The sequence below is a fragment of the Coenobita brevimanus genome, chromosome 93, assembly GCF_032717465.1.
Source record: "Coenobita brevimanus isolate Jiangsu-jjx chromosome 93, ASM3271746v2, whole genome shotgun sequence".
Lineage (NCBI taxonomy): Eukaryota > Metazoa > Arthropoda > Malacostraca > Decapoda > Coenobitidae > Coenobita > Coenobita brevimanus.
In genome coordinates, this window is record NC_137046.1 from 57836194 (window position 1) to 57893693 (window position 57500).

At 42.5% G+C, this 57500-nt stretch overlaps 2 protein-coding genes across 2 annotated transcripts; both read right to left on the minus strand.

Moving 5' to 3' along the window:
* Positions 1 to 13949: 13949 nt before the first annotated feature.
* Positions 13950 to 15399, minus strand: LOC145412448 (uncharacterized). Its single transcript, XM_080282332.1, has one exon. The coding sequence runs from the start codon at positions 15397 to 15399 to the stop codon at positions 14107 to 14109; it is 1293 nt and encodes a 430-aa protein (XP_080138458.1). The 3' UTR covers positions 13950 to 14106.
* An 11010-nt stretch (positions 15400 to 26409) lies between these two features.
* Positions 26410 to 35368, minus strand: LOC145412449 (uncharacterized). Its single transcript, XM_080282333.1, has 4 exons — positions 35312 to 35368; positions 33316 to 33562; positions 31760 to 31865; positions 26410 to 27682 (listed from the first exon to the last, which is right to left on the minus strand). Exons 1-4 carry the CDS (start codon positions 35366 to 35368, stop codon positions 26410 to 26412), a joined length of 1683 nt encoding a protein of 560 aa, XP_080138459.1.
* Positions 35369 to 57500: the final 22132 nt, after the last annotated feature.

Consider the following 57500-nt stretch of genomic DNA (forward strand, 5'->3'; position numbering starts at 1 on the left):
AAGCTGGCTGATGCTTACGTTAAAGAAAACGGAAGATGGAGGGCGTTAGAGAAAATGGCATTACTTATGGATACTTCCGCTAAAAACTAATTTTCTTCACTAGACGGTAGCTTCATATTTTACATTCTTACAATACACAACATTTTCCTTGCACTTCTTCGTGACTAGTACCTTACCCGAGTGTTAGTTACTGCAAAAACTCAGAATTCACGATGGAAAGATAAAATGTAGTCCAAGTTAAAGTTAAATGAGTACAGTGGAGCACTATTAATGGACCACTCTGAATAAAAATTACTCCAGACGATTTTATTCAGCTGGTAGGGAAAGGATTAAATCTGGAGGCTCCGTAACACCTCTTCCTTTGTGCCTTATTTTGTATATTACACCTTAATATTTTTTTTTTTTTTTTTTTTAGAAATCCATACAACACATTACGTCCCCCCTTCATTAAAAAATAATAATAAAATAAAACCGTAACATATGTACTTTAGGTCGCGTTAATTTCAAAGCAGTTTCCATTACACAAAGAAACAGGTGTAATGTGCAAAATAAATCGCTAAAGAGGTGTTAAGATCCCGAGGCCATGTTGAATGCTACCTATATCCTGTACGTGAATATGAAAGCGTAATGTATTATTGATGACTTTAAAAAACGCGAGCGCGCGCGCACACACACACACACACACACACTTCCTATGAACTAAATGAACTGTATGTTATGGGAAATATTAAATGGAAGTCATAATACTGGAAAATGGAATGTTATTAATCGTTATCAGGAAATTAATTCTCTCTCTCTGTCTCTGTCTCTCTCTCTCTCTCTCTCTCTCTCTCTCTCTCTCTCCTCTCTCTCTCTAACTATTGTATAAGGAACTTTTATACAAGCCGAGGAAACTTAAGCCTACCCAGTGCTCAAGTTACCACAATATCTCCCGGATGCGTACACACACACACACACACACACACACACTAATATACTCTTGTCCATATACCATTCATCCAGTTTAGAACGATAAACCACGAGGCTGTGAACACTATATTTCGGGACTCAGCGAACCGGTCTTCGGAGCTTCATAAAATTATTCAGAACATTGTGCACGAGTCTCATAACGAAAAACTAAAGAGAGATGAGCCCCCCCCCCTCTTAGGACATTTTTATTTATTTATTATTTATTTTTACCCTTATGCAGTTAAAGGGTTAATGAAGGCTACTCTGACTCCTCAGTTTCGAAAATTTTATCAGGTGACTACAATGGTCGAAAAAGACCAAGGAAAAAGGTTACAGAATACGTCATGGCAGTCAGGGTAATACAGGAAACTTCTTTGCATCTCTTCCTTAGCGATTTATCCAGACTCTTGGCTACATCTGGTGAATCTTCTCGCACGTTACTTCATTAACTATATAATTCTAACGACAAAGACTGGTACAGTGACACTAAAGAAAATTGTATAATATGCAAAACAAGTCACTCAGGAAGTCATGTCACGCAATCTAATCACTCAGAATCGCCTACGGCTGTAAAGAGAGATTTCATAACCATAATGACACCGAAGACGATATTGATGTGAAATAAGCAGAATAAGCAGCTAAAGAAGAGACGTTACGCAAGTCTCGGAAGTCATGAAAAATAAGACCGCAAATATTATACAACGTTATTGCATGTCGGGCTGTTTACAAGCCTAGTTACGACACTGGTTGCCATACTTGTGATATATTTACCCTCCCCCTCTCTCTCTGCAGTTTTGAAGCCTTGTTATGAAGCTGTGTGTGTGTGTGTGTGTGTGTGTGTGTGTGTGTGTGTGTGTGTGTGTAAGTTAATAAAGAATACACCGTCGGTTCCAGGTGTTGTTATACCCCTTTCCTTCCCGCTCTTGCTCTTACGACAAAAGCGCACTACTCGTGCGCGTAACAGGCAGACAACAAGGATTTTTCATTTTAATCTACACAGCCTTATTTCAAATTAACCCCAGCGCTATAATGAAATATCTGTTACGTTAAATAAAACCATCCGTCGAGTGCAGTAATAATACTGCGTGATCAGTGGTTGAGTTTAAAGGGACCAACGCGATGCTCCTTTAAAGATGGCGCCGTGCGAGGGAGTGACGCCGACATTACGTACCAGCATCCCGCCCAAATAAACACAATAATAATTTCTAAACGCAGCCTCCAGCACTCACCTCACTCTCATGTATGCTTCTCCTGATCCTTGGGTTATTCCTGGTCACATTCTGATATACGTAAATGCACACTATCCAGCAATACTAAACTCCGAAACGAAAGAGAAAAATACCACAACATCCTCTCTGAACGATTGTTTCCTCCTGACGCCAGGAACGTGTGGTCACTCTGGTGGTGGGGGGGGGGTGGATGACATGGTGGTGAATGAGGATTTTTGACTACTTAGATAAAAGTGTATGAGAAATGCTTATCCGTGCATAATACTCAAGGTTCAGATGTAAATATACAATAAGTAGCAATAACTTTCAATATCTCTATACATTTATATTTTTCTTATCAAAATATGGGAAGTGTTTGATTCACCTGGACACTACTCTTTTCAAGTGAGCCAAGAACTGCGTGAAACTTAATCAAATAATCAATCCTATATTTCGCTACAGTCCTTCAGTTTAAATGTTTTGGCTACACCGAAGTCAGTGTTGTCCACAAATTATTCACTGCTGTGATTAGTTACAGAAAGTTTGTGGTAAGGATGCTGCGATCAAGCGCATGCGCAGTACGTCAGTTTCCAAAGATGCCGCTGTTATACACAAACGCCTGATAAAGATTCCGTAAATTTATTATACATAATCATTTTCCATATATTTATTATTAAGAGCAATTTCTTTGTTTATCCAATGTTTCATGACACAATTTTTAATTGGGGATTCAGCATTTTCTGTATTATATAGACGATTCTTTTCGAGTGATCATTATGAGAAGGCCGACTACTAAATGAAAATATATATGAAGCAGTTCTGGCAACACATTATGTAGTCCGATATTGTATGTACAGTAGTTATAAATTATGGAGTAGCCAGAGTAGTCACTAATCACTTTGTATAACATGCCGATGAAATGAAAATAGTCGATAACAAATGACAAGAATTCACCTGAGGAGCGTCTCGTCGAAATCACCAAAGAAAATGGCTTCAGCATGGCAATATGGTAAACTCGCTTAAATCATAAAAAAAAAATCTACATGCAGTGCAATTTACTTAATCATGCTACTGTGACTTAATCTTAACTGGAATAAATAGTCTGTCGTTTCCTGAAAATATATGCTAGAGTTATTCTGACCATGAGAAGGTTAATTTACATATGTTAATTATTTCTTGTGTGTGTATGTACCGTAGAATTCAAGATGCCGATTTCGACACACACACACACACACACACACACACACACACACACACATGATCAGCCTCCTGTTATGTATGTTTTTATGAGGCTTATGGGACGTTTGCTTATGAATTTGTATCGTATATATGTTGACCCATCTATCTACCTATCTATCAATCTACCTATCTGCCTGTTTGCATGTCAGTAGGTTAGCTAGTTAAGGAGAGAGATAAATAGCTATCCATCGATTCATCCATCACTCCATTCACCCATCTATCTAGCCATCTAGTTAACTTCCTTATATTTATCTATCAGTCCATCGACCAGTCTACCAAAATTTCTATTTGCCTATCAACCTTTCATCTATCACTCAGTCTACCTACATGTCTATCACCAAAATCCTAATCCCACACATCATGAAGCTTAACATTTCAGCTGCAATCCTCTCTCTAAATCGCATCCCATCACCACATCACGCTGCCCTCCCTCATATACCCCTTCACCCCGAGCTTCAAGGCTTCATTTTTTGCTCCCATAAGTCTTCATTATTTCCCTCACGAGTCGAGAGGGTTGGGAGAGGATGATCAATATTGCAGGATCCAAGGTGACTGCAAATTGAGAGAGAGAGAGAGAGAGAGAGAGAGAGAGAGAGAGAGAGAGAGAGAGTCTATTTTCAGTTCATGAATCACTGATTAGAAGACGAAGAACAACAACAAAACAATATCAACAACAACAGCAACAACAAAACCGATGATAATGATGATGATGATAATAATAACAGTAATAATAATAAGAATAAGAATAAATAATGACGTAATAGGACCAAAATCACAACACACACACACACACACACACACACGTCTCATTCTCCCACACTCACCCATCCTCCTCCTTCTTCCTACTTACTTTTTACCCACCAATAAAGCTCACCTGGTCCAATAAAGTACCAAATCAATAAGGTCAGAGTTAGAAGCAAATAGGAAAAAAAAAAAAAAAGTTTGTTGGTGTGTGGGGAGTGTGAGAACCCAAGGATTTTCCCATAATATATTTTTCGTTTTTTTTCCTAAATTTTTTGTTCCCTTACTAAGATATAAACCTTTTTTTTTTTTTTTTTTTATCGTATTCATGCCATATTCAGTAGATTTTATTCAGCTTAGAAAACTTATCCCGTAGTGAAGGGGTTAATGAGGTCTACATCTATCCCATTTAGTTATAAGGCTATATTTTAAGAGAAAGAAGACCATTTGGAGTTATAAAACGAATAAAGAGGTTGCCATCTTTGACTTTTCTTCGTTTTCCTTTCTTCCCTTTTTCTTTTCTTTTTCTTGTTCTTCTTCGTGTTCTCGTTCATCTTCTTCTTCTTTTTCTTCTTCTTCTTATTTTCTTATCGTTCTCCTTTCTTCTTCTTCTTCTTCTTCTTCATTCCTTGTCTTTCTTCTTTTTTTTCTTCTTCTCGTTCTTCTTTCTTCTTCTTCTCGTTCTTCTTTCTTCTTCCTCTTCTTCTTCTTAATTTCTTGTTTCTTCTTCTTCGTCTCTTCTTCCTGTAGTTCTTCATCTTTTTCTTCTTCTTCGTCTTCTTCTCGCTCTTCTTCTTTTCCTTCCTCTTCTTCTTCCTCCTCTTCCTCTTCCTCCTCCTCCTCTTTTTTTACCTAGAAATTTTTATGATCCTAAGCTGAAAACCTGATTTTTTTTTTCCTATACTTTAATGAACAGGAAGACGCTTAGGTTATCCTCATTTTAATTTGTCAAAAAAGTATATAGTACCGGCATTTTTTTTTTTTTTTTGCGATCTCTCCATTGCAAGAGGCCTCATTTAAGCTAATTATAATCGTCTGCAGGTAGGAAGAAGGTAATCAAGAAGGCGCAATGGAACTTAAGACGTTAATTACCACTGATTACAGAATTGATGAGGCTGTGCTTAGATTATGAGGCAAGTGAAGTGAGACGAGTTTTCTTGTCTGTCTGTCTGTCTCTGTCTCTCTCTCTCTCTCTCTCTCTCTCTCTCTCTCTCTCTCTCTCTCTCTCTCTCTCCAATACTTGGTAAGCGACAGACAATGAAATACCGGTGGTGATGTTAGCATCATCAGCATCATCACCATCACCACCATCATTACCACCATCATCATCACCAGCACCACCACCACCACCATCATCACCATCATCACCACCATCATCAATACTCTACTCCCATGCTAATAAATGAATCTGTTAGTATCCGGATGAATCAACACGGAAACCATCACTCATAAAAAATAAAAAACTCAAAATTAATGAACACCTACCGCCATTAATCACTCTAATTTACCTTTCCAATCAATCTCATACCTGTCTATTACCCACAGTCAGGTGCAAAAATTCGCCTATAATCCTCTTCCTGCATTACGTCCTGCTTTCCATATTTCTCACACCTCCCCAGAAGATAGAGGATTAGTCTTGGCCTTGATAAATCCCATTAGCAAAAGAAATCCACCCTAACTTGATTAAATCCGTCTGAAGTTAGTACGAAAATCCGAAATAAGACGTACTCACACTGAAGGGTTAATTAGAAGGACAGGCAAGGTAAGGCCAGGTGTCCCTGTGGCCGTCTCACCTGATTGCCTCACCTGGTCACTAAGTAATTATGTTATATGTCCACCGTTAAGGGTATTAAGGTCGCTGGTCTGATGTAATAACCTGACTGACACCCCGTAATGAACTGTGGCCTATTGTGTGTGTGTGTGTGTGTGTGTGTGTGTGTGTGTGTGTGTGTGTGTGTGTGTGAGACACACACACACACACACACACACACACACACACACAAAGAGAGAGAGAGAGATCTTAGAAGTGGTGAAAGCTAGTGAAAAATACAGAATCAGTAACTAATGTAAAAAAAAAAAAAATGCATTTTTAGACAAATATCACCACCTTCAGGAAATTAATATATAGTTAAAATTCACCCCTCGCCAAATCTGTGTCAGTGGGAAAGTGAAAATATGTAACGCAGTCCAAAGCCAAAAATAATGACGGATGACAAAGACAGAGAGAGAGAGAGAGAGAGAGAGAGGGGGGGGGTTAAAATATAGCGAAGGGAGGCTAGTCTATTCTCAGATCCATGTCCACAAATTCAGCCTATTCAAAACGTTATCTCTTATCAAAACCTTTATCTATACTGGTAAGAGAACAGGTAGCGTTATACCCAGCCGACAATGCAAAAAAAAAAAAAAAAAAAAAAAAAAAAAATCTTGAGCAAGTGTAATGCAACAAAAGGAACAAAAGGGGGCGAGATTCATTTTTATTTTTGCCCCCCGAGGGTCGAGATGAAAATACAGTTCTTTGACCGAATTCATACCATTAAAGAGAAGAGAATATCCAGTATTATCTGTATCAACAAAAGAAAGAGAATGAGAGAGAGCAAGTCGAGGAACAAGGGTGTTATGTCTCCTGATTTGCGTACAGAGAATAGGAAAAAAATATAGCATCCCGAACCATTACCCAGTGCGTGTATACAGATAGATAGATAGACAGATAGATAGATGGATGGGTAGGAGGATGGGTGGACAGATAAAGAAACAGATAGATAGATAGACAAGTAGACAGATGGACAGATAGATAAAGACGGAAAGGTAGGTAGGTAGGTAGGTAGGTAAAGAGATAGATGAACAGATGGATACTTAGATAGCTAGAGAGATAGACAGAGAAGCAGATAGATAGATAGAGAGATAAGCATCACCCACCACATTGGCGTCGTATACCATCCCCATGATCCCCCTCCCACCCCAAAAAAAAAAAAAAAAAGAAAATCACTCCACAATTTACCCTTTTCATAAAAATTCTATTAATTTACCTGATAATATTCCTACAACCATCTCTCCATCACCACTATTAATATCCTTAATAATATCCTTAAATATCATCACCCACAGCCTTCACCACTAAAAATATTCCCCTCCCTTAATATCCCTCTTCCTTTTCGTCGCCTGGCCAAATATAGAGAGATTAAAATAGGGATGAAAGAGGGTGTGCATTGTGGATCTGAAGGTGTTGGTTGGTGGAGAAGGAATGGTGGAGGGAGAGAGATGGAGGAGAAGAAGGAAGAAGAGATGTGGAAGGAAGAGGAGAAGGAAGAGAGGGAGAGGTGTGGAAGGAATAGGAGAGGTTGAGAAAGAGGAGGGAGAGGTGTGGAAGGAATAGGAGAAGGTTGAGAAAGAGGAGGGAGAGGTGTGGAAGGAAGAGAAAGAATGGAACTGATGATGATGGAGATATGGAAGGGGAAGGAAGAGGAGATAGTTAGTCTTTGAGGAAGGAGGAAGAAGGAGTTGGTAAGGAAAGAGGGAGGAATGAAGGATGAGGAGGGATGAGTGGTGAAGGAAGATGAATCCAGCTTGTCCTTACATCCACTCGCACTCATACCAACCCCCATTCATACGCATACTCTCTCTCTCTCTCTCTCTCTCTCTCTCTCTCTCCCACACCCACACACACACACTGCTACCCACGCCAAAATCAATCTCTACTCCAGTCGCTGGTTCGTTCATCTCCTAATCCCAGTACGCAAATTTTTCAAGTCGCCCATCATTACTAAATACTAAAATCGTCTTATATATCAATTCGTGGTGCTTTCAGACGATTTCTTTCAGTGTTAGGAGGAGGAACTTTGCCATGGAGGGGTTTGGTAAAGATGTACGTAATTCCTGCTGTTTGAGCATTTATTCTTGGTTTAAATATTATCTGGAGATGTCAGATGTGAACTAAAACGTCTATCTGTCTATCTATCTGCCTGGCTATCTATCTGTCTATCCGTCTGTCGATTGATCTCTTTGTTTGCCTGTCTGTCTGCCTATTAATCAGTCGATCTGTCTAACTGTCTATCTATCTATCTATCTATCTATCTGTGTATGTCTATTTCTATCTCCCTCTCTATTTATCTTTCTGTTTGTCTATCAGTCAGTCAATCTATCTATCTACCTATCCTTCCATTTCTATCTCCCTCTCTATCTATTGTCTCAGTTCCACAACCGAGCAGTTACAAAGAATCCATGTCTATCAGTCTTAACCCCTTCGTCGCCAGTCTCTCCCCTCCCCCCCAGGCTGAATAAAATCGTCTGGCGTTCCCAGGAAAAAAATAATAAAAATAAGATATGCGTCATCGTACTGAAGTTTTTTTTTTTTCGATTTCACAGTTCAAGCCATGAAAATTCGTCAAAAATTTTTATATCATTCTTCGAGGTTCTCCCATATATGAATTTGTGTGAATATTTACTCATATACATATATTTGCATTAATATTCTCCCATATATAAATTCACCTACTGATTCTCACATATAAAGAGATTCCCATTATGATTCACTAGCATACAGTACATTCTCGTTCTGGTTCTCCCACGCAATATTACAACTGCGTTCACCCACTTCCCTTTTGCGGTAATCTCTCTCTCTCTCTCTCTCTCTCTCTCTCTCTCACCATTTGATCTTTGTTCATGCGTATCATCTCCATCCCCTCTCCCTTTCTCCCTTATTCTCTCTCTCTCTCTCTCTCTCTCTCTCTCTCTCTCTCTCCTTTGACGCAACACTGATTTGCCTGAAGGGTCATCGGATGTGGGAGCTTATAGTCGTGGGTGTGTGTAAAGATGATGTTCTGTGTCTTCATGAGTTCTATTATATTAGGTTCAGTGCAGCACAGGAAGAGTAGGAGGGAGAAAGGAAAGGAGGAAAGAGGGAAGGAGAGAAATGAAGGAAAACAGAAGAGACTGGGAACCGGGGAGGGAAGGAAGGAAGGAAGGAAGGAAGGAAGGAAGTAGCATGGAAAAGAAGAAAGAGGGAACAAAGGAAATAAGAAAGGACATAAGGGGAAAAGGAAACGAAAGCACAAGGGACTCACAAGAGGGAAAGGAAGTAGGAAAGAGAGTGAAAAAAGAAGGAAGAATGAAAGGATGGAATGAATGAATGAATGAAGGAAGGAAGGAAGGACGGAAGGAGCGAAAGAAGGAACCAACTAAGTAGAATGAAAGAAAAGGAGAGAAGAAATGAAAGAAGACAGAAAAAAAGGAAGAAAGAAATGGAAGTGAAAAAGGAGATGGAAGGCGCAAACGAAAGAAGAAAGGAAGGAAGGGAGGAAGGAGAGTGATAACCAGTATTAACCTTCTTCATGCTGGTGAAGTATGAAAGTGGAAAGGGGTTTTGTAGTAAGACTGATGCATGTAAAAACTGAAGTGTTGTATTTGCAGTTTATGTGTGTCGAAAGGGGGGATGCCTGTGTAGCTGTATATTGTGTGTGTGTGTGTGTGTGTGTGTGTGTGTGTGTGTGTGTGTGTTTGCGTATTAGGCTCGATGACGACATAGAGGGGGCTGAAGGGGACACATCACAAGGGTTCAGTGACGTCAGGACAATTGTGTCACTCTCCTCAACCTCATCTCCCTCCTCCTCCTCCTCCTCCTCCTCCTCCGCTTGAGCTTCTTTACGACGCTGTCTGATGTGTGTGTGTGTGTGTGTGTGTATGATGACTTTACCACACACACACACACACACACACACACACACACACACACACACACACACACACACACACACACACACACACCTGCCCCTCTCAGCCCACACACGTCACATTGGCCAAAGCTGAGGTGAAATTGGAGTTGGCCTGTCACTCTCCCTCTCTCTCCCTCTTTGTTGCAGCTGACAGCGCTTAGGAAACGGTAGAGAAAACTTTAAATAGTCTCTCTCTCTCTCTCTCTCTCTCTCTCTCTCAGGCATGAAAGCTACTACTCTAGCAACCATAGTAACGTCATAAATAGTACTAACATTAATAATAGCAGGAACAATAATAAGAGTAATATCAATAGCAGTACTAGCAGCAACAACGGTAATGAAAGTAATAGCAGTACCAGCAGTAACGAAACTAATAGTAATAATAGAAGTAGCAAGAATTGAACGTTTTAGGCATATTATCTACTTGTGTTCTTCTGTCAAAACTCATTAACACTTTCTGAGTCCAGCTGATGACCAAATGTAATATGACTAAAGGTTGATTTGACTAGTAATCAAGGAGACTCATTCCTGCATCTTATCTAAGGCTCAGCAAATTTCATGCATCCACAACTTAATGTTCAAGTTGTGAGAGGGCCCATTTCCGTCAGATGTAACAAACCGAGTATAGTAGTAGTAGTAGTAGTAGTAGTTAGTAGTAGCAGTAGTAGTAGAAATAGTAGTAGTGGTGGTGGTGGTGGTGGCAATAGTAGTAGCAGTAGTAGGAGAAGAAGTAACAGCAGCAGAAGCGATAATAGTATTTTTATATATATACTCGTAGGCTATTTTTCCCCTCCACCCAAGCCCCATGCCCCGCCAACCCTGTCTGGGGGATGAAAGGTGATAAAGGGTTTCTTAATTAATGGTAGCAACTTACCTGTTTTGACCAGGTAGCCATTGTTCCTCACACGCAGGTGGAAGCAGGGGAGGTCACACGTGAGGAGGGGGGGAGGGGGGATGAAGACAACACGCAGGTAAACACGTGACACCAGTCATTATAGTTTAAGGACCTCGAAGCACTTTTTTTTTAGCGATTTATTTTTCACCTTAATATCTTCTTGTATGGCAACGATATAAATAAGAAACGAGAGAATGTTGTCACGTAGTTTACAGAATAAATCGCTTAGGAAAAGACGCTACGAAGTCTGCCCACTGAAAATACAGCCATAAATGCCTCTTAAACTTCCGCGTTTCAAGGCACAATTCAAGTTTCGGGCAATAAATTTACATCCAGGAAATCTCTTCAGTAAGTTCTTAGTGCGTCGCCGTAAAGAAGTATGTAAGGAAATCAAAACACACACACACACACACACACACACACACACACACACACACACACACACACACACACCACTCACGTTTATCTTTCTCACCTCTGGCTCACATAATCCAGGTGGCGATGGCGATTTCCTAACACCTCTTCTTAAGTGATTTATCCTGTCCATTACATCTCAGTATCGTCTTGTACATTATTGATGCAAACAATATCGATATTTAAATGAGAGAGAGAGAGAGAGAGAGAGAGGCCCCTATTCCACTAACATACAGTCCTTGGCTACATTTTTCATCTGACGGAACTGGACCACTTCTGTACAATACTTAGTCGTGGTTGCGTGAAATTAGATGAACCTTGGCTATAAGGGAGGAACGAATCTTCTTGGTTACCAGTCAGATCAACCCTCCAATCTGACTACACTTGGCCATCCACCCCTCCAATCTGACTACACTTGGCCATCCACCCCTCCAATCTGACTACACTTGGCCATCCACCCCTCCAATCTGACTACACCTGGCTATCAACCCCTCCAATCTGACTACACTTGGCCATCCACCTCTATAATCTGACTACACCTGGCCATCAACCCCTCCAATCTGACTACACCTGGCCATCCACCGAGCTGAATGGGTTAGAGATCTTTGCCAGGTTGGAGTGAACGCAGTATAGTGTTCGCTGTACTGTCCTTACCGTAGAATTATAATGTAACTCCAGGTGAACGAAGAGGCAGAGGTAAATCGGAAAAATATATTAATGGATTAAGTTTAACAAGGTTCTTACTTTAAAACAATGATTGGTATGAGAACAGGAAAAGCAGGAAAATTGGAGAACATGGTACCAGGAGACAGACAGACAGACAATTACAGATAGACCGAGATGAGAAGCGGAAAACAAAAAATATATGTAGATAGATAAATAGAAATGTTAGATAGACTGATATGAGACAAAGGCATACATACAGGTAGACACAGATAGATAAATGAACAGAGAGGAAATCAGATAACTTACAAGCTAAACAGATATATAGATTGACATATTATACCGAGGTACATAAATATCTTAATCGTTTAACATTACAGTAGGTCTCTTTCTAACTTACACTGCTGGCTAAGTCTCTATCCTTTAAATTAGGCTAGGTTATTACAGTATTAAAATTACCTGTATATTTCACAGCACTGCTTTCTCCCCCTTCCCAATCCGTAAAAAAAAAAAAAAAAGTTATGATTTACATTCTTCCTCCGAGTAAAGCGAATGTGTGTGTGTGTGTGTGTGTGTGTGTGTGTGTGTGTGTGTGTGTAAAAGGTAAACAGCAGAAAATCGTGTTTGCAGTTAAGACCACTTCTCTCTCTTGATCATTCTACTCATATTTCTTGCAGCGTTTCAACTAACCTACTTAGAGTAAAATATATTACATTTGTGCGTAAGTTAATAACCCTTCCATGATCAAGTGTTCTAGTGCTTTATTCCAGATAACGCCAGACGATTTTAATAAGCCGAGGGTGAGTCATAGGAGCCTGAGAGAAAGGACATCCGTACCACAAAGCCTCTCAAGTTCGGCGAGCTCTGGTATACTTCTCTAGTGTAACACGAGACCATTATATTCAGCAGAGAAGGAACAGAGAAGCCAGACAGTTTTAGAATGAAAAACTATAACACTGTGATGGTGAGAATGGCTAGAAATGCAACAGAGATAATCCCTCATAAATGCAAACATATCCAGTTAACAATCTTGTCTACACTTTTTTGCCAATCAGTTCGAGGAAGCGATCTGTTTTTTTCTCTGCGCCTCCGGACGATTTTATTCAGTTTAGGAAAACCTCTCGCGTTGAAGAGAATACTGAAGGCTTTATCTAACCCTCATCAGTCTGAATATTTGTCTTGAAGATGATCGTCTGGAGGTAGCAAGAAAAAAAATAAAGCATTAGACAGTAAGGGTTATACAGTATTATGGCAAGAGTGAGTGAAACTTGGGATCAAACCATTTTCAGGGTACACTGATAGCCATTAATATTACTGTGTAGTTTACTGTATACATAACTTGCATAGTATACACCTAATGCGCTTAATTCTGTGTTGATCATCCTATTCACCTGGTTTCTTATTTTCACACTTAGGTAGTTATTCTCTGTTATCTGTTCTAGCTTCCATGAACTCTGTGTATGCTGCATGAAACCCACGTTCTTCTTGCACTCTCATATAACACTGATACGGTACATGAGAGGGACTAGGTGTGTTGGGGTAAAGTAAGCAAGGTCCAAACAACAAGAGGCTGTTCACTATGGCAGGCAAACTGACCCTTCCCACACAGAGAAGCTCTTGACGTAACGCTACCGATGGCATTGGGAGGGGGGAGCGCATTTCACTGGCCATCTCCCCTATAGTAATAATTTTGATCCTTCTCATATTTCCATCCACATTATAACCATACCAGCATGAAGGATGACTGAATAATTTTTTAATGATGCCTTGCCTACTAAAAATTTGCGCTCATTAGTTTATCGGTTTCTTACAAAAATGTGTGCACTCTCAAGCATGGTGTTCAAATATGATAGTGTCCTCCCTAATACCGTTTTCTTTTCCAATCATCCAATAACGTGACAGCTTCTATCTGCCCCCTGCATGTGATTTTGAAGATTAACGACCTGTTGTTATTTGGCCACTGGAGGGGACGGGAGCACACTCAAACCGAGATGAGATTACATTCCAGCTGGGGGTCCGAAGAAAAGTTGTGAATCCTCAGGTGACGGTGTTGATATGTGTTATCAGCCTTCAGGTGTAGGTGGTGGTGGTGGTGGCAAATGTTGTCAGTCCTTAGGTGGTCGTGCTGGCAGGTGTTGTCAGCCATCAGGTGGTTATGTAGGTAAGTATCGTTAGACCCCACCCATTCACCCTGCCCTCCTACGTCCACCTGAGTGATAGCGAGAGTCACGGCCCAACTCACCCACCACCTGTCACCTCCCATCACCCCCAGGTTCTCCCACTCCAGCTGTCAGAAGGCGAACCCGACGTGCCTGTTGGTACACTCAATGGGCAGGCCAGAGATGCCGCGGCGGTACGTGTGTCGGGTGGGCTGCCTCAGGATCCTCTGGGGCGGTGGTTTCTCCTTGGGTACGTCGTCACACCCAATGGAGAATAGCGACAGTGCCCGGCGGAACTGTGAGCGGCGGGACGACGTATCTTGGACCGCCGACCCAACCTTCTCTGATGGGGGCACCAGTCCAGACCCCACTGAGAGAGTCTTGTGCTTCTGGTGCTCACGGGCTCGTTGGGGTCGGGATGGAAGCTCCGGGGCTACCTTACTGGCTGGTGGGTCAGGTGTGGGGCCAAGGAGGTCAAGGTCAAGGCAGTCCTGAGAGGAGAAGGTGAGGGAGTTGCGGCGCCAGTTCTTGAGGCGCTCCCCGCTGACGGTGTGCCTGGATGCGGCGGGGAAGCTTGGGCTCTTGGGGATGGGTGGGTGGCGAGGACGTGGGTTGTGGCCGTGTACCTCACAGTGCTCGTTGTAGATCAGCGGCTCGTTCCCTCCTCGCCGCCGACCCCCCTTACCTGCAGTATCCTTCCCCGTCGGCGAAAGGACGCGTGGGGGCAGTGAGATGTGTGTGAGGGGCAGGTTGTGGTTAGAGGGTGGGGCACGGGTGGGGGACAGGGCGTGGTTGGTTGACGGAGCACGAGTGGTTTGTATCGTGCGTGTTGGTGGTGGTGGTGGACGGGTGGGAGACAGAGCACGTGTAGGCGAGAGAGCACGTGTAGGCGACAGTACACGTGTAGGCGACAGTATACGTGTAGGAGACACAACACCTGTAGGCGACCTAACACATGTAGGTGACAGAACATGTGAAGCTGGCACAACACGTGTAGGTGAAACAGCACGTGTGGGTGACAGTGCACGAGTAGGTGACAAATCACGAGTAGGCGAAAATGCACCAGCTTGTGAGAGGACATGAGTGGGTGGTAAGCCATGAACAGGTGGAGGAGGGATGCGAGTGGGGGGCTGAGTGTTGGTGTGAGTGGGGGGCCACGCATCGTCACTGTACATCTGCGGGCGTGGCGGCAAGAGGGGGGCGGCGTCCCCGTGGATGTTCTGGAAGAAGGACAGTGGCCGTTCTTGACTCCTGGTCCCCTGCTGCTTCCCCTGCTTCCTCTTGGTCCGAGTAAGCGAGGCCAGGAGAGAGGACTTAGAGGGCTTTGGTCGAGTGCGTGCAGCTGTCTGTGCCTTCTGCTGCTCCTCGGTCTGCTGCTGTGTGGCGGCGCGCAGCTTGGCCACGGGGCAGCGCTGGGCGTGCATGGTGGTGATGGGAGCGGACTGCCCTTTTGCACCAGACACCACCATCAGTACTGAAAAGCACTGATGGATATTATCTTTATAATACCATTTATTACACCACACAAACATACCAGACCAAGTACCATACCACACCGCGGAACACCAAGAGTACTGAAAAGCACTGTTATCACGCTTATTGCATCACCCTGTCACACAAGACAACGTATCATACCACGCCTCACAACACCATGAAGACACTAATGGTTACTGCGATCACTGTACTGAAATATCACACAAACATACCAGACAACATGCCTCACCACAGCACACCCCATATTAACACTTAAAGGTGCTAATGGGTATCATATTACTATACTACCACATTACATAGCACATTAACCCCTTATCCCGGTGACATATGCTTATTCTTTTCTTTTCATCGCCAAACAGATTTATTCAGCAGTGGAGAGACTTCAAACAAGAGATTCTGGTTTATTTCAGTCCTTCTATCTCTCCACAAATTTATTCAAGAGTGGAGATACTTTCAGACAGAGAGAGGTAATTTGGTTTAGCCTTTTTTACTCTATCATTACTAATGTTCTCCCAGAGTTGAATAAAACAGTTGAATAAGATAGCTGAATAATCTGATAGCAGTGAGAAATAAATCATAAAACTCAAGGGGTTAATACTAAGAAATATTATTATTGGTTATTATGTTTATACCACACCATATAAAACATTAACAGAAACTTTGGATACTGTAGCTCTTTCACCTTAACTTGGCGCAGATGTTCGTCCATTTGGTTGAAAAATACAATACTACGGTTCTACATCCTTAGCACATCTTCGTTACTGGCACCATATTCTAGTGTTTATCTTCTGTTACAGTTTAGTATTCAAGACTGAGAGATGGTATTTTTAGGCCAAGTTAAAGTGAAAGTAGTGGTTTTGTTTACTGCACTAACACGTCACACGGCACCCTTAGTAATAAGAGAAACTAACAGAATACCTGCTCACTACAATACAGTATCAACCAAAAATAGGGACGCCTTCACGTGATGGCACTGATATAACAGGGAGGCTCTCGTGCCCTGGTTATGTAAACGTCTCTAAACTCCCTCCTTATCTCCCTACAAGAAGATGCTTAACTGCAGGAAAAGGGCAACGTAAGCCTGCAGTTCACTGGGTTCACGTTCAGATGATCCGGGGGCTACAAGAATAATAACCAGCTTAAACATTATTATTTTATGAGAGGCAGTAAATATGGTCAATAATCCTTTGCCTGCGGTGACGGGTTAATGTGGGCGGGAGGGAGTGGTTAATTTGATAGCCTGACATTCGCCATAATTAAACAGAAAGTTGGTAATTTTGCGGCCATTGCTAATGCCGAACTCGGATATTAATTTTGTTTGACGGGACTTGCATTTTTATTTATTTATCTATGCCGTGATTAGTGCGGTCTCTCTCTCTCTCTCTCTCTCTCTCTCTGTCTCTCTCTCTCTCTCTCTCTCCCTTCTACAAATACACAAAACACCTCTAACAGAGCAACCAACTTCTCTTTACCTGTTATCTCCCTGTGTTGGTAATTTGACGTCAACAAGACTTTTACTTCGTCATGTCACGTGAGGGGAAAAACAAAGGGGCAGGAGGGGGCGAGGAAAGACTGAGGAAGGTAAAGGATAGATCGAGGGAGGAGGAGAGTAAAAACGGAGAGAACTAGGAAGTTGGAGGACAGGGAAGCGGACGACAGAACGACCAAAGCAACAAGATAACAGCAAGTGCGACAGATGAGGATTGGGAAGGTGTAGGAGAGTGAATCAGTGAACAAATGAACAGTGTGGATGGGCATGAATGGAGCGCAGTGAACATGTGGCTGCAGGAGCAATGAGAGGGCGTGGGAGGATGCAATAAACGTGCAACAGCAGAGGCAGGCGTGAACAAGTGATAAATTGGGTACGGGAGAGACGGATGTGAGAGAATGAGATAAATCGAGTGCGTGACAGATTGGGGTTAAAGTGGCCTTTGGAATTAATGGTGTGGGAGGAAATGCAAGGTGTGAACACAAAAGACAGAGGATATGCGTGAGTGGGTGTGTGTCTGACAGATAGAGATTTGGAAGAAATGTGTAGAAGGATATAATCGATGGGGAAAGGGCCGGTGTATGACGGAATGGAAACAGATAGAGAAGTCACAGAACAGGAAGTGGAAGACGACAGGTTTTTGAGGCTGAGACAAATGTGGAACAGGGACGTCCAATATGGAAAAGTTAAACAGCAAAGAAACAGACTGAGGGCAGAGAGAGAAGCCACAGACAGGGAACCGAGAGAGGGCAGATAGAGAAGCCACAGAAAGGGAGCAAAGTTTGGACACGTGCTTGAGTATCCGACAGGTGTGGAAGAACGAGGGAGTAGATGGAGGAACCACAGCAAGGGAACAGACAGAGGTGGGATGGATATTAGAAACTGTGATGGGCTGCAACAGATGTGAAACAAAGGCGTCAGGTATGCGAACAGAAACGAGAGGAATCGATGGGTGCCGCAGGATTAGAGCAGAGGAAATGACAGAGAAACGACAGCACGAGAGCAGACAGAGATGGGGAGCAGAAACGAGAGGTATAGAACGGTGCCACAGAATGAGAACAAAGATGGAGAGGGAGTACAGAAACCAGAACAAGGGAGCACACAGGGATGGGAGACGGGAATTACGGGGTGCGACAGGCGGAGGAACAGAGACGTCAAGCGTGTGTAAAGGATTAATCAGCCGGACAGTTACAGACGCGTCCTGCCACTGGCTCTCACGACAACATAATCGTCTCCATCACAATATCTGTCCACCCACTGATGCAACACTGAGCACGTCCGTCGTCCCTTTGATGCAACACAGCTCTATATACATCCGTCGTCCCAGTAACCTCCTCAGTACCACTCTCCTTTAGACGGATAGGGACCGTAAGTGGGTCAAGTTATATGCTAATTTCCTCAGATTGCATGAAGATCTCGTTTGCTTCTCCAGTTTAACATATCCTGCAGCCACCAAGTCAAGGCGTTTGGGACTGAACGAACTGTTTTTCTTCGGTCTGCCTTCCCAATTCAACATAGCCCATAGATAAGAAGAGCACGGAATTAGGCCAAAAAATCACAAGGTTTGAGAACGTACACATTGCTCTTTCTCTCGTTCTCTTCCTGAATAAAACATAAATGAATATAACATGAGATTTAGAGATAGGTATTTATTTTTCTCCTCTCTGTACGTCTTGGAGATACTAGGACGGGATAATTTGCCACACTGGATTAATATTTCTCACATAATATTGTACAAACTCCAAAAGAATGACACTGTAGCAAAGTCTTGGCATTCCCGAGACAGACGGCAGAGAAAACGTCATGGTATGGGGCGAAACCAACGAGGCACAGCAAAATAAGGGAGAAAAAGATCCACAGAAAAATTCGTGAAATCGGTGGATACAAACTATAGGAAAATATGTCTAGGAACACAGGTAAATACGGAGAAATCACAGCAACACAGTAGGGGTCAGAACAGCACAGATTTCACAGCAACGAAGAGGAGTAATTGATTCAGAGGATTCGTGGTAACATAGGAAATTCACGGCATCCGAGACTTCACAGTGCCGGAGAATTCACAGTAGTACAGAAAACTTAAAATTTCACAAGTAAAATTCACAGCAACACAAATAATTCTACGTAACACAAAAAAAATCACAGCATTATAGGTCACTAATAGAAAGAGTTTACAGTAACAGTTATATCACGATTTAAACACAAGGATTTCTCAGCAACGCAGGTGATTCACAGCAACACAGTCTTCACAGCAAACACACATGACCACACCTCACAGCAACAGCGGAGAAGGGTCAAGAAAACATGATAAAATTGATCGCTAAAACAGAAGGAAGAGCCACAGAGAAAGAATACAGGAGAGACACAGAGAAACAACAGAAGAAATGGAAGAGGAGAAGGAACAAGTCAAGGAGGACCAACACAAAGACAGATAAACAGAGAGAGAGGGACGAGTTGGTGACGAAAGTAGAACACAGAAAGAGAAGAAGCGGGAATAAAAGGATGAACTCAGAGGAGAGAGACTGTCGCAGGAGAAAGGGGAAAAATGAAGAAATGGTGTAAGGCAAAGACGACGAGCGCAGGAGGTACAGAGAGCGAGAGAAGGACGAGGTGGTGACGAGAGTGGAGGACAGGACGAGAAGGAACGGGAATAAAAGGACGAACACAGAGGGATGAGGTTGTGACAAGAGAAAGGGGGAAAAGAAGAGATGATACAATAGATGACGAATGCAGGAGATACAGAGAGACAGAGAGGGAGACACAGAGACACAGAGAGGGACGAGATGGTGACAAGAGGATAGCACGGGGGAGTCTGAGGCTCTCTGGGTGTATCGGCCAGTGTGTCTTTGGGCTCCCTCGAGTACTCTTCTGTGCCACGCCTCTCTTTCTTTCTCAAGTACCTACCCCCCTTCCACCCCCCCATGAGGCCTCTTCCTCCCCTTCTTCTGTCTCATCCCTTTTGTGTCTATAGTTGATTTTCTTTTAAAGTGTAAGAAAAACATCCGAAGAGGCAGACCTCCTCCTCTTCCTCCTCCTCATCCTCTTGTCTCTTGTGAAGTTAATTTTCCTTTAATTAACAAAAAAGAGGCAGAGCTAAATGTTCCTTCTCCACTTCAATCCTTTTTTTCCTATAATAAATATCCTTCCATTAATGTGTGAGAAATTCACCCATTCCCTCCTCCTCTTCCATTTTTTCTCTTTTGTGTATATAATTTATTTTTGTATTTTACTGTATAGAAAACTACGAATCTTCTCCTCTTTCACCTCTACTTTGTGTCTAATATTCCAATCGTTCTTTAATGTGAGAAAGACACCCACAATGGCAATGAAAAAGTAAAAAAAAAAAATGTTGTATTCCTTTTGCATCTCCCGTTTTTTCGTGTACTGCTGAGATTACAAATAAAAGGTTTATTTCTCTCTCTCTCTCTTTATCTGTCTATCTATTAATCTCTATCTATTTAGAGAGAGAGAGAGAGACGGACAAACCAATTCTCTGAAGCCTGCTCTGGAAGTTCCGCCACAAAGTACATTATGAATACCTCAGGCTACGATTAGACGCTAACTTGCCTTCCAACACAGTACCGGGAACCACCTCTCCTAACAACACCCTCATCTACCCTTTCCCTTCCCCACTTCTGTCTACCCTTTCTCTCCTCCATCTCCATCTACCCTGCCACAATCTGCACTCCCGTCTGTGTCTGTCTTTCCCTTCTATCTTCCTGCCACAACTACCCCTTCCCAACAACCCCACCTCGACCTTATTCTCCCCCCCCCACCTCTGTCTCCCTTGCCATAACACGCACCCCCTTCATCTCTGTCTTTCCCTTTTATCTTCCTACCACAACCCCCCCTCCCCCTCCCTCACCTAACCCGTACAGTAACCCTCCTCTGTGTTACCCTCACAACCCCCCTCCCTCTCATCACATCACCTCATCACCTCCACCTTCCCTACCACATCCCCTTTCCCCTCACGCACACCTTTCCCTCACCCCTCTCCCCCTGTCAACACACCTCACTCCTCGCATCTCGTTACAACCTCCCTTCCCCCCTCACTCTCTCCACCCATATCTTCCCCTCACCCCTCTCCCCCTCCCAGTAAAACCCCCTCTCCCCTTCGCTTACCCTTACAACCCCTCTTCCCCCTCCTCTTCCCCTTCCCTATCTTCGGTCATCCCACATCACCCAGACGATACCATTTATGTAGAAAACGATGTGAGCCAACTTCCGTCCCCTCCAAGTATCTCATTTCGTTAATCCTTTATCCTCTTTAACACATCCAGGTTTTCTGTGTTTTCTCAGATATCCTTTTTTTTTTTTTTTTCTGTTTCCTTCCTTTTATGTCTCTTAATTTGAGGCAAGATGAGGCGAGATGAAGGAAAGTAAGATAAAAGACACACAGACAAGGTAAGGTAAGGTAAGGTGAGATGGGATGATGTAAGGTAAGATACGGTAAGGTAAGGTAAGGTAAGGTAAGGTAAGGTAGGGTAGAGTGATGAGACGTGAGGTGAAGTGAGGTGAGGTAACGGTGTTAAGGAGGGTACGCAAGAAAAATATTATCCAGTCTTCCTCCCTCACCAGGACGATATGGCGCTAGATACACACTGGCCTTCCTCTTTCCTACTCAGAAAAACGCCTTATATTTATCCAGCTATCTATTTTTAACTTGAGTTGTCCTCAAACCCAGAAACTACATATATATAGATAGATAGATGGATAAATATATAGATAGGTATAGATACTTATACGTCATAGTTTCTCCTAATGGTGTATTGTGCCTGTTTACACCTCGGGCATGTTAGTTACACTCCTCCCTAACACATCATACCAGGAGTATTGCCTATGGGTAGAGATGCACACTAAGCCTCCCTCATCTTAGGAATATTTGCCAGTACAGGAAAGTAAGAAGTAAAAGAGGTAATTAGGTAAACTTTTGTCTCCGACTGCACACACACACACACACACACACACACACACACACACACACACACACACACACACACACACACACACACACACACACACACACACACACACACACACACACACACACATAATAAAGCCATAATAAGCTTTAAAAAGGAAGGACGTGATAATATGTAGAGCAACAGAGACAGCAGTGATACCACCAAAACTCTGATGGCAGCAGTGGGGTGGGCTGGTGAGTGGAGTGGTGTGGTGGTGATCCTAACGCCGACTGCAGCGATTTATTTTTCTTATTACACGTTTTCTTGTATGTTGCTTACGAGTCTTTAGTATAGTTTCTCTCAAGGAAGACGATAAGAAAGTGTTAAATGCAAAATTAATCGCTGTTCAGATAAAGCTTGAGGGAAAGGTTGAGAATAAGGCAAGAACAAAGGGATTCGATTTCAGAACAGTCAAAGGTCAAGGTCAGAGGCCAAGGTTAAATGTAAGAGTTATAGGACAAGATCGCCTCAAACAGTTTAATCTGATCTGTCTAAACTTGGTGGAAGGTTTAAGGGTCAGGCAAGAATGACGTGCTTCGATCTTGAGAGCAATCGGCCACAGGTCAAGGTCACGGATGCTCAGCCCTTTGACCAAGTGGTGGGCGTGAGGGTTGCACTGCGTTCTCCCTCTGTCTGCCACCAATCGATTTACTGACGCTGGAAAGGATATGTTGTAGTGGCGTGTTTATGAGGGCCAAGTGTAAACCCTTTGTTGTTCAAAAGCATCTCCGGAACTGAAGAAAATCGTCTGGATATAGAAAAACAAAACAAAAAGCTACTGTGATGCTAAAGAGTAAGACTATAATGTGTAATGCATGGTTGCTGAAACAGGATATATAGGTCAGTGCTTCAGAAAAAATCGCCAAAAAATTCTGTTTGAGAACATGAGGCACTGGGAGGACGAAACTTTTTTTCATTTCTTTTCTGTTTCTTTTGTCTGTTCTTTCTTTTTACGTCTCATTCTTTCTTTCGTGTTCCTTTTGCTTTTCCATTCGTCCTTTTTTTTTTTTTCTCTTACTCAGGTGAAAAGCGACTCGTCAGTCTCTCCTTGAATGTTTGGACCGACATGCTAATCCTCAGGTTCCTAGGTTCTGGATTGGAGAAGAAAGGACTTGATGGATGGACGGAGGGAGGGAGAGAGGGATGGATGGAAGGATGGAAGGAGGGAGGGAGGGAGGGGGGTGGAGTAAGAGGGGGAGGGAATGATGGATGGGTGGATGAATGATTGGATAGGAGATATTAAACAAACATGTGCATACCTTCAAAAATAGGTTTTATTTACTCACAAAATATCAGGAAATATGGCGTCTTACATCTATTTGGACACAGAGATTTTTCCCCCCACTAAGGGATCATGTAAGGCACGTAAAATTTCCTACATGGTCGTACACAGAGGACCCTTGCCTCGTGGGATAAGAAGGCTCCCTCGCACGTCTTACTTGTTTGAAGGGTGGTCCATATTATAACGCTCCTCTTTCATTCCGCGAAATATTTAGGTGTAGTACGTGGAATATTGGTTCAGTACGTGAAATACAGGTGTAGTACGTGAAATACAAGTGTAGTACGTGAAATATATCGCTAAGAAGTGCTAGAAATCCCCCTTAACCTCACGAGAATAAGTCCCCAAGATAAAAGAGATTAAAATACACATAAGTTACCCCTGCATGGCGGTACATAGTCTACTAAAAGCCACTACAGAACCCAACTACAGCATGACCAATGGAGGATTTTCTTCACCTCTAAAATCTCATTCCTCTAAGCATGCCATCTGAGCAATATCCTAGCAAGCTTTTTTTTACTTTATCAGTACGATGACGTATTACTGTATATATTTTCTAGCCTGTTCTTGTTGCCATCAAATAAACTTGCTCGATCAAGGAACACCTCTATATATATATCTAATTTTTAAGGCTTGGATGAGGGGGCTTGGTGACGTAAACCCCTCCTATATTCGGCAGACCACTGATTACATGTGATGAAATAATAATGTTATTTTCCACATTATGTACAATAAATACCTTAAATATATAGTTGTCATAGAATCCTTTCAATGAAAATAGATTTTGTAATAGATTTTGAGGAATTTGGTGAAGAGCAGATATGAATTCAAACTTATGATTTTGCTAGGAAACACGTCCTCCCTCCTTTCCAAAGTGCTGGATCTGGCCTCGTTCTTTATCTCTACCTAATTCTTTAAGCAGCAAAAAGTAGACTAAGATGTGAGTCATAATTATCAAAATATAGAAGAGGTCTAAGTACTGAAGGACCTGAGGTGAAAACACAGAAGTTTTAGATATGATACTGTGATAAACCTAACGCTCACTCACTACACGTATTTTTGGTAACTAGGAGAGTCAGGCTAGTTCAGAAAATACGCAAGTACACGTTTTCTTCTGTATCTCAAGATGATTTTTCATACTTTCTTGTTTGACTGGAAATTAACTAAAACTCAAAAATTAGTTTATCATGCTATTGTTCAACTGGAATGTGGCTAAACTCAGACGAAAGGAATCCATTACATTTCTGTTTGATGGATATATTGCCAATCAGAAACAGAAGACCCATACACTCTTGTCTGAAGGGAAAATAGTTAGACTTAAGCGAAAAGGAATTCAAAACGCTGCTGCTTGATTGAAAGGTAGTTGATCCCAAACAAAAGTAGTTCCACATACTATTATTTGACAGGAAGTAGGTAAAAGACAGACGAAGAATATAGTCCAGTATACTATCGTCTTGCTGGAGTGCCGTAGGACCAAAAAAAAAAAATCATTGAGTAAAACACAGAAAAAAAATGAAAGAATGTAATTTTTGTGACCACTGAAGGCGTTTAAAGATGTCTGTTGTGATATTTTTATTTCTGGTTCGAGGAGATAAATTAAAATATATACTGTCCTTTTTTTTAAAATTAATTTCAGGTGGCTGTCAATACGGATGAATAAAAAAAAAGATGAAAATGTATGAAGGTTTGTGTCATATTCTCTTCAATGACTGCTCACACGCATATAAACAGGGCGGTCAGTATATAAGGCTGCTATTCCATTTACTACTCCCACGGCCACACCCACGCCCAAACCAGCAGAAGGAGCCGTACACGCAACACACGATACCACCAGCGAGTTTCTAGTGCAGCGCTATTTACGGACTGCCCTGTACAGTACAGAGAAAAATATGTACAGCCCGCTTTGGTATAACACCTATATTTCCAGCTGAATATAGCACACGTTTCTAAAGTTACCAGATATAATTCCTGTGTCCCTATCTAAGCATCACGAACACTCCCTAACTCTATTCACACACACACCATAGATATATAAAACTATCTCTCAAAGGGTCGAAGTCCAGGTGGCACAGGAGACTTCGCAGCAAATTTCCCTTAGCAACTTAGTTTTTTACACCTTTTCATACGTTACTTAAAATCGCTTTAATATCGAAACAGTTTGCATCAATAACGAAGATGATTTTGAGGGGCAAAGTCTGATTGAATATCTCTATGGGGGTGGTGCTACTCGCTCCAGTATCAACACGATTTGCCTTCATAACAGATAAGAATGACAGATTAGGGAATACTGTGCTTCTTCTTATCTTCCATCCTTTCCCACATTCATATGAGACGCAGAGCCCGGAATAAATTGCTAAGGAAGAGGTGTTAGGAAATCCCCCACGGCCACCTGGATCACGACCCTCATGATAAAACTACGGTAGGATCATTCGTTATCAGTTATGCCTCTGTTATCGCAGTTATTGTTTTTTTGTATCGTTGACCCAGCTTCGACAATTACCCCCTCGGCTATACCGTTACCAGCGAAGTTACCTGTTACTACACCACACCTGTAACCCTTAATTGGCTACAGGTAACAGTGTAGTTATTCTCATTTATTTATTTATTTATTTACTTATCTAACCATTTTTTATTGTAATGCTAGAAACTATTTACTTGAGTGATGGTTGGCTGACATAGGGGACTCCTTGGCACATCTTCCTTAGTGATTTATTTTCTAACTTACGCCTTACTTTCTCTTCTTGTTATGGTTTATCTGTTTATTTTCGACACAGTTTGATTCAGTAACAAACAAGAGGATTATTAATGAGTTTTGTGCAAAGTAAATCGCTATAGAAAAGGCGTTAAGATATCCCCGAAGTCACCTTGAAATTCGGCCCTGAAATCTAGGGTCCTATTCTGAGTGGCTTTCGTGGTCTCGTAACACCTGTACTTCAGCTATTTATTAGGCACATAAAGCATCAATATCCTCTATTTTATTCATGCATCCTGTGTCGATATGAAAATGATATAACTAGATAAAAGAATGTTTAGGGACAATAGGCTTGATAAATCGCTAAGGAAGAGGTCTTAAGAAGTCTCTCAGGTCAATTATGCAAGCTCTAAATAGCCATGGATTCTGGAAAGCTGGCATGCAGGTCACAGACGAAACGAGAATAAATGAGTCTCCGCTGAGGTCATGACCCTGTTTGAGTTTCCCTTAGGTCAAAGGTCACTTCTTGTAGTCGGGAGCGTTCTTGGCCATCTCCGCCTGGACGTTGAAGAGTTCGAAAAAGTTCTTCTTGGCCATTTTGACGGCCGGGGTGTCGGTGACGGGCTTGGGCGCCAGGAGGTTGAGCTTCTTCTGGATGTTGAGTGACCCCTTTCTCGTCCATCCCCGCGGTCCCCAAACGAGGCTCCTGGGGTCTTCTTCCTCGTCTTCCTCCGAGGATGATGACGAAGAGCTTCCCTCTCCGTCGGCGTAGTCCTCCTCGGAAGATGATGACGATGAAGAGTCGTCCCCGCCCCACAGACCTCCCTCTTCGCTCGACGACGTGCTTTCGCCGTACTCGTCTTCTTCAGATGATGATGAGGAGTCTGAGTCGTCTTCCTCGTCTGAGTCGTCCTCTTCGTCTGAGTCTGAGTCGTCCTCTTCGTCTGAGTCTTCTTCTTCATCCTCTTCGTCTGAGTCTTCTTCTTCATCCTCTTCGTCTGAGTCTTCTTCGTCCTCGTCTTCTTCCTCGGAGTCCTCCTCCTCTTCGTCTTCATCTTCTTCCTCTGATTCTTCCTCCTCTTCTTCATCTTCATCTTCTTCTTCCTCATCTTCGTCTTCCTCATCTTCATCTTCTTCCTCTTCCTCCTCCTCATCCTCTTCTTCTTCATCTTCTTCCTCCTCATCCTCTTCTTCTTCTTCTTCTTCTTCTTCTTCTTCTTCTCCCTCATCATCGTAGTACTCATAATAATATTCAGTCTCATCTCCTGCGTGTGTGTCGATGGCAGATGATGTTCCTGCACGTGCGCTCGTTGCAGCATGCGCTCCAGTCATGGCTGCAGTTCCAGCACGTGTTCCAGTGTAAGTAGCAGCAGCAGTGGCAGTTCCAGCACGCGCACTTGTGCCAGCACGTGCGTTACTTCCAGCACGAGCGCTACTTCCAGCACGCGCTCCAGCCATAGTAGCAGTTCCAGCACGCGCTCCGGTGTAAGTAGCAGCAACAGTGGCAGTTCCAGCACGCACACTTGTTCCAGCACGTGCGCTTGAACCAGCACGCACTCCAGCAGCAGTAGCAGTGGCGGTTCCAGCACGCGCGCTTGTACCAGCACGCACTCCAGTAGCAGTTGCAGTGGCGGTTCCAACACGTGCGCCGCCTGCAACACGCCGACTACCTCCAGCACGCGCGCTCGCTCCTGCACGCGCGCTAGTTCCAGCTCGCGCTCCACTCACAGTGCCCGCCAGCTGGACTCGCGAGCCACCAGCAGCGTTTGTATCAGGGGCTTCGGCTGCCATCCTGGGGGGGAGGGGGGGGAAGGGAGAGGAGGAAAGGGAATGGGAAGAGGAGAGATGAAGAAAGGAGAGGGAGGAAGAGGGATAAGGAAAGGAAGAAGGATGAGGAAGAGCAATAAGAAGAGACGATGAGAGAAACGAATAATAAAGAGGTGAGGAAAGAGGAAATGGGGAATGAAAATAAGGAGAGGAAAAGGATGCGTGAGGATAAGGGGGAAGAGGATGAAAAGGAGGGAAAGAAGAGGGGGGGATGAAAATGGGAAGGAGAGAGTAGGAAAGTGGTAAGAAAAGAGGGGAAGGAAGAGAGGAAAAGAATGAAGGAGGGGTGAGGGGAAAGAAAGAGTAAAGACAAAGGACAAGGACGACAGGGAAAGGAGGGAAAGGGAGAAGTGAGGAAAAAGGAAAAGAAGAGGGAAGAAATGATAAAGACAGGTGCGGGAAGGAAAATGACGAGAGGAAAAGATTAGGGGAAGAAGATGATGAGAATTAGAGAGCACTTCAAAAAAAATTACTAGAAACAAATGAACTAAAGGAAACTAAAGGAAATACAACAAAAACGTGAAGTGAAATATTACTACTTAAATTACTGCAAGATGTGAACAAAAATAATATCACAAAAATAATTATTAGTAAATTATAAAGTGTAAAATTTATATATTATGTTATTATGATCCGAGATATTATTACAAAGGTATTGCGACTAAAATACAAACTGAAATAACAATACTAAAATACGGAAATACTGTTACTAATATCAAATGGTAAGAAAGATTAATAATAAGAAATTAACTGAGATACAAGAGCAAAAATATTACTACTAAATCATGGACTAATACATTGCTACTAAAATATTACTACTATCATCTACTGTGCTGCTTCCACTACTGTCTATTTGTCTACTGTACCTAGTAATACCCACTATCTACCTGTGCTACCTTAATTAACTCCTACAATTCGCTACACCTGGACTACTTACATCACTCTTACTAAAAAATAACAAAGTCCTTCCATAATTATTTCCTATGCTCTTTCCATTGCTATGTACTTGTCTACTTATTAACTAACATTTACCTGGCCAACCTAATTAACCCCAATACCACACCACACCTGTACTACTTACACCTTACCTTTATGTTATAGATTCCTACACCGTATATCCCAATACTAACTTACCTGTGTTAGTACTTCCCACCCGTACCTACAGTACCTGCTCTGTTAATTAAACCACAGTGCTTACCTTTGCTGCTACCTTAATACACCCCAATGTCACGCTACACCTGGACTACTTACACACCCCTCTTACTCAACTCGGCATTATTGAACGCTTTCGCATCTACCCGGGTTGCGTAACAGAGTCAGCATAAATCGGGGTCACCTTCAATCCACTTACTTTACATAATGGGCGAGTGTGAAGCTGGGATAATCTGCCTCTCATTACACGCAGGGACGAAATCTGACCTTCTACGCCCTGGTGTGGCCTTGTGTGACCTTCGCTGGCTTTGTTTTTATTTTTTATGGCTTCCTTTCACCTTGTATCGATTTTGTGACCTTCAACGGCCTTGTTTTTTACTTTTTGTGAATTCGGCCTTGTTTTAGACCTTTTGTGAATTTGTTTGACCCTGTGTAGGTTGATGTGACCTTTGATGACCTTGTTTATTACCTTTTGTGAGTTTGACCTTGTGTGGGCTCTTGTGACCTATGCTGATCTTGTTCTTGACCTTTTGTGAATTTTTTGACCTTATGTGGACTTATGTGATCTTTGATGGCCTTGTATTTGACCTCTAGTGAATCTGTTTGATTTTGCGTGGCCTTATGTGACTTCGATTTCCTCGTTTCTAAATTTATTTGACCTTGTTTGGCCTTGTGTGACCTTACTGACCTTGTTTTGACCTTTTGTGACACTGCTAGACATCGCCTGACATTCCGTGATCGTTTTGTTATCTTTTATGACCATCTATCATTATTATTTTCTCTGACGATATATAATTTTATCTTACCTCCTGCGGGCTTGTGTGACCTTTGCCTCTCTGACTTTGTGGGACATATTGTGACCTCGTCCGACCTTGAGTGGTTTGTGTAATTTTCTGTGATGGATTACTGTCTTACCTGACCCTCTGAAGTCTTTTATGAACGTCTATATGTTCTTTTTATCGGTAACTTTCCTTGACCTTATGACCTTGTCTGACCTTTTACTGATCTTGATAAATCTTCCTTGGCCCACTGTGATTTTTCCTTGACCTTCTGTGACATTCCCTCTCCTGTGACCTTGCTTAACCTTTTATGACTTTTTATATTATCATCTGATCTTCCCTCATCTTCCATCTCTGACCTCCCTTGACCTTCCGCAGCCTTCCAAGACCCCTTCATAACCTTGCCTGACCTCTCCTTGACGTTGGCTGCCGCATCCAATTACCGTGATATTTAAGTGGATGCCTGTGCCTGTGCCTGGATCCAAAGAAGGCATTGACAAGCAACCCCCCTTTTCTCCCCCCTCCTTCCTCGAACCTCTTCCCCCCTTCCTCCTCCCCTTTTCTCCCCTTCCTCCCCCAACCTTCCCCCTACCCCACACCTGACTCTTGCTCTATAACCTTCCTTGCATTCCACACAAATACGCAGATAACAAGGACGGATTTCCAGCGTCTTTTAATTAATTTGGGGATCTTATTCCAGGCTGATTCTGATTTCCACTGATTTTGTCCTCATTACAATAGTCTCCTGTATTTATTTTCGGGGGACAATTTATTCTGGGGATTGCTTGACTTTGGGGGACTGCTTGATTTTGGGGATAGCTTTATGTGGAGGAAAGCTTTAAACTGGGGACTGCTATATTTTGGGGATTCCTTTATTTTGGGAATAGCTTTATGAGGGGGGGGGGAAGCTTTACTTTGGGGGACCGCTTTATTTGGGGGATTGCTTTATTTTGGAAGACGCTTTATTTAGGGGATTGGTTTATTTTGGAGAGTGTGTTATTTGGGGGAATGCTTTATTTTGGGGAGTGCTTTATTTGAGGGATGGCTCTATTTTGGAGAGTGCTTTATTTTGGGGATTGGTTTATTCGGGGATTGCTTTATTTGGGGGATTGCTTTATTTTGGGGATAGATTTATTTCGGAGGATAACTTTATTTTAGGGGATAACTTTAGATATAGCTTCCGTCGGACGCAACCATCAGTAAATCCTTCGCTACGAAAGGCTCTCCCTATTCGAAATAAAATTGTTAGGGGTAATAAAGGAAAAATAAAGAATTAAAAAAAATGTTATTGCCCTGAAAAAGTCTGTTTTTTCCTGTTCAGCATTTATCTGTGGGAAATAAGTCAGTGTAAATAAAAGACAGTATACGGGAGAACACCGGTGAAAATTAAGAGAGAGAGAGAGAGAGAGAGAGAGAGAGAAGGGTGCGAAAGAGGCTCCTAGGCCCAAGTGACTGATGCTTTTGGAGTGTGTGTGTGTGTGTGTGTGTGTGTGTGTGTGTGTGTGTGTGTGTGTGTGTGTGTGTGTGTGTGTGTGTGTCCAATCACCATAATGGGTGATTTGTTTTTAAAGAAAGTATAAGGAGAGGAGAGAGCAGAAATATTCACTTAAGTCTCTTATTCTTTACGCAAAAAACAAGTCTTAAAACATCATCATCATCATCATCACCACAACCATTCTCCTCTTCCCTCATTCTCCTCCTCCTTCTCCCTGCCCTCCTCCTCTTTCTCCTCCTCCTGATCATCATCATCATCATCATCTTCATTATTCCTATATTTCCCGCTAACACACAGGGTAAGTGGACTCAAGAAATAGGTAAAAGAAAGCCGTGCCTGTCTACCCTGTCTGTGCCTTTCTCTACCAAACTAAACCCACCTGTGCCTTCCTTCTCCTGCCTCTCTGTGTCTGCCTCTGCCTACGTCCTTACTTGTGCCTCTACCATCCTCACCTGAACACCTCTGCGCCTGATTATGCTTATCTGTGCCTATCTATCCCTGTCTCTCCCTTCCTATGCCTGTCCTTGCTTTCTCATCCCTGCCTGAGCCTGGATCTACGTCCCTGCATGCCCCTGAATCCGCCTTCGTCCGTGCCTGTCCGTGCCTGACTACGTACCTGGCCTGTTGTTTGTAGAGCTTGAAGAAGTTCTTGCGGGCCTTCTTCACCTCGGGAGTGTAGTCGACCTGCATGTATCGGCGGTAGTCAGTAGGCCGGAGCTCAGCTGGGGGGAGAGAGAGAGGGTTGTTGTAGGGTTATTCTGTGGGGAGAGAGAGAGAGAGAGAGAGAGAGAGAGAGAGAAAATGGTCGGGTTATTTTCATCCGACGGAACTGGGTCACTCTCCCAAATTAAATACTAGGAAATAGTAGGTTGTGGTTGCGTGAAATTCGATGTGTGTGTGTGTGTGTGTGTGTGTGTGTGTGTGTGTGTGTGTGTGTGTGTGTGTGTGTGTGTGTGTGTGTGTGTGTGTGTGTGTGTGTGTGTGTGTGTGTGTGTGTGTGTGTGTGTGTGTGTGTGTGTGTGTGTGTGTGTGTGTGTGTGTGTGTGTGTGTGTGTGTGTGTGGGGCAAGACCTTCCCCTTTACCCTAGTTAATAATTTGGCCGCGACCTAGGGCTTCAGAGCTCCTCAAAAATTTAAGGTTGCGCTCGCTGTCTCTCTCCTCTCATTCTCGCCTCCTCCTCCTCCTCCTGCTCCTCCAGCTCCTCCTCCTCCTCCTCCTCCTCCTTCTCCTCCTCCTTTACGCTTTTCTCTTTCACGTTCTTGTTGTTTTTCTTCTTACTTTTTTTTCTCTTCTTGTTCTTTCTTCACCATCCCTGAATCACATAAAAAAGCCATCTATCCATCCATCTATCTATCTGTCTATCTATCCATCCCATCCATTCATCCATTTATCTATCATCCAACCCTGTACTGCACCAGATATAAGGAATGTACGTTCTCGAGACTAGCTAAGACATTTAAGTTCAGTGTGACCAGTTAAACTTCCTCGAGCAGCATCAGTGAGAAACCCAACCATTCCTTGCATTTCGATCTTCATATCTACGTGAAATGCCTTAAACCACTGGATCACAAGGCGTCGATTTGCGGTTATATAGTCATTGTTCAACGCAGTACATGGTGTTCTAGGCTAAAAGAAATTTGATGTAATCACTCAGTGCATAGTCACCTGAAGATAATACACGTATTGCATTAAGCTAATGGTGACCCCCCTCCACCTCTATATGGATGCAATAATAATAATAATAATAATAATAATAATAATAATAATAATAATAATAATAACTATTAGTAAACACAGAAACAACAAGAAAGAGCCCTCAGAGTGCAACACCCGCGTACACCAACTGATCTAAGGGCCGAATATATGATTTTTACCTGTGACTTTAGCCCTCGACAAATTACGCTCAAAATCGAACTGCCTCACTCTTGCCTAGCCCTTAACCCTTCCACCAACATAGGTTCAAATCAGATTAGAATTATCTGACTTTACTTTTTCCAATCACCTTGAACTTTGACCTTTCCCTGTACTGATGGTTCTCAAAATCGGATATCCTTTCACTTGTCTTACCGTTAACCCTTCCATAGAGTCAACAGTAACCACAGACCCATAACCTTTCTCTTGCCTTACCCTCAACACTTCCATAATGTCAACAGTCACCGAAGTCCACTCACCCTGCCTCTGTGTCGCCGCCGGTGCCCTGTGTACTGTCGGAGGGGCGAGGGCGTTGGAGCTGGCGACCCTGGAGCTGGCGGAGGGGGAGGAGGAGGCCTGGTAGTGATGATTGGCCGTGTAGGTGTATCCCGTCGTAGGCCCATTGTTGTAGACCACGGAGTAGGAGTGAAGGGGAGTCCTTGGCGCCCCCAGCACTCCACCATTCTCCGGCGCCAACACAGCCCCCGTCGCCACCACCAACAGTACCTGAGTGGGGGAATGTGAAGGTCCGATTAGGCATGGGCTGGGTGGGGGCTGGGAGGTATGTTGTGTGTGTGTGTGTGTGTGTGTGTGTGTGTGTGTGTGTGTGTGTGTGTGTAAAACATAATTAAATAGATAAATATATATTTTAATTATTTAATTAAAAAAAGCGTACTGAGATACAAACAAAGAGATATACAGATAAACAGATAGATAGATAGATAGACAGACAGATAGATAGATAGATAGATAAATATAAATAGATAGACAGATATACAGACAGACAGACAGGTAGATAGATAAATAAATAAATAAATAAAAGCCTATCAAGGTACAAATAGCATTTTCACAGATCAAGGAAAATGTCGAATTATGACGCAAGGAAGAAAATTAATAACTAATACGTAAGTCCATTTTAACACCTCAGGGGGAGTGCCAGGTAGAGTGAAGGGAAAAACGAAATACAAAAAAAATACAAAGAATTATGTAATATATATAAGTAATCTCGGGGACAGCGTAGGCGAACCAGTTTTAAAAATACATAAACACACATAATACTTCGATTACATGAAGGAAAATGTCTGGTAAGGCAGGGATAAAAGCGAGATACAAAGGTGGAGAAAGATTATGTACTGTATGTCTCTTGTTGAAGGCTGAGAAGGCAGATGTAGGTTCTGTTAAAAAGGAATTTGTATACAGTATACCTAAATGTATAAATTTTTGATGTATCAGTGTTAGTACAGTAATGGTGGTGGATGTAGTAGTAGTAGTAGTAGTAGTAGTAGTAGGTTTTGTTGTAGCCCCTGGTTCATCCAAAACGCGAAGCCAGTGGACTGCAGACTTAAGTTACCCTTCTTCTGCTGTCCACCACCCTCCTTTTGGGGGAAAGGGAGAGAAGAGGCGTTAATATAACCGAACAGTGGAGCCACTCAGTTATATCGGTGCCACCACGTGAAGGCGTCCCTCTTCAGCACCACAGCAAGGGAAAAGACGAGATACAAAGCCGACAATACAAAGACTTATGTAATTTCTCCTCCACTCGCTCGGGACGCAATAAAGAGGCATCAGGTTCAAGGATACAAACCCACGACCTACTGGAAACAATAACACTCTACTCCGAAGAGACTAGTGAACGACCTTGCCTTTGCCCTTGTGGGAAAAAAGGGCAACACGTGTGCTAGGAGGTAGGGTCACCATGCCTCTACGTTAGTGCAGGGATGTGTGTTTCAAGTCCCACAATCCTACCCTCAGCTAGGTCTAAATAAACAGACTATAGAAAAGTTTCACGTCTTCATCGCCTTCGTGTCAGTAGTAACCTCTAGAGTTGTATAGTTGTGCATCGATTATATTTGTTATGAGCTTTATATATATATATATATATATATATATATATATATATATATATATATATATATATATATATATATATATTCTCCCTTTCTCTCTCTCTCTCTCTCGTGACCCCTCCAGCAAAGTGTTAATCACTTACATAACATGGCAAGGTGACACGAGAGACTCCTTGCTGTGTGTGTGTGTGTGTGTGTGTGTGTGTGTGTGTGTGTGTGTGTGTGTGTGTGTGTGTGTGTGTGTGTGTGTGTGTGTGTGTGTGTGTGTGTGTGTGTGTGTGTGTGTGTGTGTGTGTGTGTGTGTGTGTAACATGGCAAGGTGACACGAGAGACCTCCTTGCATTGCGTGTGTGTGTGTTGGAGGTCACATGGAAGGTCAGACATGAGCTGTCTGGGCGAGTTAGGTCACCCCAGGTTCCTGCGTCACAGAGGAGCGCAGCAACACCTCTAAGATACTGTGACGCATTTCTGTGACGCAAGGACAAAGTTTCTCATAATTTTTCACCTCTTCGTATCACTTTCTTATACTAGCTTATAGTTTCTAATGGCTGAGAGAGAGTTGGTATGTTTCTCTGCCTAATATTTCACCTCTTATTGTTATCACTTTCCCTTGCTGGATAATACAATATTCTTATGCTGAGAAAGGATTGGTTTGTCTGCCTAATATTTCACCCCCTCTACGCCTTACTTTTCTCTCCTGGCTAATATTCCTAGGCTGAGAGAGGCATGATATGCTTCTCCGGCTAATATTTCACCACCTGTACATCTCACTTTTCGTTCCTGGCTAATATTTCTGAGAGAGGAGGTTGGTATGTTTCTCTACCTACAATTATACTTCCATGTTTTATTCTCCTATGCAAATATTCGTAAGCTGAGAGCGGCCTGGTATACCCACATTTGATTCTCTTTGATATGATACGTTAGGGAGGAATGCGAGGGACATGAGCTAAGGATGGATCAAACACCTGTACGACGCTCGCAGGTAATGAAAATCTGCGTGACCAGGTGAGTAGGTTAGTAGAATGGTGTAGCTGTGTAAGTAAAAGTGTGTAAAACTGTGAAACGGTGGAATATCATCATCATCAGCAGCAGCAGCAGCATCAAGCACCTCATCATCATCATCGTCATCATCATCATCATCATCTCCATCATCAATCATCATCATAAAGGGACTGGCAGGAAGCAGGAACAGGAAGAGATAGAGGCGGGAGAATCGATCACCATGGAATGTGACGTAAATCCTTTTATCTTACATTCATGCCTCAAAAAATGATAATGGAGAAAATGCAAAATGAATAAACCATGGTAGTGTCAGGAAGAAAACGTAAAAACTATGTGTAGATGTAAAAATAAAAAAATAAGAGTAATAATAAAGAATAACCAAACTGAGTAAATATAAAACAGACTCTAGCCAAAATAATAATAATAATAATAGTAAAAATAATGAAATCTGAACAGCAACAGCATTATAAAAGACTGCAAAGAATAAAAAAAAGGTGCAAAACAATACTAAGTAATTAATAATGAAAAAGAAATCAGAAAAATAAAACTTGGTAAAAATATAACAGAAATATTATCCTGAAAAATCCACGACTCTTTTATGTTATTTTCCGGCTAAATAATTCACAGGCTCTGGCGTCATTTCCTCGGGCTTTCATTTGCACTTTTAATTTATATATATTTTTTCGTTCAGTGTCACATTTTTATAAAGCTTTTGCTGCCGTGTGGCCTTGTTTTACCCGGAAGTGTTGGTATTGGTATTATTATTGAGATTAGCGTTGGAATTGATGTTAGTATTAGCACTGATACTGGCACTGGTATTGATATTGGCACTGGTATTGCTATGGATATTGGTAATGGTATTTGTAATGGTCTTTGTATTGATTTTGGTATTGGTTTTGGTGTTGTGAATGACAGTGGTATCAGTACTGACATCAGTGTTAGTACTGGTATTGGTAGTGGTACTGACATCGGTATTAGTAATGGTTATGGTACTGCCGCTGACTATCACAACTACCACCATCTTACCACCACAGTCAACAGTATCAATATTACTTTGACAACTACCACCATCCCGACCACAACTACCACCGTCCTAACCACAGCTACCACCGTCCTAACCACAACTACCATACTAACCATAACTACCACCATCCCAACCACAACTACCACCATCCTAACCACAACAACCACTGCCTCAACCACCATTATCTCAACCCCTTCAATACGCTGACGTCTTTTTTTGTGTATTTTAGCGGCTACAAGACGATTTTACGCATTTCAGAAAAGCCCTTAATAAATCAAATTAATGAGGTCTATATCTAATTTTTGTAGTTTAAAAAGATCTGCCTAAATGAGAGAAAAAAATCGTCTGGATGTATCAGAAATAAAATGAATGCGGTAATAGACTGGGGGGGGGGTAAAGAATCACCTCACAATCATCAATATCATATCAGAACAACTCTACCGCAATCACAACATTCTCTCCTTCCATTTCATCTCCCATCACGGTCTCAACCACAACCACCACCTTCTCCATCACTATAACCACAGCTACCGCCACAACTATCACAACCACCACCATTTCCATCAACATAACCACAGCTACCACCACAACGACCACAGCCACACACCTACTGCCTCACAAAACAAGGAGGAAAAATGAAAGACAGAGAGAGAGAAAAAAAATAGAAAAGAGATATGATGAAAGACAAGGGAAGAGGAGAGAGGAGGGGAAGAAAAGAGACAGAGACGATGGAAAGAGAGAAGGAGAGAAGAGAAGAAAGAAAAGAGAAGGGAGGAAAGGAAAGAGGAGAGGAGATATAAAGAGAGATAGGATGATTTACGACCAAAGCATTAATTTCTCTCAGACAGTTTCTAACCAACGATCAATCACCGAGCCCCACCCACGGCCACACACACACACACACACACACACACACACACACACACACACACACACACACACACACACACACACATTTCTCTACTCTCTACTTCCCTTTGTTCCTCTCCTTTCTCTCTTTATACCTCCCTTCCTCTCCTCTCTCTCTCTCTCTCTCTCTCTCTCTCTCTCTCTCTCTCTCTCAAATAACGGAGCATAATCACAGCACCCAGCCCACCCTGTCTCCCTGTCTCACGTCCCCACCAGTAATTATTCTTCATTCTCAACCTCTTCACCCCGATCTCTCTCTCTCTCTCTCTCTCTCTCTCTCTCTCTCTCTCTCTCTCTCCCCAGAATGTAACAAAACAAATCCATCCTCTAGCACACGGGGATTGCACCCATTCACCATTACATTGAAAACACACACACACACACACACACACACAGACTCTCAGGAAGGTCACACACGGTAAGTATCGATAATATTAAGAGAATTTTAATCATTGTCATAAATTATTTTTGCCATAAAACGAGGTGGAGGCAGGATTCCGGGGGCGTGAATGGTGAGTGCATGAGTGTGCGGCCTATTTCAACTTGGCAGACTTTGATTAGTTTCGCCGTCTATTATTTTTTTTCTCTCCCTCCCTGGACCCCACCTCACCCCATCCAGAGGTTGGAAGAGAAGTGCAGATGATGATGATGATGATGATGATGATGGAATTTTAAAATGATGGTGATGATGATGATGATGATGATGATAATGATAATGAAACTTGAAACAGATGATAATGATGATGATGATGATGATGATGATGATGATGATAATGATAATGAAACTTGAAACAGATGATAATGATGATGATAATGATGATAATGATAATGAAACTTGAAACAGATGATAATGATGATGATGATGATGATGATGATGATAATGATAATGAAACTTGAAACAGATGATAATGATGATAATGATAATGATGATGATGATGATGATGAAACTTTAAACAGATGTTGCTGCTGAAGATGAACAAACTACTCTGCCAACTTCACTTACGTGGACTAATGCATCAGTATTAAGAACTTCATAGGAAAGGCAGAGTTGGTGCTAAGTTTCAAGGAGAGTTATTTCTTGATGAGAGGTTGCCATGGAAACGAGGTGGAGAGAGAGAGAGAGAGAGAGAGAGAGAGAGAGAGAGAGAGAGAGAGAGAGAGGGGGTACAATGAGTCATGGTACGAGCCGCCTTACAGTTTTCCCTCTAACCTGGCAAAATCCTCAACCCTTTTTCAGATTTGACTAGTAACCAAGGAGAATCATTCCTATTATATAAATGAATCGTTGAATTTTATGCCAACTTGGTATTCACTTAACACACTTACTCCTTTGAGTGTAGAGAGTTTCTTTCTAATGATCTCCTGAATAAAATCGTCTGAGCTTAACAGTAATATAGTACAAACTTCTAAATCACTAGTCAATATGTAAATAGACACATCCTTTAAATGCTGAACAGAAGCTTCGTTATTTCGTAGCCAGTGGGAGTTAAGGTGTCACACGTCCCCCTCTCCACGAATGCCCGAACACTTCTTATTAATTACCAGGAAACACAAAGAGTTAGGCAATGGGACCAGTTTTTATCCCACAACGCCGATATAAGAGGTTTAGGTGGAGCGGTGAGATGAAATGAGGTGAGGTGAGGTGAGGTTTGGTGAGGTGATAAGTGAAATTTTGGGAGGGTGTGGTGAGATGAGACTTAGTGAGGTGAGGTGAAGTAAGATGCTGTTTGGTGAGAAAGTTTGATGTAAGGTGAGGTGACGTGAGGGGAAATGAGCCGAGGAGAGGTGAGGTGAGGTGAGGTGAGGGTGGACATAAATAGTCACGTGGTGGAAGGAAGGGCGGGGTACTGGGCGTCCTTCAAAATCACTCCCCCTCCCTCTCCCCCTCCCTCTCTTCCCTCCCCTCCACACCCCCTCCTTCTCCCCCCTTCCTCTACTTTTTCCATACCCTCCTCTCAACATAGCCTGCAGACACTCTCGACCCGTCACCTAACACTTCTGGTACGCTGGCATCACTTTTCCTTTCCTCTTCACATTTCTTCTTAATTTTTTTATAGTCGTTCCTTCTTCCCTTTTTCTTTCTTTTTCCTTTACTCTTCCTTTTTCCTTATTTTTAGTTTTCTTCGCTTTCTTTCTTCACTCTTCCTTTCTTCTTATTTTTTTACTTCTTTCCTTCTTCACTTTTCTTCTCCATTCTTCCTTTTTCTTCACCTTTCCTTTCCTTTTCTCTCTTCCTTTCTTCTTCACTTTTCCTCTCTTCTCGTTTCCTCTTTACTTCCTTCTTCACCTCCTTTCTTCCTCTCTTTTCCCTTATTCTTTTCCTTTCCTTCCCTCTTCTCCTCTCCTTTTCTTCCTCGGTTTTCGACCAATGTCAGACGATTTTCAGCTTAGGAGAGACGCATGCCAATAAAGGAGCCACGGACGATTATTATACACTGTTCATTTAGCAAGACGGTTTTATTCACTACTTGAGAAACCGTCATAGTGAATAACGGTAGTCCCTCAACCCCTTCACTTCTAGGACGTCTTTTCTACATTATTCTCGCTGCCGTAAGACGATTTTGTTCAGCTGAGGGAAAAAATAAATTCGCCGAAGAAACTAACTCTGTATGAGACAAATCCAGCATGTATTCAGTATGGACGGTGGGTGTTAGCGCCGAAGTGGTGACATATGGAAGGTCGACGCAGGACAGCTGAGCCTCAGGGAACGGGCTGTGAAACCTATGCCCAGAATCGAAAAAGAAAAACTCAAAAGCTAATTAGGCGCCTCTTATGGATTGGCAGCTTTTTTTTTTTTTTTTTTTTTTGAGGGGTGATGAAGGGGAAGAAAAAGTCAAGGATGTAGAGTGAGACGAAGAATGAGAGTAATGAGAAAGATGAGAAATGTAACGAGGAAAGAGACAGGATTAAGATGAAAGACTGACAGTGAAGGAAAAGATGAGAAATAGAACGAAGAAAGGGATAAGGATTAAGATGCAGAATGAGACGAAGAATGAGGGTGATGGGAAAGATGAGAAATATAATGGGGAGAGAGATAAGGATGACGATGCAGAGTGAGACGTAGAATGAGGGTGATGGGAAAGATGAGGAATATTATGAGAAAAGGAATGAGAATGATAAGGATAATGTTGCAGAATGACAGGAAGACTGAAACAAAGAAGAAAATAAGATATCGGATAGTCTTTAAAAAAAAAAAAAAAAAAAAGCAAACTGAAAAGAAGACGAAACAGAAAAACAAAACAAAAAAGTGAGACGAAGGATGATGATGATGATGATGATGATGATGATGATGATGATGATGATGATGATGATGATGATGACAAAAGGGCAAAGGTTCTCGCTGTTGCTCTGATGGGTACGCTTTTCTTACATTATCTAAGCACAACTGTATTTATTTATTTATTTATTTATATTTCTTTCGTACAGTCGGGGACAAAACTTTGCTTACGTTCCTACAATTTAATGATGTATTTTTGTATTACATTTTTGCTCTCTCTCGACACTGTATTGTTATCATTATTATTATTATTATTATTATTATTAAAATACGATTATTATTATTATTATTATTATTATTATTATTACTATTATTATTATTGTCCTTAGTGTGAGGCAAACTGGAACAATAAGACGAACTTTTCCCCCCGATTGTACAAACCCAGATTCCAACAGGTAGACAGTTAATGACAGTGCTGATCAGGTACACAGCAGGTGAGTCAGTGGAAGTCCAGTTCTTGTCCTGTGTATATAATGTCAGGCAGGTGCACCCCGGACGCTACAATACATACATACATACACACGTACATTTATTCATTCACACATATATATATATTGTACATACTAGTGGCATTGTTCTGCTGCCAAGTGATACTGTTAATCTCTCTCTCTCTCTCTCTCTCTCAGTCATATTACTATCTCACGGTTTTATTCAACTTAGGACAAACCTTTTTCACCAGAAGAGGGTTTGATGCAGCTCTTCATCATCCCCTTCACTACTAAGTCCAATAAAAAGAATCGTCTGCAAGTAGCCACAACAAACTCAAAATCCCTATCATCTGAGGACCAAGTAAACCCGTCAGCCCGCTCCTGCCTTCTATAATTTTTAGTCTATGTAGCGCTATCTCCGTCCGTGTAGTGATGGCCGCGTTATGTTTCTTTATAACTTACAATATTGAGTCCATATTTTAATTCCCATTCTTAAACTCAAGCCCAGCTGCTAACTAAATCAGGGTCGATATTCACAAACAGACTTGCAATGAAATATCCAGTCGTTGCAAAGATTTTTTACTTATTCATTTACTTATTCATTTTTTTAACTACTAATTTTTCCCCAGATGGAGTAAGAGACGCATTATTTTTCAGCAATTTCCTTCCTTCTTCTTGCAGAAAACTATATCCTTTTTTACTCTGACTTGGCCTAAAACTTGCCATCTTTCTGTCTTTGAATGCTGAGTACCAGTATTAGAATAACACTCGAATGTGATGCCAGTCACGAAGAAGTGCTATGAATAGGATGTAGAGCTGTAGCATCACATAATTCTGCCAGTAAGTTAACCCAAAGCCACTGCCCAAAACAAAAACCTTGGCCAAGTTAATGTAAAAGAATAATAATAAAGGGAAAAATGAGCACAGGGTCATTTTTGAATCCGAACCTTCATCTGTTATCTCTTGGGCACGGGGTCACTTTCTGGGGGTTATGATTGAGATGTTTGAGGCACGATGTTGTATGTCATGTGGCCTGGTCTGCCCTAGCTAATGGCCCAACAAGTGACCTCCAAAACACACAATTCACCCTTTATATCTCCACTCGTGACCACTGATCCTATCCACACCAAAATTTCGACATGAGTGGCACGGTTGTGAGTCAGGTGTGTGTATATATATATATATATATATATATATATATATATATATATATATTGTCTAATGGGAGGAGAAACGATTACTAAATGAAGTTATTCTTTTATATTTCCTCTAATAGCTGCAAATGGTTTCCAGACAACACCATTACAAAAATAATGAGAAATTTTAATCGTGGAAGGTTAAGGTGTATGTTGGAAGAAAGTGGTCACACACACACAAAAAAAAAAAACACTTAGAAACATACATTTTGTCTAACAGAGTAGGTGATAAGCACACACACACACACACACACACACACACACACACACACACACACACACACACACACACACACACACACACACACACACAATTCTCAGCTTGATATCTACACTCGTGACCAGTGATCGTATCCACACTAAACTGTCCACACGATAACGCCAATATTTTTTCAACTACAGAGGTATGAATCGGGGGAAATGAATACAAAAAAATAATAATAATAACAACATCAATACCAGCAAAATAATCCAACAAATCTTTTACCCAACTCCAGAAAAATGGTCAGAAAAAAGCTATAGATTTCCGTCTCCAGTCAGGTATTAAATCCAGGTCATGAAAAGCAGGTGTTTGGGTCAGGAGGCAAGGTCAGTCAAACCCCAACAAGTCCTTTACCTAATGGCACACGAAATGACCCCTCAAGAGACACCCCATTATCGCTTTAAGTCTCTTCTTCGTGACTAGTGTAGATCGTGTCCAGGCTACCCCGTCATCATCACGAAAGCCAGAATTTTTGTCATGAAGAGCAGGAACTTGGGTCATGAAAAGAAGCGGTCATTCAGATACACAGACAGGCACATGACGGGAGAGATATAATAAAACACACACACACACACACACACACACACACACACACACACACACACACACACGTTACTCTTACTCATCTAGTTTTACTCATGGCCACATAACACACCCATAACACAACGTCAACACGAAAACAATAAAAATCCATCATGAAAAACACGTATGAAAATCAGGGAGGGAGGTATCACCAAAAAAAAAAAAAATAAATAAATAAAATAAAATAATCGAATACATTTTATGACTCAATGCCAGAAAAAAATTACCTTAAAAAAAAAAAACGCAAAATTATTTAGGTATTTATTCGTACTCGTGACCAGATCCCGTACCCTAACCACGGCATCATCAAAGCACTCAGACACTTCTTCATGACTAGCACGGAAGCCAGGTGATCACGTTAATATTATCTGACATTTTTCTTACCTAGTGGTCGAAGAATAACTAGTGAGAGAGAGAGAGAGAGAGAGAGAGAGAGAGAGAGAGAGAGAGAGAGAGAGAGAGAGAGAGTCATCAAAACGTATCGCTGTACATGCTTTTCCTACTGATGACAATGTAGTTTCAAAGAGCAGATAATTTTTTTTTTTTTAGTAAAAATTTTTGACCAAATATATTCAGATTAAACCATCAAACAACACCAATGCCATAATTATAGACAGTCATTAGAGCCTGAAAAACGTACATCCTTTTCGGATTATGATCAAAATAATAAAAAAAAAAAAAATAACTCTTTACAGTTTGCATCTTCCACCACTATTGCATTCTGTATGTAATTTATGTCTCGTTACGTCGATACTAGTTTCCATCAGCAACACAGAAGAACATTAAGAGGAATCGGACAAGCAAAATCAATGAAGAAGAGGTGTTTCGACATCTTTCAAACCGATGAGAATATGGCCAAATTTATCCATATTACGACATATAAAAATAAAAAAATAAAAACGCCCAAGACCTCAAAATAAAGCCAAAAGGTAAGGTGTTTTAGGAAGAAGCTGGGTTGGTGGTGGTGGTGGTGGTGGTGGTGGTGGTGGTGGTGGTGGTGGTGGTGGTGGTGGGTTGAGAAGCAGTGATAAAAGTTGCATCCCCGTGTAGTAATGGACACTAAATTCTTCCTGCACGAGTATTTGATGCTTCACGACAGAACTGGAATGGAAGGTATCTCAGGTGTCAGGAAGGTGTGTCAGAAAGGTGTGTGGGGAAGGTATGCCAGGTGTGTTGGGAAGGTATGCCAGGTGTGTCAGAAAGATGTGTCAGGAAGATGTCAGGCGTGTCAGAAAGATGTGTCAGGAGGTTGTCAGGTGTGTGAAGAAGGTTTGTCAGGTGTCAGGAAGGTGTGTCAAGAGGATGTGTCAGGTGTGCCAGAAAGACGTGTCAGGAGGATGTCAAGTTTATGAGGAACGTATGTCAGGTGTCAGGTAGGTGTGTCAGGTGTCAAAAATGAGTCAGGAAGGTGTATCAAGTGTCAGGTAGATGTGTTAGGTGTCAGAAATGGGTCAGGAAGGTGTCTGTCAGGTACCAGGTAGATGTGTCAGGTGTAAGAAATGGGGTCAGGAAGGTGTGTCAGGTATCAAGTAGATGTGTCAGGTGTCAGAAATGGGTCAGGAAGGTGTGTCAGGTATCAGGGAGATGTGTTAGGTGTCAGAAATGTGTCAGGAAGGTGTGTCAGGTATGTGTGTCAGGAAGGAGGTTAGGTAGTCGGTGGGTCGCGTTGCTCTGATAAAAGTTGCAACGCCAAGGTCCCAGGCGGTGCAAGTGAGAGTGACCTTGTGTCGGGTTTTTATGGCCAGAGGGAGAGAGGAAATGGAGAGTGGAGGAAGCTGGGGAGAGGCTGGGGGACAGGGGGGCTCCACAGGTAGGTGGTGGTGGTAGTGAATGTGGTTAGTAGAGGGGTAGTGATGGTGGTGGTGGTTAGTGAGGGACTGTGGTGGTGGTGGTGGGGGGGGGGACAGTAGGAGGGAAGACGGTATACCGAAGTGGTAAGAGGTGGAAGAGGTGGGAGCGGGATGAAGGGCAGCAGGTAGATAGATGGCTGGATAGATGGACTGATAAACAGATAGATAGAAAGATAGAAAGATAGACAGATAGATAGACAGATAGTTGGATGGAGGTCGAGTTGCTGATGGTGTGGAGAAAGAGCATGGCAGGAAATGAGAAAGAAAAAATAACTAGGGGGTAGGAGAGAAGCGAGGAAAAAAGGAGAGAATGAGGAGAAAAATACGCAGGGGGAAAGAGGGAAGGAGGAGGAAAGTAGGGAGGAGAAAAGAGGGCAGGATGGGAGGGAAATTGAGGGGGGGGAGGAAAGAGGGAAGAGGGGGACGGAAAGTTTTCATAAAAGATCCAACCCAATTTTCTGGATAAACAAGTCTCAATGCAAGTCAATTATTAGTTATTTTTTTATTCTTTTTAAGCTTTGACGTATTTTCAAGCTGATTATACTCTCCATTGGTTATGAAATAGGAGCTACGGAAGAGAAGGAAGGAGAGGGAGAGGGAAGGAGAGAAGAAGGGGGATAGGAAGCGAAAGAGGAAGGGAGAAGAGGCGCGAGGCAGGGGAGAGGAAGAGGGAAGAAAGTGAGGGATGGGGAAGGCAGGCTATGAAGCGAGGACTACAGAAGAATGGAGGGCAAAGAATGAGGAAATGTAAGAAGGAAAAGAATAGGGGGAGAGAGAGAGAGAGAGAGAGAGAGAGAGAGAGAGAGAGAGAGAGAGAGTGGAGCAATAAGGAGAGGGAAAAAAAGATGGGGGGCACGTGTGGAGCAGGAATGAGGAAGGCAAGGAGGGACGGAGGGATGAGAAAGGAAAGGAGGGAAGGGGGAAGGAGGGGAGAAGGGGGAAGGAAAGAGAGAAGAGGCGTGTGTGGAGGAGACAGGAGAAGAATAAGAAAAGAGGTGGAAGAAGGAAGGAAGAGGAAAGTGGGAACAGGGAAAGGGAGGGATGGAGGGAAGGGAGGAGGAGAGAAGGATGTGAGGAGTGAAAAATGTAGGAGGGAAGAAAATGGACATGGGTAGAAAAAAGGGAGCAAAAAAGGGTAGTGTGGGAGATAGGGATAGGTCAGAGGGGAAAGGGGACGAATGGGGAAGTGCAAGAGAGAGGGGAAGGATAGGAGGAAGGAGACAGAAAGGGGAAGAGGAAAGGAAAGTGGAGCTGGTGGAGGAGGCGGAGGGGAAAGGAAAATGAGAAGATGTAAGAGAAGGAAAAAAGAGAAAGGGAAGAGGGAAGGACAAAGAAGAGGGAAGGAAATGGAAAACGGAGAAGGGGAAGGAGGAAGGAAAAGAAGAAGAGGAAGAGGAAAGGAGGAAGATGGTAAAAATGGGAGAAAGTGAAGGGAGGAGGAAAAGGAAGGGAAAAGAGAAAGGAAGGGATAGAATGGAAGGAAAGGACAGAGAAGTAAGGCAAATGGATGTGATGACGGGGGGAGGGGATGTGTCAGAAGGAATGGATAGGATTGGGGAAGAATATGAAAGAGGGGAAGGGCTAAAAAGGAGGGGAAGAGAGTGAGGGAAAGGGGAGGGGAAGAGGGAGGGAAAGGAGAGGGGAAGAGGAAGGGGAATAGGTAGCAATATGAGGAGAATGAGATGAGGATGAGCTAAGTAAAGTTAAAAGAGAGGAGAGTAAAAATAAGCGACTAAAGGTGTAAGGACCAGGTGAGTTAAGACAGCAGGAAAGGGTGAGTAACAGAGTCGGAACAGATGGGTAAGAGTGAGCACAGGTGAATCAGGGAGAAGTACATAAGCATGAGAGAGAGGGCAGGTGAATAAGAAAGTAATGGAAAGTGTGCAAGAGAGTAAGAGCAGGTATGTATGAGTAATGGGTGAGAAAGAAAGGGCAGGTGAGTAAGAGAGTAAGGGCAGGTGAGTTGAGTAGAATGGATGAGGCCTGGAGGTAAGGAATAAAAGACGGAAAGGTAGAAAAAATGAGAAAGACGGAAGTGAAATAGTGCAGAGAGAGGACGAAATAGCAGGGAGGAGGGGAAGAGGGTGTGGGGGAGGGTTAGGCAGGGAGATGGGGAAGGGGAGGGAGTGGTACGTAGGGGGGCAGGAATGGAGAGAGAGAGAGAGAGAGAGAGAGAGAGAGAGAGAGAGAGAGAGAGAGAGAGAGAGAGAGAGAGATAGAGAGAGAAAGAGGTAGCTGAGAAAAGGAAAGGAAAGATGAAGGACCAGAAGGTGGGGTGTAGGAAAGGAGCAGACGGAGGGGTGTAGGAAGGGAGCAGAAGGAGGGGTGTAGGAAGGGAACAGACAGGGGGGGTGTAGGGGAGGGGAAGGGTGTGGGGGAGGGGTCAGCAACAGGTCTGGGTGTGGCGGTGCTAATATTATCCCCCACCAAGGAACCACTGACTCAGGCCATGGTGGGGAGGGCCTGGCATGGGTGAGGGCGGGGTAGGCAAGATTTACGTGCGTTCCAGCTCAGTCTTACTTCTTTACTCTGCATCCTTCTTCTTTCCCAGTCTACTTTTGTCTCTCCTCAAATTTCTGAATTCTTACTTAAGTTAGCTTCAGTTTCATTTCAGTCTGGGGCATAGAGAAGATATTTATTTTTTTGTTGTGTTTTATAATTATGTCGTATTTTCATAACTTCATCGATCTGTGTCTCGGTTTAATGGAGACACACACACACACACACACACACACACACACACACACACACACACACACACACACACACACACACACACACACACACACAGGCTCTCGGCAGCTGAAGAATGTACTGAGAGGCTTTGGGGTTGTGGGACGCATAGGGAATTATTGGCTAACAAAGGGTGTGTGCAGATGAGGGGCCCTGCAAGAGACGATGATCAAACGTGAGGTGAAAGGGCAGTCTCCGAGAAAAGGAATATCCGATAAAGGAATTTCATAGAAGAGAAGATGATGAGAGAAGAGGCAGAGGAGGACCGAGAACGAGGTGAAAGAGTAAAGAAGAACGCTTGGAATAAAAGGCAAAGAATATTATAGAAGTCTAGTTGCTGGAAGGAGGACAAGGGGAGGCAGACCGGGAACGAGGGAAAAGGATATATTTGAATTTGCCTTAAAAGAAAATCAATAAAATAAAAATAAAAGTCGAAAGTTCAATATATACCTGACCTTACCACCTCCGGATCTATATTGTCGGCTCAGTTTGAATAATATTTTCGAACATATTTTTGAATGAATGTAAATTGAAGAAAAAAAATGGCTGTAAAGATTTCCTAAGCCAGCGAAGGAATAAGTGTTGATAAAACGAAAATTGTGTTAAATTCAGTTGGATTAAAAACTGGATTCTTTTATGCTTATTTTACCTTTTCCTGGACTCCTCTTTCAAACTCTAATTCTTTTTCCTTACCAACTTTCCCTTCTCTTCTCCATTTTCTTCTTTCCTCTCTTTTCCTTCTCTCTTCATTTACTTTCCTATTCCTTGTCTCTTCCCGATTTCTCCCACCCTTCTTTCTACTCTCCTCTATTGCCTCTTCTTTTTTCTCCTCCTCTATCCCCCTTCCATCTCTTTCTCTTCCTCTGCCTTCTCTCTTCACTCTTCCCCTTCACTTCTCCTCTTCCATTCTTTTCTTTCCTCCTCTTCCTTACTTTTGGCTTTCCTCTTTCTGCCTACCTTTCCTCTGCCTCAGTCTTTCCCTTCCTCTTTCCTCTTCTTCTCTCACCACCTCCCTCTCCCCCTTACCCTTCCTCTCCTTTCCTTCCTCTCTTCTACTCCCCACCCCTCCTTCTTCCTCTTTTCCACTCCCCTCTCCCCTCCTTTTTCCCCTCCATTCCCTCTCGAATCACCCCATCTCCTCCCCTTCCCTCTCCTTTTCCTCCTACAGTCCCTCTCCCCTCACCCCATCCCCTCCCCTTCCCCCTCCCTTCCCCCTCCCCCAAAACACAATAGACATCCAGACGCCGGTGACTCAGCAGAATGAATCCAGTTTATCAATAGCCAGTACACACACACAGACACACACACATGCGGTAACAAACACTTACACACGAATATCCACATGCACATAGACATAATTATTAAACATCTTCATACTGTACATACAAATATATGCCACAAACGCAGAAACCCAGTGGCACACACACACACACACACACACACACACACACACACACACACACACACACACACACACCGCTCGCTGGTGCAGTGGTAACGTTCTCGCTTGCCAACTGGTGGACGGGAGTTCGCGCCTCGCTCAGGTTGCGAAAAGTTTCACTGACGAAGTGGATGGTTACTGTCCCCCTCGAGCAAGGGGACGGGTGTGTGCTTGTGTGAAGGTCACAGCCTTGCCCTTAGATCGGACTATATGAGCTCTCAGCTCCCTTCCGGGAGGGTAAAAGCTGACGATCACGACCATCAAGTGATCCTGACCGACCCGGTGAATTACACACACAGATCTATTCCTGTACCCAGTGAGGAAACACAGTAAGGCTGATGTCTTAGTCTCTCTCTCTCTCATATATATAACGTGAATATTTATTTACCTATCAACTGTATCTGTATATATGAGTCTTTACTGTACATACATATTTGGTGATGCCTGCTCTCTATATGTTTAACGGCAAATTAATGTATCCATCACTCAGTCCATCTATCTATCTATCTATCTCTCTAAGAGCACCTACTATGCATCCGTGTATGTATGTATGTATGGACGCATGCGTGTCAGTCGTGTACGAGTATATACACGTGTCTAACAATCGATCTCCCTATACCCTATATGAATCTAAGTGTGTGTGTGTGTGTGTGTGTGTGTGTGTGTGTGTGTGTGTGTGTGTGTGTGTGTGTGGGCGAACACGCTTAAACTCGCTGGTGTGTATTTCTGCTCCTCAAACGCCTCCACGCTTCTAAACTTTGCTCACATCAAGTTTACAGGGCATTAGGGAAGAGAGAGAGAGAGAGAGAGAGAGAGAGAGAGAGAGAGAGAGAGAGAGAGAGAGAGAGAGAGAGAGAGAGAGAGAGAGAGAGAGAGAGAGAGAGAGAGAGAGAGAGAACGGAAATAATACAAATATTCAACAGGTAAAAGTCTTAACCTGAATTCTCTCTAAAAATAATGCATTTATTTTTATCTCCTCTGTACAATTATTTCGCATCAGTATTTACGAGGGAATACCTAAATCTAATCCCTCAAGTAACAGATATTTACGATGATGATACGGACAATATTATTAGTAAAATAAATATTACTGAGGAGGAAGTACTGAAAGAAATTACAATGCTAAAACCTGGAAAATCTTCAAGTCCGGATGATAAAAATATGCACATTTTTATAAAGGAGAAGGAAAAATTATCTCAGCCACTAGCAGTCTTGTTAAATAATTCTTTAATTTTAGAGGTTCCAGGTGCGTGGGTGACAGCGAAGGTAGCGTCCATTTTTAGAAAGGGTGATAAATCATTTGTGTCGAATTACAGTTTGATAAATTTAACATCAGTAGTGGGAGAAATGCTTGAGTCAATTTTAGCAAATAAAACTGGAGAGCCCTTAGAAAGATTTATTCCTATTAACGGAGGTCAGCACAGATTCACGCATGGACGGTCCTGCCTCACAAACGTTATCATTTTTCTTGGAGGTCAATGAGGCGGCGGGCAGCGATAAACTTTACTTTATTATTCATCTGGATTTCAGTAAAGCTCTCCATAGGGCTCCACACGAAGGGTTATTCTAGTAGTTTAGTCACTAGAAGGAGCTGCCTACCATGGGCCAAGTAACACCCTCTCTTCTAATGTTCTTATTGTCTTCTAACTACAACCTCCCCAACTTGTACCCAGCACCGGTTATTGAGCTATTTAAAAGGATCACGTGTCGAAAACTTGGTAAGACTGGAGGTATCGGTGCTCTAAAATTTGAGACGACTTGGAAAATCAGGGCCACGAGTGTCTAAAAATATCTCAGCTATTTTGAATTATTCCTTTCGGTACGATTATGTTTTGTTTTAATTTATTTCTGCTACCCCAGGACGATGTAATTTGATTCTGAAAACACCATTTGCGTTGAAGGGGTTAGTGAAGGCAATATAAAACCTCTTAAAGTCTGAAACGCCTCTCCCAAATATAAAGAAAAAGAAAATTATCTGGAGAGAGCAGAAATATATCTAACACGTTCCCGGGCTGAAGGGGTTAAGTGATTAAAGAAAAGGCTCTTATTTTTACTCAAGAAATTTTTAGCACTCTTTGGCTCCCATTACCCACTTCCAGCTTAATAAAATCCCCGTCTCTTTTTTTTTCTCTCACGCTTTTTTTCTTTTTCATTCTTCAATCTTTTAGTTCCCTATTTTCACTCACTCCTCGTCTCCTTTCCTTCCCTTTCTCCATCCTCTTCACCTCTTTCTCTCTCTCTTCTTTCATGTCTTTGCTTTTCATTTCCTTTCTCTCTCCTCATTCCTACCTCTCCCCTCTCCTCCATCCCTCACACCTCCCTTATTTTTCACTTACATCCCTATCCCGCCATTTCTTTCCCCATCTTCATCTCCTCCCCTTCCCTTACCTATCCTTCAATCCCTTTACCTTCCATCCTGTCTGTCTGTCTGTCTGTCTCTGTCTCTGTCTGTCTGTCTGTCTGTCTGTCTCTCTGTCTCTCTCTCTCTCCCCCTCTCCCTCTGATTTATCTTACAGTGTGGGTCATTACACAAAAAAGGTCTGATGAAGAAGGTAAAGAGATTTAAAAAAAAAAGGGAATAATGTCACAAAATATCTTTTCCATCCACCTACTTCCTCTTCTCCCCTCCCCTCCCCTCTCCCTTCTCCCCTCCTCTCCTCTCTCTACTCTCCCCTCTCCCCCTCCCCTCAATGTCCTCGGTCTTCTCCTCAACCACAAGCATCGGCGCGGAAGAATACACAACGATGGGGATAAGTAAAGCCTCACTACACACCCCGGACGCTACACTCCACTACACTACACTACACTATACTACACTACATTACATTACACTACACTACACTACACTAGACTACATTACACTACACTACACTACACTACACTACACTACACTACACGTCCACTAAATTAACGAGAAAAGGGACACTGAATAGTACTCGTATGTTGGCGTCTTTTCATCGCATATTTATTTCTGTTTTATATAGACAGATACACAGATAGACAGATGGTAGAAATACATACATACATATATTCATACATAAATAAATACGTACACATATACATACATACATACATCAATACAGTGAGAGTAAAATGACGTGAGGAGTAATCAGTGTGAAATAACTCTCTGGACTTGAAACAGCGTGAAAGAAAGAATGCATGAGAAAGTGTGCAAGGAAAACAGAGAGAGAGAGAGAGAGAGAGAGAGAAATCAGGAACTTAACTTTCCACTTAGCCGCGTTCCTTACCCTTACCACCCCAGGACTCTATATGAACACACCAGAATTGAGAGAGAGAGAGAGAGAGAGAGAGAGAGAGAGAGAGAGAGAGAGAGAGAGAGAGAGAGAGAGAGAGAGAGAGAACTGAGAGTGTGAAAACGAGAAACAAGGCATTCTCTTCGACACAATTTTCACTTCCTGCTTCCCTTTACAGTTAACCACCCTCTCATGATGGGCGCAACTCTTGATTATCTTTTATTCCAGGTAACGCCAGACGATTTTACTCAGCCAAATGTGGGATACAGGAAGCTAAGACTGCTAATCCTTTCAGTACGATGACACTTCACTAGAATTTCCTTGTGATGTGTTCTTTTTTGGGGGGGGTCTACAGAAAGTTTTTGAACTCGACGAGACGGATGGAGCCTTCACTAACTCCAAAACTAAATGTGTGTGTGTGTGTGTGTGTGTGTGTGTGTGTGTGTGTGTGTGTGTGTGTGTGTGTGTGTGTGTGTGTGTGTGTGTGTGTTTGTGTTTTACAGGAAGCGAACACAGGAAGGAAAAACAAATTAAGTTAAAAAAATCCATATACCAGATTACAGGTGTCCTTGGTAAATTAAAAGAAAATCCGTAACAGCTGGACTTGAACAGGTGTAGGTTGAAGTTTGAGGGGGAACTAATCTAGGAAAGCGAGTTCCAAAGAGACGCAGTTCCCATCAGCTGAATAAAATCGTCTGGGGGTAGCAAGAATAAAAACCGTCTTACTAAAGGTCTTAATAAAAAGTCTGATGACAGAAATAATAATGATAAAAACCATAAGTACTTCACACAGTTCATAGAAGCCAAAAAAATGTGTTAAGTAAATAGCGGTTTTATATATGTGGAATGCAGGACTCTCTCTCCCTCGATAATATTTCTCCTTTTCATTCTTAACCCCGTATCCTTTCAACCTCGCTGTTATGAAAAGAATGTGTCAATTATTTTGGAAGGCTTTATCAGAACAAAATATGAAAGAGACAGGAAGCCAGATTACGTCAAAAATAGCTGTGTGATTCTATGTACAGTCTCTCACGACGAAAGCGACTCCACCTTCCCCCTAGACTAAGGTGCTGCTGTTGTTTATCTGAAGTGTTTACCCGGTGGAGTGCAGGCTTAAGTTCCCCTCTTCCTGCAGTCCCCCATAGAGAAGCCCTTAAGCTGAATAGTGGAGCATGGAAAATACAGGAACAATGCACTAAAAGGAAGTAAAGTGGATTCTGAATTTATGAGGAACGAAACACATAAACAATGGAAGACAGTTTTTCGTGTGTTTGGAAACGAGACGAAGAGGGCAAGGGGCAGGGAAGGGGCACGAAGAAGGGCAGGGAAGGGGGAAGGGGGTTGGGGGAATCAGGGAAGCAGGGGGTAAGGGCAAGGAGGGGGAAAAGGGGGGCGGGGGAAGGGAAGGGGTCAGTTTTTCAAGGGGTCGAACCGCCTGAGTCACGCTTCGGTGTGGTACTTCCCCGCAGGGTTTTTGCAAGTGGCCACACCTACACTTCACTCTCCCTCACCCCCCCCCTCACTCACGCTCTCCCTCACCCTTCATTTACCGGTCTCCCTCACCCCATGCTTTACATCCTCCTTTACTCCCTCATCCCGTCCCTCACATACTCTCTCTCCTCCTCACGCCACTCTCCTTCATATCCTCATCTTCCTTCTTCACTCAATCAGCGTTTATGTTCACTTTGTCCCTCACCCCTCAGAACCCCAACCCCCCTTCTCTCTCTCTCTCTCTCTCACACACACACACACACACACACACACACACACACACACACACACACACACACACACACACACACACACACACCGAGGTTTACATATATATACAAGTGAAAAATACCACGTGTTTGAAAAGATATAAAGAGGACGTAATAAGCAACAACTGTGTGAGTGGAAAGGTGAGAGGTGAGGAAGGGAGGGGGGGTTGGAGGGATGGGAGCGGGAAGAGGGAAGGAGACAAGTGTAAGTGAGAGGTGGAGGGAGGAAAATAATCAAAGGAGGAAGAGGCAAGGGGAAGGGGAGGGTAAGAGAACGAAGGGGAGAGGAAGAAGGGGGAAGGAGAAAGAATGGAGAATAAGTGAGAAGTGAAGGGAGAAAAGGAATTCAAGAAAACAGTTTGTGAGAAGCCAAGGAGCTGAAATTAGTGTGACAGTAGGTTACACACACACATACACACACACATACACACAAGCACACACACACACACACACACACACACACACACACACACACACACATGATTAACTTACTTGTTCCACACTCATTTTCTCTTACTGGATATTGCTATGAAGGTCACGTCTCTCACCTCTCTCCCTTCTCTCAGTGCTCTCTCTCTCTCTCTCTCTCTCTCTCTCTCTCTCTCTCAGGACAGTGGGGAATCCTCAAGGTGGGGTCTTACGGTAACGGGATGGGAAGGATTGGATTTTTATTTCTTTCCTTTTCCTTTTTTTCATTGACCCGACCACCGACCGGCACGAGGTGGGTGTCGGGAGAAGTCGGGAGGAATCGGGGGAGAGGGAGGGGAGGGGGAGGGGAGAAGGAAAGGGAAAGAAAGAGAAAGAAAAGGAAAAACAAAATTAATGAGAGGGAGAGGGGCGCAGCAGGTGGGGAAGGTAGAGAAAGGGGATGGATGGGAGGGAAAGGAGTGATGGGGAGGGGAGAGAGAGAGAGAGAGAGAGAGAGAGAGAGAGAGAGAGAGAGAGAGAGAAGGGAGGGGTAGGTGAGGGAGGTGACGATCTCTTGACTGGTCGTGATGACATGCTTAGCGGTGCTTTATGATGATGATAATAATAATAATAATAATAATAATAATAATAATAATAATAATAATAATAAGACTAAGAATAAGAAGAAGGTAATATTATAATGACTGTGATGATGATGATTAAAAGAGGGATAACAATGAAGACTATACTGATGATAATTTTAGCCCTGAGGGTGATGCTACTGCTGCTTCTGATGATGACGATGAACGGAGGGATAATAATGACGACTATGATGATAATTATAGCCATGATAGTGATGCTCCTGCTGATGATAATGACCATAATGAGAATACTGGAAATGAGATATACTTTGATCAGTTTCTCAGCTCGTCCATTTTTTGCCTTCTCGATGCCCATACCTTACTTAGTCACACATTCTAATATTTATAGTTCCAATTTAACATCAAGCGATCTAAAGGAATACAAAATGGAATAAAAAAAAACATAAATACATAAATAATATAGACGACATAAAAATCTGATGCTTGGCTGGCCGTAAAATCGACTTGAACGAAGCAGTTAGAAAAAGTTCGTGTCTCGGGTTGTTGGACCTTGAAAAGTACTTAACTCCTTAGCATTACGATTTTATATATTGTGGTTCTGAATGGCATAGATAGATAGATAGATAGATAGATAAATAGATAGATGGAGATAGCAAGGAGAGACTTAACATGACGTCATGGTGCTTAGGGGGCTACGGTGGGCAGGTCAGACACACACACACTCTCTAATCACGCCCCGCATGACCCAGGCACCTGTGTTGGGCCGCAGTGCATGACGTGTTTTGAATAAGTGGGCAAGGGAGAAAAAAAACATGGAAAAGGTTGGGTGGGTGGTGGTCAGTGGGTGGGTGGGGGAGTTTGAGTAGGACACTCTCTCTCTCTCTCTCTCTCTCTCTCTCTCTCTCTCTCTCTCTCTCTCTTTCTGTTTTTCATAAATTTTCTAGTGCATGAAATGGGAACATTAAAAAAAAAAGGTAATCATTTTAGGTATATAGCCGACTTTTGTATTTTTTTTCATTTTTTTCCTCTCTCTCTCTCTCTCTCTCTCTCTCTCCTCATTTCCTTTTCAGCTTGAAATTGTGAAAAAATATATGAAACAAACTGAAAAAAAAATATATGGTGGCAGGTATTTCTGTCTAAGGGGGACGTTTTTATTTCTTTAATTTTTTCTTTAAGTCTCCCTTTAATCTTTTTCTCTTTTTGTGTGTTATTATTATTATTATTATTATTATTATTATTACTTCCTTACTTTTCTCTTTTTTTTTTTTTTTTTTTGCGAATATAACACGAAGAAATTGAAAATGCGACCAAGGAAAGTGAGTCTGGTGCTTATTATATTTTTTCTGACCCATTTTCATTCTATATTACATTTTATTCAACGCAGACTATAATAAAGACATGAATGAAAAAACTGAGGTCGCTAAATGAACAAAAAAATGAGGTCAGTAAAATAGTAGACACGAATTACTTGTTTTTGCCTCCGTTTTCTTTTCCGTTTTTCTTTTTTTAGGGGTAACTCCAGTGACCATTATGACCTTCCTTCTTTACAACCTTAGGCGGTATTGCAACGAGCCTGAGCCATGAACTTTACACGCGTGGACACCAGGCACGGGCGTACTGATACACACACACACACACACACACACACACACACACACACACACACACATAAATATACGAGAGAGAGAGAGAGAGAGAGAGAGAGAGAGAGAGAGAGAGAGAGAGAGAACGATACAGTCATATCTCGGTGACTATTTCGTGGATTATTATTTCGTTAATTTGTTGTTTCTCGCTATTCTTTCGTTATTCCCGCTACGTCCCGAGGAGGTGTAAACGAATTACTGACGACAACCGTACAGTCTCCGGAGCA

Bases quoted from the DNA above. Each gene is read 5' to 3' on its own strand.
- LOC145412448 (XM_080282332.1), bottom strand. From the start codon at position 15,399: ATGCACGCCCAGCGCTGCCCCGTGGCCAAGCTGCGCGCCGCCACACAG.
- LOC145412449 (XM_080282333.1), bottom strand. From the start codon at position 35,368: ATGCGTCACAGTATCTTAGAGGTGTTGCTGCGCTCCTCTGTGACGCAG. The intron at 33,563-35,311 runs GTGACCTAACTC...TCCCCCACTCAG, and splicing joins CTGTGACGCAGGAACCTGGG to GTACTGTTGGTGGTGGCGAC. The intron at 27,683-31,759 runs GTACGTAGTCAG...CCTCCCCCCCAG, and splicing joins CTCTACAAACAACAGGCCAG to GATGGCAGCCGAAGCCCCTG.